At 39.7% G+C, this 52,065-nt stretch overlaps 3 protein-coding genes across 6 annotated transcripts in view; 1 reads left to right on the forward strand and 2 right to left on the reverse strand.

The window, feature by feature from the left end:
• Positions 1-16,842: 16,842 nt before the first annotated feature.
• Positions 16,843-27,942, reverse strand: LOC310913928 (cholecystokinin-like; the record flags this gene model as incomplete). The annotated part of the gene is made up of 3 exons (XM_083869776.1): positions 27,861-27,942; positions 20,959-21,213; positions 16,843-16,979 (listed from the first exon to the last, which is right to left on the reverse strand). Exons 2-3 carry the CDS (start codon positions 21,209-21,211, stop codon positions 16,843-16,845), a joined length of 390 nt encoding a protein of 129 aa, XP_083725902.1. The 5' UTR covers positions 21,212-21,213; positions 27,861-27,942.
• Positions 27,142-48,972, forward strand: STARD3NL (STARD3 N-terminal like). Of its 3 annotated transcripts, XM_083869748.1 has the most exons (8): positions 27,142-27,243; positions 38,381-38,677; positions 41,376-41,453; positions 43,261-43,338; positions 45,043-45,096; positions 45,188-45,305; positions 46,789-46,887; positions 48,903-48,972. In XM_083869748.1, exons 2-8 carry the CDS (start codon positions 38,453-38,455, stop codon positions 48,953-48,955), a joined length of 705 nt encoding a protein of 234 aa, XP_083725874.1. In that variant the 5' UTR covers positions 27,142-27,243; positions 38,381-38,452; the 3' UTR covers positions 48,956-48,972. The 3 variants fall into 3 exon arrangements, with proteins under 3 accessions (XP_083725874.1, XP_083725875.1, XP_083725876.1); XM_083869749.1 differs by lacking the exon at positions 45,043-45,096; XM_083869750.1 differs by lacking the exons at positions 43,261-43,338; positions 45,043-45,096.
• Positions 48,973-52,021: 3,049 nt separating this feature from the next.
• The window catches only part of MLH1 (mutL homolog 1), a 19,205-nt gene continuing 19,161 nt past the window's right edge, over positions 52,022-52,065 (reverse strand). For both annotated transcript variants that reach the window (XM_083882629.1, XM_083882630.1), the window contains one exon: positions 52,022-52,065. This exon is cut by the window's right edge and continues 1,804 nt beyond it. The gene's annotated coding sequence lies outside the window, so the exon portion shown is untranslated.

Here is a 52,065-nt window from a genome sequence, read left to right on the forward strand (position 1 = left end):
GGGAATAAAAGACAGTATCTAAGTATTGCTTATTTACTATGCATATATGGAGCTGTAGTCTGTTCATTTGTCTGAACCCCTTTTTGCATTAACCACCTTGAACTGCCTTTCTGCCCCTGCCTCAGTCTCTGTCCCAGAGCTGCATAATGTGTGGCCTATTAACTTTTCAGTCTTCATATGTAGCTTTCAAATTTATTTGGTGCAAGAGTAGGCTAAATATTTTTCCCTTCAGCTAATGCCTCACTTGTTAAATTATTGTTCAATGAAAAATCCACCCTTGAGGGTCCCTATTCCAGCCCTCCTGAAATCTAGCTGTCACCCTCAAACACAAGTAACTTTGCATCTTAAGCAGCTCAGCATAGTGTTTTTTAAATCCTGTATCTTTGAAGAAGGTCCTAAGAATATTTTCTGCCAACACAGTGATTAAAAAAACAGAGAATGTTTTCCAAAGCTTCCCAAGACCTGAAAGGAGCTGAGGATGGATGATCTTCCACACATCTTCACCAGCCAATGCACCTGCAGAACAGTGTAGTAATGCACCTAAGTGCACACCACTCTTACAGGCAATATCTGCTGCCACACGGGGCCAGACTCCCTCTTTTGGCAGAACTCCTGTCGGGTGTGGGAAAGGTTTAAGTTGTCAAAGTCATTGTGCAGTGGCAGGTGCTGGCTTGGAGCTGAATAACCACCCATTAATTGCCTGCATGTCTCTTCCCTTCAAGGACAATAGCAGAAAGAGAACAAGACAGTAATCCCCAGCAATGAAGTAAATGTGGACACACTTATAAAATGCATAATTGCAGCATGATCTTAATGTAAAAAGAGGAAAGAAGTCACTGAACCCAGGATGAAGAGATCTTTTCCATCAGCCCTTGTTCTGAATACCGTGCCCACCATAGCTTCCCTGGCCTACAGGTGTGCAGCAGCACGGAACCCTGTCCAGGGCAGAAGGGTTCCCTGTCCAGGGGAATTTGATAAGGTGTTCCTGAACAAAAGAGGCTGTTGTGAACAAAGCCACAACTGCAGCAACAATTCCAATTGTTAATAAGGTACAAGTGCAAAATCATAACCTGTCCCCCTCAAAAGAGATGCGGTTTTGTGGGCTCAACACCATGAGATGACAATTCAAGAGTTTCTCTTGTGAGCTGGAAAAGCAATCAGCTGTGCTTCCTGAACTAACTACCAGAAAAAACACACCTCAAAAATCAAATCCAGCTCCCACAGCCAATGACAAAGGTTACAGCCCACAGCTGCCTACACTGCTCTACACTCTTTATCTAACGGCTGGGATTTTCCACTATAATGAGGACAGTTTTAGGTTTCCATAACAGACAGAAAAAACCAAGCATTTCCTTCCCCATTTCTGTACAGAGCATAGTTCAATATAGTGTAGAAGAGCAGCCTCTCTTCCTTTTTAAGTTGCTCTACCAAGTACATGACTTTGCAACTGAAATAATTAGCTTTAACATAAAGCATCTCAAGCTGACAACACTTTATATTTACAGTATCTTCAAAGTGAAAGAAGTTTCTTCTAGGAATTTCATTCACCAGGCTAAGAACTCTTAGGTAAAAATTATTATCAAGATTTTTTTAAACTGTAGAAAAGCTTCATTGTCTAAAGCTAAAATTAGATTTTTGAAGCTGATGATTTTGTTAACGCTTTCATTTGTATTCTTTTATCTATGTAGTGGCTATATATATAGTGTGCTCTCATTCGTATTGCTATCAATATATGCCAGTAAAAGGTTATAGGAAATACATCACTATGAGAGTGTGTATGATTTTAAAATTGCAGAATCATTTATTACAAATAAAATGCAGTGGAGTGTAACCTTTAAATAAAAGGGAATAAAATGTGATTTCTACTATTACACACAAAGCATCTTTCTCTAACACATATGTGAAGAAAGATTATAATCTCAATGACTGTTTAGTTAATTTCGTTAACCAAATTAATCTACATGGGCAAAAAATTATTGTGAAATGCCACCTGTTTACATTAACATGAGAGTTCTTTAATGTCTGTAATGCATGTGAATTTGACCTATTTCATACAGCCCTGTTTTCTGAAAATTGCAGTCCACTGTGACACAAATGATGGAAATGCTTCCTGTAACAAAAAGATGGCTGCGTAACACTAGGAGTTTCCCTTGCAGTGTGTTATTTCCTGGAAACACTCCCAGACAAAAACCTGGAAATAATATTTCCTGTTCTTTCTTTAAAGCCTCTACAAGAAGTTTTTGCTCAAATACTGCTGTTGTGGGTCAGGCAATATTTTTTAAATTTTCATCGATTTCTTTTTCCCTCTCTTTATAACTCAGTGTTCTGGGATTGCTAGACTGAACTCAAGAACAAGAACAGTGCAGTGTTTCATCTGAGATCCTAACCAGAAAAACGCTGACAAGATATTTCACATATCTGAAGGCCTTTTGTCTGTGCGTGCTGTTCTTACGCATCAGCATCCCACCTCCAGCATCCAGCTTCTGCATAAGTGAATTTCTGACTTTCATCCTTTCCAGGATACCTTTTCCTTGTTTTATATATATAACTCAACACCAGCTTGTATGCTTTATATCCCACTCAAAGGGTCACACTTAAAACCTCTGATCAAGGATGGTAGGGGGTTGTTTTTTTTTTCTTTTCCTAATTTCTACTTCTCATTTTTCACTTAAACATCTTCATTTCAAGAGATTCTGACACATGAATGGCAAAAAGTAATGTCTCCCTTTTAAAATTTCATGAAACTACCAGATGTTTGTTTGGTCCTACAAGCAGGCATGCATATTCCTAAGGCTAACATTAGTAGATATATTTCTACCCATGAAGAAATTTGTTTGAGTGGAAACCATGGACAGTTAAACACAAATACAGATAAAAGAAAATAAAGCATATATAGTAGTTTATACACAAAAATATAGCTAAAAATGGGGCAATTATTGATGTATATAAGGATTGCAAATAGAGGTTTTTCAGGAAAGAGTTTTAGCTACAAGTAGAGGGTTTATCATCAGTTTCCAGAAAAAGAAACTGTAAAAAACTTCATTAAGTGTTGGAAACTGCTTTTTTTTTTCTCTCTCTCATTAAACTCACAATCTGTAACTGTGAGTGAAAGCACTTTTTCTGGGACAGAGGAATTTGCTGTAAAAACAAAAAAGAAGCACAATCTGAAAAAGTAATTTCTTCATATGTCAAAGCAGGTCATCTGTAGATGGAGCAGAGAGGAACTGATATAGGGAAACTAATCAAAAATAATAATATTCATTAGAAAGATAAGGCAGGAGAGATGGAAAAGAGAGAGAGTTTGCACAGAGATAAATGTGTGTGTGAATGGCCAAAAAAAAAGAAAGAAATCGGCTCATAAATGGCCCCAAAGCATTCTGTGTGCTCAAAGCACTTTCCAAAAGCCAACAAAAATTCAAAATGGTCTTTTGTTTAAAAGTGAAGTACAAGCATTCCTTTCTTCTTCCCAAGTGAATAAGCTCTTATCTTTAAGAAAGAGTTTGTCTTGTGTTGATGACAGGCAAGAGCTCAGAAAAGAACATTTCTGCCACTGAGCTGACTAGTGAAATGCTGTGGGTTACAGCCTAATAAAGTTCCCATTAACATCAGAGACAACAGGATTTTTGGACTGTTTCTTTTCCAGGAAAGGAGAAGTTCTCTTTAGAGCACAGGATCATAAAATAATGATTCATGTGCATGCTAGAAATTTGGAGACTTTTATCATTTGTTAAAACACATGTAGGAGGTAGTTAGATAATTTCATTGAACAAAAATAATGCCTTCAAAAGCAGCACATCAGCCTGCTCATATAGTTACTATGGTTGTTATGAAATATGTTGAACAGTCCTGTTCAGCTCCTGCAGTGAATATTAAACAGAAATTACTGCTTGCACTAACACAATCACCTTATCCTGAAAAAAAAAACTCAACTCTAAAAAATAATGTTTTATTTCAATACCTGACAAATGTTTGTAGCTTGGCTGCTGATTTCACTTTCTCATTTTCTTGCTGCAGGGTGAGCTTAAATTTCCTCCACTGGGGGTTCATTCACTTAAACTGAACCATGTCATGGAAGAAAGAATTAAACTACAGCTTTAACACGGCAGTGGAGTAGCTAAGTTATGTGACAATCCTAATTGTATACTTGCCCTGTAATTTCTTGTTCAAGTGATTTGTTTTCTCTTGTCCTACTTTTGAAATACTTAATCACATTTTATCCATATTATCTATTTGAGAAGCAACCTGATCACCTGCAGTGCAACCTACTTCACTCTTCTTGAAGGAGAAATAGACATTAAGAGCTTACAAACTGGAGAAGCTGAGGTATTAGCTCAGGTAGCCAAAGATATCTTTGGCTGTGGGTTTGCAGCTTGAGGTTTGAGAATCTCTCATGCACCAGAATACGAGCCTCCTTTGCATACTGACATGTATTTAAGCAGTTCCTTTGATTCCAAAGGGGATCTGAGGGTGTCGATCTTCAGGCACTACATGTAACAACTGGAATGTGTGTGTATATTCTGTGGCAGGAACAAATATACTCATTTCAACTGTTTACCACAGCATGAAAGGATAGGAAGAAATACTTAAGACACTTGTATCAGAAAGTGACTCACCTTACATCCAACTATTTCATGTAATGAATCATGCTAGAGATAACTGTTGCAGTGCCCACACTTCACCTTAGACCAGTAGGTGCTATAAGAACAATTAGCTGATGTTCTAAAGCCAGTGCCAACACCAGAGACCTGGGACCTGTTTCCAGGAAAAATACTAATCTTCCATACTCAAAGCTGAGCTGACACCACAAAAGCATTTACTGGAGGTCTTGCATTTACCAGAGTGACGAATTTCATTCCATCATAATCCTGCAACACAAAATTATAAAATATTAATTACCTTTCATTTCAAAACTGTTTGTCATACTGCACAAGAGAAAAAGGAGAACTGCAAGGTTCTTGCCTTCCACGTCTTTTTATTACTCACAGCTGCAAGCCATTAAGGGCAAGGCTCTTTCTCTGCTTTGGTAATTAGTGCACCTGTGCCTTATCAGGGGCCAGGTTAAGATAATTAGATCTCATCCAGTATCATCTGGTTTCTTCTTTTAAAGCGATTCCTACCCAGTTTCCATCAATAAGGCGCAAGTCTGTGGAAAAGTATGTTCTTATTTAGGGAAGGTTTTCTTAGGTATGTATCACCCTTTTGCCAAAGAAAAAGGGGAAGAATCAAAGTCATTTTATACTTGCATAGTACACATAAACTTGGCATGTGTGCTATACAATAGATTTGCCCAATGTGAGACCATCTGATTTATTGGGGTTGATGTCAGACAGTGAAGTAGGTTTAACATACTTTGTCATAAAAAAATCCAAGATTGTCTGACAAAGATGCTATTTTTGGCTCAAAACCAGTGTTTGCCTGCAGATCCTTGAGGTGCAGCAGAACAGCCTGGTACTACATCAATGTACGTTTATGTCTAAGCATATGTCAGCAGTGTCCTAGCTTTACTGAGCTATGTTAACAAAATGGCAGCCTATTGACAAAGGAAAATGATTACTCACCTTTATCTGATATTCATTAGATCATATTTTGGATACTCACAGTTTTTTCTCCCAGTGGAAGACATTGGTAAACTGGAGTGACTTGAGTGAAGGCCAAGAGGATGGTCAGAGCTGACACACCTGCCCTGTGAGCAGAAGCTGCGAGAGACAGGTTGTTCAACCTACAGACAAGATGGCTTTGGGAACACCTTGCAGCAGTCTGTGCATATCCACAGGGAAGTTAGCAAGAATTCAAATTCCTCGTATGGGTATGGTAGATGAATGAGAAACAACAGGCCCAGACTAAAAGAGGAGAAGTTCCAACAGGAACAAATTGTCCAAGGATCTCTGTGAGGACAGCAAAGCACTGGGACAGACTGCCCAGGAAGTCGTGGAGTTTTTGCCATGGAGGCTTTAAACGTCTGACTCAACAAAGCCCTGAGCAACCTGGTCTAAATGCTGAATTCACTATTAACTCTGAGCAGGCTGTTAGAGCAGATGCCTATCTGAGATCACTTCCAACCTGAGAGATCCCATGGAAGGCCATCTTACAAATTCTCTCATGATTCCTTTGCATTGAGTGACTGAATATATTCCCATTTTCTTAGGAAAGGTCTAAGTGCAGAATAAATCCATGAAAATATACAAATTATAATGTGGGGGGAAATGCAACAATTCTGACTGCACACCAACAGAAGTATCTATCCTGTTAACAAATTTTCATGTAAAAGTTAATTTAACTTCTTCTATGGCCTTTTTTGCTAGAGCAGTCAAATGTCTCTCATCAGTAGAGGAAATAATTCCTGACAATAACTCAAAGGTTACATTTGATGATTAATTATCCCTAAGTATGACCTAACCCAACCTATTACACCAACCAATTTCTGTACATCAGAATGGTGCTGCATCCAGCTGGCAGCCAGTCACCAGTGGTGTCCCTCAGGGGTCTGTGCTGGGCCCAGCTCTGTTCAATATCTTTACTGATGACATGGATGAGGGTATTGAGTCTTTCATTCGTAAATTTGCAGATGACACTAAGCTGGGAGCATGTGTCCATCTATTGGAAGGGAGAAGGGCTCCGCAGAGAGACTTGGACCACTTGGATGGATGGGCAGAGTCCAAGTGCTGAGTCCTGCACTTTGGCCACAATAACCCCCTGCAGCACTATAGGCTGGGGATGGTGTGACTGGACAGTGCCCAGGCAGAAAGGGAGGGACCTGGGGGTTCTGGTGACAGCAGCTGAACATGAGCCAGTTGTGTGCCCTGGTGGCCAAGAATGGTGAGGTCATCCTGGCCTGGATCAGGAATAGTGTGGCCAGCAGGAGCAGGGAGGTCATTCTTCCCCTGTCCTGGGCACTGGTGAGGCCACACCTTGAGTGCTGTGCTCAGCTCTGGGCCCCTCAGTTTAGGAAAGATGTTGAGATGCTTGAGTACATCCAGAGGAGGCAACAAGGCTGGTGAGGGGCTTGGAACACAAACCCTGTGAGGAACAGCTGAGGGAGCTGGGGTTGTTTAGCCTGGAGAAAAGGAGACTCAGGGGTGACCTTATCACTCTCTACAACTCCCTGAAAGGTGGCTGTAGCCAGGTAGTCTCTTTCTCCAGGCAGCAACTGTCTCAAGCTGTGTCAAGGGAAATAGAAGTTAGATATGAGGAAAAAGTTTTTTATGGAAAGAGTGATAAAGTACTGGAATGGCCTGTCCAGGAACATGGTGGAGTCACCATCCCTGGATGTGTTTAAAAAAAGACTGGATGTGGCACTCAGTGCCATAGTTTAGTTGAGGTGTTAGGGCATGGGCTGGACTTGATGATCTCGAAGGTCTCTTCCAACCTAGTGATTCTGTGAATCAGTAACCATTTTAACTTCAATGTCTAATTTTACAGGTTGAGGCACAGTCTGAGTATTGGTTATTATCAACCCCAAATATTTCCAAGGCATCTGTTTTTGTACTTTTTCTAGGGCAATAACTAAACCAAAAGTTTTCAAATTTGTTACAGCACATTGTTCAAGAGATGATAATTGTTGTTTATTTTTGAACACCAACAAGGTATCATCCATATAATGATAGCAATAGCAATTACTAAATTGCACTTGCACCTTTGATAAGGCCTGTGTCACAAACCATTGACAAATAGTTGGAGAATTTCTCATTTCTTTGAGGAAGAACCTTCCATTGATATCTTTTATTAGGTTCAGCATGATTTAAAGATGGTACAGTAACAAATTTTTCCTTATCATGTTCAGCCAATGGAATAGTAAAAAAGCCATCTTTTAAATCAATTATAATAATTTCCCATCCCTGTGGGATCATTGTGGGTGTTGGAAGGCCTGGTTGTAAATTTCCCATTGTGGCCATTATTGCATTTATGAGATGTAAATCATGCAAGAGTCTCCATTTTCCTGATTTCTTTTTTATCACAAAAACAGGGGTATTCCATGGGCTGAATGATTCTTTGATATGTCCAGCTTGCAGCTGTTATGCTACTAATTCTTGCAGGGCAGTAAGATTTTCAGTTGAGAGGGGCCACTGGTCAATCCAGGCAAGTCCATGTCAAGGTTACAACTGGACTTTTAAGGCCCTAGATCACAGTGGCCCCTGTTAAAAATCTGTAGTGATTTTGACATCCCATTGGGATAAACAATCTCATCCCCATAAATTATGTGGGGTATTGGTAACATCAGGCCTGATGTTATATTGTTAGCCTTCAGGATGTTTTACATTAACCACAATAGCAGAAGACCACCAACAGTTGAACAACCCAACCCAGTGATTCCAAAACCTGTTTGAGTGAGGGGCCATGACTGAGGCAAAAAAAGTTGTGAAGTTACAGTTACATTTGTTCCTGGCTCAATCAAACCTGTTATTGTTATGATCTCTGGATGATGTCCCTTGGCTGTGACAATGCATTGTTTTTCTGGGTGCTGATCTGTCACTTTTTGAGTCCAAAATACTTGAGATGCTCCTGCAGATCCAAAACCTCCTGCATCACGACTCTGGTTCACTGCATTCAGAACACAACTGATGAAGGGGACAAGTTGAGCAATACAAGTTCCTTTTTGAATAATTACAGGGAGTTCACTAACAGAAACCGTAGCATGAATTTGTCCCAAATAATCAGAATCAATAATGCCTAAATGTACATTAATACCTTGAATAGTACTACTAGATCTCCCCACTAAAAAGGCACTCAAACCCAGTCCTACAGGACCATAGGCATTGAGAGGCACTTTACATATTTGTCTTGTCAAAATAACTGTGTCAGCGATGGGTGTATCAATCCCTGTGGAGCCATTTGTGGCCCATGAGTACTGTTCACAAATGGATAGCTTTGCAGTGCTGGTAGGGCTTGTGGTTGTTGGGATATTTGCATCCCCATGCACTCCTTCACATTCTTCTTCCCATTTCCCTGCAACTGCTGTCCATTTGCATGATATTGTGATCTGCATTGTCTAGCATAATGTCCAATTTTACCACAGTGATTGCAATTCACTTTGTTCCCTGGATTTATCTTAAGTTTTACTTTTTGTCCATTATTCTGTGGGTATTGTGCCTTTAAATGCCCTTGTTCTCCACAAGTGAAACATTTGTGTGGAGGCCTTAGGACTGCTGCCAAAGCAGCCATTTTATGCTGGACTGTGCCAACTTTTGAGCAAGCAGTTACAATATCAGCTAAGGGGGGATCTCCTGGCAAAGACTCAATGATTTTTTGGCAGTCCACGTTTGCATTGTCCCTAACCAATTTTTTTTTTTTTTTTTTTGCATAGAATTTGTCTCAAATATTCCTCATGTACTTGTTTCTCAATAGCTGCAGCAACCTTTTCCACAAATTGCAAAAAAGGTTCATTTGTCCCTTGTTGTATAGTAACATATCTCTGTTTGGGAGCTGCCATTTCCATTGTTTTAATTAAAGCGCTCATGCCTAATTATTGAGCCTGTGCCAAAACCAGAGGGTCCCACCTTGCTTGTAAAAAAAAGTCCATTGCCCAATAAGGCATTAACCCCCACAAGAGTCCTGCCAAGGTAATTACATGCCATTCAAAGCTGTTTTTTGGCTAATTGTCTCCAGGTGTTTTGAAATACACCATATTGTGCTGGCTGAAACAAAATCCTAGCAAGATGCCCAATACCATAAGGAGCAAGCACAGTAGCATTAATGACATGAATTAATTTTATTACTTCTGGACAATTAATGCCATATTTAGCTACTTTTGCCTGGAGGTCTTGCACGACCTTCCATGCAAAAATGTGATGGCCATCCTTTTGTCCTGAATTAGGAACCGCTTTAAAAACAGGGAAAGCCATAGGCTCATCTTGGATTGGGTCTCCAAGAAACTCCTAATTAAGGGTCTTTTCCTTACAAAGTCCTGTACCAGGGTTTAAAATATGAAGGGAACTTGCAGCTTCAGTCTTTAAAGATGTTTATTCAATTCCTTATCTCAAGGTCTATGTGCCACCTAACACCAAGCTTAATGCACTGGAAAACACCACTGTCAAAAATCCCAGGCTTAGTGCTCAAGGTCTTTTAATAGTTTCTAATCCATTTAACTCTAAAAATGTACTGTGTTTACAGTTTTGTACCAATAATCACTATCAATTCTAGACACACAATTTCTACATCAAATACATTCTACCAATGTCTTTGTGCCCCATCACAGCAGAAGATGGAGTTGAAGGAGAAGAACTTAAGGCACTGCCCAAAATTCTCCATCTTGCTCCTATCTATTTTCATTCTAAAAACCCAAAACTACAAATTTTCACCATGTGACAAACTAAATTACTATCTAATTTAAATTTTTGTTGTTTTCATTTCATCCATAAGTGGTGGAAGTTTTTCCCATGGACTAAGGTCAAAGACAATGCTTTCCTGTGGTTCCAGCAAGGGTCTCAGACCCCCCAGGGCAATTTGAGGGGTTTTCCTTGTGCCCTGGACTCCAACAGGCTCATTACAAGCAACGTTCATATCAACACTCTGCGTACCAAACATTTTTGGTGGACCTATTTTTCCTAATAAATCCCAAGTCCCCACTTCAGCTGCTTTCTTTTTAGCATGCTCCCAAAATCGTCGAGGCTGTTGAGGAGTCACAGTCACTTGGTAAGGAGGTAAAATCCAAGGAGCAGCAGGCTTAGATCTATTACAGGGTTTGCTACAAACAGATTCATGCACCAGTTCAGATTTTTTGGTCACTGGCATTTCATCATCTTCACTATCACCGCTAGACAGTGGAGGATACGACGTTAAATATTTCATTTGTTTGTGCAGTTTGGGGGGAAGTGGAGGGGCAGACAGCTCAGCTTGTTCTTCAATTTGTTTCTCCTGTAAAGTCATTTCAGCTAACTGCTGTGCAGGAGTAATGTATTTGGACCTGGCACTTAATTCAGCTAACTGCTGAGCAGGGGAGGGATGCACAGGCTGAACAGACTCTTTCAGAGACAGATACCAAAAGGCATTATCCGTTTGTCGTTTGTTTCCTGCAACAGTAGGCCCTGGAGACAACTCAGCAGAAATAGATCCAACAGGCTCCACTTCAGGGAAAAACACATTTTCAGGCTGAACTTCATTTTTCTGTTGTTCCCCACGAAGTTCATTTTCTTGCTCTGATTCTTATTCCACCTCCTGCTCCCTCTTATCCTGCTCTGCTTTCCATTCTTTTATTGTCTCATAAAGCAATCTCCAAGTAGCAGCCAGATCTGCAGCTGCCTTGTCCCCTTTACGTACCCCATCCCACAGTCTCTCCCCAGCTTCCTTCCATGCTCTAACGCTAAGGCCAGTACTTGCATTAATCTCAAAATCTTGTGACTTTGCCCAGAACAACATACTACGAATAGCATAGTCAGAAGTTATAACACCTTTTCTTTTCAACAAAACTTTCCATGTAGATAAAACCATCTCTTCTTCATTCGATAAATTATTTCCCATTATGTCCCCGGCGGCTCACCTGTACCCCAGGTGTCAAAATCAATCAGGTCTGGACCATTCGCATCTTCCCCCAGTGCTCTCCCTGCTCAGGTGTGTTCCCTCCCCGGGCTGTACTCGCTCCTACAGCCCGCAGGTCACGCCCGGCGCCACTAGATGTCGCTGTTGGGGCGGTTACCGCTCACAAAGTGACACTATAGACTCTTCCGAAGGATTCTGTTTATTGTCACAGCGCGCTGTCTTTTATACATATAACAAAGTTTACACTCCGCTCATTGGCTGCAAAAAGTAAACACAAGCGTTCATTGGCGCAAAAAGTCTCCGCCGCTGTTTTCAACCAACATTCACAAAACTTTTCCAAGCACTCTTCTTCCAGCTGCAGGTTATCTCCTTCTCCTTTTCTCCTTGGTTTCCAGGCCAACGACCTTGGTGAAATTCCTTTCAGGGGTAAACACGGCTGTTATCAGTTTCTTCCTCAGGTAACTTACACTTCGGGCTTGCAGACCAGCTGAAACCCCTTCCACAATTCTCCACCCATTTTCTGTTTTCTTTTTTCAGAGAAACCTTTTTCATCCAAAGTCAGACCCTAGCATAGGTAAAAATAGGGGAAATGCTTTAATTTTGCAGTGTTTTGAAAATGAGGATAATAACTACCATGCAAACATATAACCCCCTGCTTTGTCAGAAAGGAAACATAAGACCTCACACAAGCTTTAGCTACTAGGCAATCCTAATTATATGGCAATTTTTTCTCTTTTTCTCCCGAACTTCTGGTGGGCACTTGTAGAAAGAGTTGAAATATCTTGGAGCTGAAACAGACTGGAGGGAGCTTGTTTCTAGAGCGGAGCTGAGACATAAATATTTTTTGGAAGAGGGGATGGAGAGGAGCAAAGCAGGGAGGATTTAGCATCCACTCGGTTTTCCTTACACTTCTTGTGGCATCTGAAATGAAACTCTCTGTTTGTTACCGTTGTCATGCTACACGTAATTGCTGTGAATTGCTGTTTGTACCAGACTGTCACTGAATTATTAGCATGGATAATTTCTTGTATAAATGAAACTGTCTTTAAGTCTTTGTGATGAGAGGTGAGTGGTTTGTTTTTTTCTGAATGAAGTAGTTATTGCAGTAGTGCCATAGACACTAAGGATATTTTTTGAGGAAAAAAAATTGGTCAATTACAGCATGTGTTTGAAGAATTCTATTTATTCTATGAACTTACAATGTTTTAGTAAAATGCCATCAGCTGTTTGCCATTGTATGTGTGCACTTATTGCAAGTAAACTTAAGTATCTTTTTATTTTAATGTATCTTAAACCAGTAGATAGAATAACAGTTATTTCTGAAAAAAGTCCAGCAATGCTGGTGAGATGTGTCCTGCCTTCCTTTGGTACAGACAGCACCTGCTGTCTGTGGCTTGTATTCACAGTGAAGAATTAGCCTCCTTCAGCTGCACTATCACATCTCACTAGGTGCTGTTCAGACCTGCTTTAATTAATCTAACAAGCCAACTGAACCACAGAATGGTAAGAAAAAGAAAAAGCCTGAAAGTTACTGATGCTAAGCAATGTCCCTGGCTACAATGTAGGCAGTGGGCTTTTATGTGAGAACTGCATACACTTGAGAAGCCAGTAATTAAAAGTTATGTGTAAAAGATTTTATTTAATATCTTTTATTTGTATTTAAAAATCGTATTTTTTTTAAAAAAAAAATCTGTTATTTGTATTCAAAAGATTGCAAAGTTTTTTGTCCTGCTGAAATAATTTTCAAGCTGTGCTGAATCAATTGCTCTTCAATTGACACAGGTATTTAGAAATGATTAAGGCTTTAACAAGCCCAGAGCCATTTTTTTCTTTCTTTAAGGGAATTTTAATGAACTTAGGGGACACAAAAACTGAACACAGAGAGAAGTCTTTTGCTGCTCTGCTGAGACATTGAAACGTTCATCTTGTTTGACTTGAAAATTCCTCTGCTTATGCCTTGGAGAGGGGAGTGCCTGGTCTGCTGTCAGGCTTGCTGAGATGTGCACAGCTGGGCTGCAGCTGGAACATCTGGCTGGGGGATGTTGCCAGCCCACACACAGCAAGGATGGAGCAGCTGGGGATGCATCAAAGCTGGGGAGAGGAGAGCAAGATCCACACACGTTGCTGTATGAAATACCAGGGGAGATGAAGCTTTTCAGGGTCAGGTGCACTGGTGCAGCTGAGGCTTCCCTCACATCTCCCAGGGAGAGCTGCCCCCTCCCCAGGCACAGCTGCTCCCTCTCTCTTGCCTGGGTTTCCCTTCATTCCCAGAAGGAGCACTTGCTGTTTGCACCCTTTTCACAGCTCTTGTATGCACAAGTCTGCTAAAGCAGAACCACAAGCTTTTCCCAAAAAATTTATGTGGAGTTTGCAGCAAGCTGTTCCATTCATGGAGATTTGCTCAGCACCTGTTTTGAAATAAAGCTAGTAAAGCTGGAACAGGACTAATTGAATCAAGCTCATGGGGAAAATAAACTGCAATTAAACATAAAGAGGTATCAATTTTCTATTTTGCCAGTGTAAATTTAGCACCTGTGCACATGCTTTTATAAAGATAAATTTGGATAAAGCTAAATTAAATGTCAAGAGAGTTGGCAGTGCCAGAAATCTCACATCCCAGGTGGCACCAGGGGGCTGTGTCAATGCACGGCTGTGTGTGCTGGAATCTATGGGACACTTCTCAGCCCAAAGCCTTTGCTGGATGCAAGGGGCTCCTACCAAGCTACAGAGCCTCCATTCCTGAGGCTGCTGTTTCCCTTGGGTTAAAACAGGGCAGCCTGGAGTGTGGTTTCACTAATGCCATGGAATAAGGCAGCTACCAGGGCTGTGTGACTTTCCCAGGATTACTGGCTCCTCTGTTCAGCTCAAATTAGCACTCCCAGGTCATCTGGGAGCTGAATGGTGTCTCAGCAACTTTTACAGCCCTTTCTCATCTGGGGAATTTCTTCTGTTCTCAGAGGAGCAGGTGATGGACATTTTTATGATAATGAGTTTAACGTTGCTGAGCTGCCAGTAGCCAACTGCTAACAGCCAGCTCCCCCTTGCCTCAAGGAACAGCACTGTGTCCCAGAGTCACAGTCCCTCTTCATAACTACTGCAATTGCCCCCATAATTCCTTAGTCTTAACACTCACTTGTGTCAGCCAGGTGCTGAAACCATTTCTGTGTCAGGCAGAGATGCCCCTGTCCTGGGGGAGTGACATGTAAAAGCTGCCAAACCCATCCCCTGGCTGCACTGAGGGCTGTGCACTTTCACAGACATCTTCAGAGACCTTCAGAAGAGAGGAATGGGACAGAATATTCTTTGTCTCTCCATCCATCTGCCTGTAGGAGATGACACAAATGAGAAAAAGAAAAGGTTTGGGTTTTTTTCCTAAGGACAACATTCTGCAGTAGTAAGGCTTGATTTGTAACATCACCCACTCCCAGCCCCCCTGCAATATTTTACAGTATTACATCTTCATCAATATAAGCCAGGAATGAAAACACTTAAAAATATTGCTTGAATGTTCCTGACATTAATTTAAAAGATAGCAAAGCAGAAACTGAGTTTTCTCCCAAGTTAAAGAAACATCACTTTGGTGGCAAATATATAAATATATGCATCTTTAGATTTATTCGTATTTTCCGCAGTTAAAAAAAATAGATCAATTGGTTTTAATCTCTTGTTTGTTTTGGGGAAAATGGGCACTTTGTACTATTTTGCTGTGAACAATAACCAAAACCAAAGAGAGAATTCAGGTGATTTAGGACTCATTATGCTTGGAAAGGAACCTAAAAAAGCCAGGCTAGGTCGCTTGGAAACTGGTTGACTGGGAGGAGCTTGAGAGGAAGAAATGCAGAAGAGCATTTCCATGTTTTCAGTGTGAGACCCACCAAAAAAAAAAAAAAAAAAAAAATTTGGTGTTACTAGAGAAGAAAATTCCCTATTACTGTTTGCTGAACTCTCCCTTTCACCGCAGATTCTGCAGTGCTGTTTGCTCTCCCAGCTGCTGCTGGGAGCAGCTCCTCAAAGTGTTTTTGTGTTCAGCCCTTGGCACAACCATTTTGGTTTGTTTCCCAATGTTGATTTTAGTAGAATTTTGGTTTAGCACAAGTATTTGTATGTATTGTTTTCTACACTTTTTGTTTGCCTATCAACTGCTGTAGAAATTGCTACCTCTTTCCCTTGGCAAGCATCTGCTTTCCTGCATGTGACAAATATTTTCCTTTTTGTCTTAGTGCACACATTTGGGAGAAACTCTTTGAATTATGCAATGCAAAAATCACCTCCTTTACAATTTAGGGCATTCCTTAGATGTGAGATCCAGCTGCTGAAGGAGATCCAGGAGCTGCAGGGAGGTTGGTTACCCGTGGTGGAGGAGGAGTACGCAGGTAAAACACTTTCTTTTGCAGCCCGCCCATGGCTGCAGGAACTGCAGGGTGCTGGTTTTGCACAAGCTGGGATCACTGCCCAGCTCTGAACTTGGGGCCCTCTGCCCTGCTCTGAACCAGGTAAGAGCTGGGCAGAACATCCCTCCTTCTCTCCACATCGGTGGGCAGTAGCCACCTCAGCCTTTGTGATACTTGGGAGTCTTCTCTTTCCTGTACGGATACTGTGACTAGACTGCTCCAATTCCTCTCCTTCTCAGGATCACCTCCTGCTCTGTTCAGGAATCTGTCTTCATGCCCTCCCAAATAAATGCTTGGCTCACCACACAGCAGGGAATCCTCTGTTTATTCTGTGATTTGCAGCCATCAGCAGAATTTTCACATTGAATTCACAACATAAAACAAATAAGCCAGGACGATGAAACATGTTGGTGTCATTCCTCTTTTTCACTGTTTTAGCACTGTTGGCTGTTCACTGCAAACATGTGGGCTCAGTATATAACTCAGTCCTTTGCGAGCAGGGTCACCATGAAAATAGCTGGTCTTTTCTGGCAGTATTGTGCTGCTGTGTTTATATTTGGACAAGTTCCCTGGAGTTCAAAGCTATTGGGACTGACACAAGATTTCTCTGAAAAGTGAATAATCTGACTATTCAACCCATGGAATATATTTACAGCGCCAAATGAAGTCATTATGCTGTTTCTCTTTATAGTAAGACACAGCAACATGCAGTGACATGCAGTGACAAGGAAGGGTAAGTGAAATAATTTTAATATAGTATCAATGTATGAGAAACCACAAAAGAAAGAAAATGTTTTCTGGAAAATTATGCATATGTATATATTGCATGGTATAGTCTTACAGATAGACTTATGTCAAACACATGATTTTAAATACTTGAAAACACTGATTTGAAGAGGACAACAAATTGATTTATCTCTTTGTACAGACATGGGAGTGTGATTTGTTTTCCCCCCTCATTGCTATAGTTTGGTGTTCTTCAGGAAGAATACTCATATTCTTCAGCACTGTGGTGTCCAAAATCCATCCAGCCCATGTAGTCTCTGTCATTTATCCTGTGAGTAGGATCAATGCTCTGTACCCTGTTTGCCATAACTGAGGATCTTCCAGTGAAACCTAAGGAAAAGCATTTGGGAGAGCAGAGAGTAAGAGGACACATTTTCCAGGTTCACCCGTGTTCTGATCTGGCTTGTGCTCATTAGCAAATGTCTGCAATAGTTGATATTGACCTAATACAGGCCATGTAACACCACTTTCATGTCATTGGGGAAAACAGCAATAGAAAATTATAGGTAATGTCCTGGAAGTGGCTTGGATTTTTTCAGTACAGAAATAAAATAAACAGATCATTTTCTACCTCTAGCTGCAGGAACATTCTGCTCCTGTCTGACAAGAAGGAATATAGATAGATTTTTCCTTCTTCCTTCCTAGTTTACTAAAGAGAGAGTCCAAACTATTTCTCTCTATTCCTATAAAGCCCCAAGTTTGCTTGCTCATATTGGGAGAGCTGCTCTACATGCCAAATAACTCTTCTAGAGATCAGGCTCAAGCCTGAGAACACTGCAGCCCCATGTTGCTTAAAAAGACATAAATGTAAGCACAGGAGCTCTTACAGTGCAAATTCGGTAATAAGCAGGGTAGAGTTATGAATCCTAGATTTTGTGGAAAAGTGTCCTGAAATGGAGAAAGTTGTGTCTGGAGTCCACAGTTAGAGATACCTGCTGCTGGAATTATGCAGGACTTTTTACTATGTCAGGGATTTTTTTCATTGCTTATCCAAAGCCTTCATAGTTCTTTTCACAACGGGGCTGGATTTCTGATCTTGCCTTATCCTTTCTGTATGCCTTGCTTAAGGCATCAAAGAGACAAAAACTATCTGCAAGGAGAATTTATGCTTTTAAAAAATGGCCTGCAATCCTCTGTTTTCACAGCATCACATGATGTAACTAAAAAAATACAGGGAAAGGTAAATTAATTTTTCTCTGTACTCCCTGAAAACAGACAAAATTGATATATAACAATAATTAGATGGAGTTAAGCTTTGAGTGAGAAAGGGACAGATTTAATATATTAGTATTCAATGCAGACTGAGGCTTGAGGAATACTTGAATTGATCAAAAAGGAAAAAGAGCCCAAATTAAATCTCATATATCAAAATCTACACAATTGCTTTGCTTTCAGTTTCTTGTGTTTTGAAGAAACCTCTGTTGACTCTGTGCTTTTATGTTTCAAGGTCTTCCTCGTGTAATGCTCTATAATGACATGATCCAGTAAAACAAAAAGCAACTGCATTGCTTTGTCAGTGGTTGCAGGGAGTTGAAGGTACACACACATTAAAAAGCTGTGTTTAAGACACTTACCTAGAACAAAATGACAAAAAAATCAATTTTCCCTAGAATAGAATATCTATCATTAAATGCTTAAACCCCATGAAGTTCACATTCATAATTCAAAAAGTGTGATTAAGGTAATGACAGTGACTCCTTAGCACAATGACCGGGCAGGGCTCAGGCAGTGCAGAACTATCACTCAGACGTTGGTGCTTAAGAGAATTCTGAGCCTGCCATGACCTGAGGGCTGTAAAGGCTCCCCTGGTGCCACTTCTCTCTGGCCAGTCAAGGGCTCCTCAGAGGACATTAAATGTGCCTGTCACTGGCTTGAGAGCTACAGCCCTATCCAAGCTGAAAGCCTGCAGATGATGGCAATTGAAACCCTGGGTTACAAATTTCCTTACAGCACCTTAATTACCTTTCCTCAACCAGCTAGAGATTGTCATGTGGGTATTGCAGAATCAGTGTATGACAAACATATTCAAAATTGTAGCAGTTCAGCTACATGCCATCAACCCCTAAGCCCTTGAGAGAACTTAGCTCTCTCACATTTTAACTAGAAATACTTTACAAAACCAGCCTTTCTATTAATCATGAGGGCAAATGCCACTACTGGTGACTGCTAACACTAACAAAAGCCCAGACTCTTTCTCCCTAGATGGAATTTTCTGGTGATTATTATGGTTTAGACAGATGACTAATAGAGAGATGTGAGTGTCCTGCAGAAATTTCTGAAGTACTGCCCAGTCTTCACATTAAATGACAATATAATGTTTTGACTGCAACACTGTATATTGCTGTATGTATGTTATAAATTAAGTAAATACTGTGAATTTTCTCTCCTGTAACCAGCAACTACATCTATAAACTACAGTCCAACTAGCCTAGTCACATCACAAGTCACATCACATCATCTGCTTCCAGACCCTTTTTAGAGTTAATTATATATGTCAATAACATATATGTAGGAAATTGTCCCCCATATTAATATTTACAGGAAAAGACATCTTAAACCCAAAGGGGTTTTTTGATTTGTCTGGTTAATCGATTTGGAAATGTCAGCCACATATTTAAGAGAATATAATGGATACATAAACTAGAATGAGGAGTTTGGTTTCCATGTGGGTAGGCAATAATGACTATGCTGCAGAAAGGTAATGAGGATTCTGCTTTGCAGACTCCTGCAGTAACATTCTTATTCAATAACAGCCTTAAGTGTAGCACTGAATTGTGGAATTTCATATCTAAATTATCTTTCTATTAAACTGTATGAACAGCTAGAAGAAGTTCCTTGATGGATGTCGTGCAAATTGCTAACATGAGATGAAATCTTTCAGGCACTATTGGAAGTGATTTCATTTTTCTGTTGTTTCTAATTTGGCTGTGTTCTGAGTACACAGAGGAGAGTGTATGGCTGCATATGTAACACACAAAACCAGATGTGGCATCTCTTAATTGCTGACCACCACCACAGACAAGCACAGGACTTTGCCTAGCATAGAGGTCAGCAGGGGAGGGGTTAAATGACCTGCATTACGTGGAGAAAGCTCTTACTTATATAAAGTCAACTTCATCCTAAGCACAGTCTGGGCATGGGTGTGAATTAATTTCTCAATATCTGTATGTCCAGGTAATCCTAATCCTAATTACTGACTTCTTTTGAAACTCTCTTTCCTGTTTAGATGTCTTTTCTGTGTAGAGCAGGGCAAAGGCTGGAGTGAAGCTTTCATGAGTAAACAAAATTTCTCTAGTGGCTCCCGCTGAGGCTGGCAGCCCAAAGGCCACAGGCTGCCCATGGTGTTACTCTGTTGAGACACAGAGCAGTACAGAGATGAGACAGCTCAAAAGGGAAAATGTTTTCTTGGGGAAGTCTCAGTGGTCAATGATTCTGAGCCATCATTTTTACTGGTAGCACCAATGGTATGCTTTTCTGCCTATGTAAAATATACTCAGGTGTCAACAGGGACAGCTTTCCTCTTTCTCTTATGTAACACAATTGTTTCCTCAAGTGACTAATAAATCTCATTGTAAGAATGCCATTGTTCTACTGAGTTTTCATGTCCTTGTTACAGTGCTGTGGAGGTTTTAGATAAGTGCAAGATTGTGTTCCCAAGCTCCTTGAGACCAAAAAGACCAGAAATCAGTGTGTGTTGAAGAAAATATGCTTTTACTTCTCATTGCTTTTAATTATTGCACTAATAAATATGAATTCTATGTCTTGAAAGCTCTCATGCTATTGTAATTTCCTCTGGGGAAAAAAAAAAAATCCAATACTGAGAATATTTCCCTCGTACAGGGATCTCTGACTGAGGTGAGGCTAGCCATTTGGTTTGCATTTATCCTCAGAAATTTTTCCTGCTCTTTTAACTTTAAAAGAGGGAGGGAGGAAGGATTTTATCTAAATGAAAAACTTTAAAAAAAATGTAGTTGCTTTATCTGAGATAAAACATACCGAAAATACCACCAAAATACTATGGCAGTGAAAATAATTAAAAATAAAAGCTGCACTATAACCTAAGAGGTAGGAGACATTTTCTCTGGTTATCTTTGTATGACTGTCAGTCAGAGGCTGCCACAAAGAAATCATTTTTTTGGGGAGGGGTTTGGGAGAGAGCATTTGGAATGCTGTGTACTTCAGGGGTAACCAGGCAAAATCTAAATCCTTTCTTCTCTAAGAATTCAAGTTAGATGATGATAGGGTCATCTCAACTCCTAGGAACCCCTGCAGGAATCCCAGTGGCACAGGAGCAGGCTGTAACCAGTACCTTTTCTGGCTTGCTGGAGGTACTTGGCCAGCAGGGCTCCGATGTTGGCTCTGTGGTCGCCGCTGGCATCCAGCCGTGGCAGGGATTTCAGGGGCCCGGCAGATGGAGCGCGGGAGTGCCGCTGGTGCTCTGTCAGGCTCTGCTCCAGCTCGGCAGGCACAGGATTCCCATCGAGAGAGCCCCGGCTCTGCTGGCCCAAGGAGCTCACCGAGAGCACGGCAAGGAACAGGCAGATGCACAGCCCGCTGTACATTGCTGGGGAGAAAAGGGACAGTGGGCTTTTACAAGACCAGATTTACTACATTTTGTGCAGTCCCTAACCCCATCTTCCATTGGGAATGCTGGCTTCTGAGCAAACCAGGCTTGTGTTGGGTTGTTTTGTTTTTAATGTAGGTAACTGCAGGATCTGTCTTACGTTGGAAAACACTTATGTGAATAGCTAAATATCCTTGCTAAAGAGGACGATACAGGTAATTAATTTTGTTTCTCCCAGCCTAGTATCTCCCTGATCTACTCAATTCTCATTTGCTTTTCTTTTTTTTTTTTTTTTTTTTTTTTTTTTTAAGCTGTATTTCATAAAAACTTAAGGGACTTGAATCCATCTCTCTGAAAAAACTCATTATCCAAACACTTCACTATTTTGCTATTGCGTTAAAACCCTGCTGTTATTACAGATACTCAGTTTTGACAATTCTATGAAGAGCCTTTATTCTACCAACCTTAATTGATTTGAACTTTAATGTTCAAGAGGTTTCATCTCATCATACACAAAAAGAAAAAAACCAAAAACTTGCCCCAGTGAAAGAAAACCCAAAATCTAATACTCCTGCCCCAAAGCATTTGATCTAATAGCTGGAGTGGTAAAAGCTGTATAGTTAAAAGCTGTAAGAAATAAAGTGCAACTTAATAATCTTCTTCATATTAAACAGGAAATTTAGATACCTAGTGCTTCCTTAAATGTGTACTAAACAAAACAATGTTGTTTATTAAATCGTTTTATCACATAAGCTGAAATGGTATTATTTCCTGGAAACACAGAAACTGGTCTGTGTGAGACACTCTGCCTTTAGACCTCCTCATTGCCAGGGTAAGGGATCACACTGAAACAACCACCTGCATTTCAGTGCTAGCACAGTTTAGGAAGCTCTGTAACAGAACCCATCCACCAGAAAAGCCAAGTGACAAGAAAGCCTGCTTGTTCCTTCCCAAAGTCTCTTCCACAGCTATTGCAGACTGACACATCCTCTTTCCAAAGAACAGTATTAATAAGCTCTCAGGCACATTTGCCTCCATTTGGCATCCCTCTTGCCCTATTCCTGCCATAGTAGGAGGCTGAAGAGTCTTTAGAAAGTAATTGACATCATGTGGCTTTGTAAGATTTTACTTATTATCTGTCAATTACCAATAGCATTTTTGAACAGGATTTTGAACATTTTTGAACATTTCCTTCAGCCTCAAAGAAGTACTCATCTTCAAAATGAACCCTGATGGTCTTTCTCCAGAAAGAAAGAATATAAACCTGAGAATAAGCATATTCTGAACAACACTGAAATATTAACCTGTACTGGTTGCTAGGTACTTATTCTGCCAAAGAACTATTATTGACACACATTTTTACAGAGGCAGCAGAGCTAAAGACTGAAAAATACTAACTTAAATATAAGCAGAGGAAAACTAAATGAGGAAGGCTTTAAGATGTAAATTATGAGTACTGTTACTGTGCTTTTCTTCTCATTTTTCTTGCTCCAGAAGATTACAGGCAGTCTTTCCTTAATGCCCTGTAATAGGCACAGGTGAACACAGTCCAAGGTAACAATTTAAGTGGAATGTTGTCCGAAACCTGGGCACAACCTGCTCCACTCCTTTAGAAGGTGGAGCAGACACTCCATTACCTGCACATGAAACTCAATTGCTCGCATTCAAACTTCAGCATCAGGACAAAGAGACATGGCTCTGCTAGGAAAGCAGTTGTGTTGGTTTTGGCTGGGATAGAGTTAATTTTTTTCTTAGTAGCTGTGGTTTGGATTCAGTATGAGAATAATGTTGACAACAGACTGATGTTTTGGTTGTTGCCAAGCAGTTCTTGCCCTGAGTCGAGGACTTTTCAATATCTCAGGTGCACATGAAAATAAGGGAGGAGCAAGGCCAAGACAAATAACCTGAACTGGCCAAAGAGATATTCCATACTATAGGACATCGTGGTCAATATTTAAAAGGGGAATTGGCTGGGAGCTGCCAATTGCTGCTTGATGATGGGCTGGGCATTGGTCAGCAGGTGGTAGGCAATTGAATTGAGCAATAGATTTTTATCTAGTCTTTTCCTTTTCCTTTTCCTTTTCCTTTTCCTTTTCCTTTTCCTTTTCCTTTTCCTTTCCCTTTCCCCTATTATTAAACTCTCCTTGTCTCAGCCCATGGGTTTTACATTTTTCCAGTTCTCCTCCCCATCTCACTGGCTTGGAGGGGCTGGTGAAGAAGTAGCTGTGTGGTACACAGTTGCCAGCTGGGGCTAAACTATGACTGGAGTATTGAAGAAACTGCAGAGTCCTTCCTGACATGACCTAACCTTGTCTGTCCTTCCCTGTGTTCAGATCAACTGACAATTATGGAAATACCTCTGCACAGTCTTGAAAAGATAGTCTATTAGTCCATGCTCAGTTTGGGTTTTTTTTTGTTTTTTTTTTTTCAAATCTGCACTGCTAAATGTCCTCTCTATGGACAGCATTACAAACACAAGATCACCTGTGCAATTTTCTTCAGAAGGGCTTTCAAAGCCGACTTCTACATAATTTAATCTGTCTGAAGTCATGTCCTAAGTGGTTACTGAATGTAAATCCCCAAATCTCTCAATTCCCTATCCAAAAGAAGAAGATTATCAGCTCCCAAAATTAGGCTGTTGTTTAGGTTGCTAATATGATCTGACATTAGGGCATCCAGCAATAATACCCTGTGACACACAGTGATACATTTTGACTATCAAAGTTCCCATTAGATTAGAAAACATAGCCTTAGCATATTGTGCTAAGCACTTTAATTACTGACTGGGTTTAGTACAGCTTAATAAAGCCACCTCAGCAAACTCTACTTGAATTTCCTTGATTAATGCAAGATGTGATGCCATTGCAGTAGGAACTGAAACAGTTCTGCACCCATCAGGATCCCCTCCATACACCCTGCAGAATAGGAAAAGCAGAACAAATACTTCTTTTTCTCCCCAGTGAGATTCTGTTAGACAGTATTTTGACAAAGCTAGCAGAGGAGATGAGATGGGCCACCCAGAAGGAGGCAGAGACTCAAACATTAGTCTGACAGGTCTAAAAATATCAGTTCTTTATCTGAAGACATATTTCTTATCTCTACTAGATTCGATCCAGGATTCCTTTTCTCTTCCCTTCCATAGTTTCATCATGCCTTTCCCTTAAACCTGATGGTTCATTTCCCTAACATTCCACCTCTCACTATTCCATCACTCAGAGCTTAAACTCTCCCAGGTCTCACTAGTATTCTAGAAGGGCTTTCAAGAGGAAAAGAAGATTGAGGAGAGAGTCAAGTTGCACTAGCAGACATAAATTATTTTTAAAAGGTGTTTTTTCTATCGATTTCAGTGATACTTTACTTCTGATGCTGAAAATTTTATACTATTTGAAAGTAGCAAAGTACTTGCTTGACATAAATAGCTAGAATTGTTATGCTGTGAGTAGAACTTTAGCTGAACCCTATGGCTATGTTGTATATGTCACAGATGTAGCATAGTGAAAGCTGGAGCTAACAATCTGAACATTAATAATGGTTAGAACAGACAAAGCTGGCAGCTTAATTATTATTTAAAAATCAGTAGCCAGAGTGGACAGCCCCCAAATTGTGGCATATGAACTGTAACAACACTATTACAACATGGACTAGGGAACTGGGTGGAACTCCTACCGAAACCAATCTAAGAGGATGTAAAAATGACCATATAGCAATCACTCAGTAGAAAAAACAATGAAGGGTGACAATACCACAGCCCCTAACATGGCTCCTGCTCCAGACTGCCACATGACAGATGTGTAAGCTCACATTTAAGTTTACATATTTGCCCAGGAATTTCTTTTTCCATGGTCCCTCTTTGCAGGCACTTGGCTGGAGCTACCAGGTATTATAATTGCCAATAAACTTATCTAATGGAGATGAGACCCCAATGTCAAAAATTTCTATAACACCTAGGTTTTAAGGAAATTAGGTTTTGGAATTTTTTGCTCTTCTTCTAATCCTGTGTCTATTGTTGAATAACTACAAAATGGAAGAGCTACAATCTAATTGCCTTTTATTGCAGTCAGATCTCCCTTTTCCCACTAACCAGCAAGCTGGATGGTTCTGTGAGCATATACACCTCCCAGACTTGGTAGCCACATTTTATTGAGATCTAAGCCTCAGCTAGTTATAACTATCAAATATATCATATTTTTTAAATTGGATTATAACAAATCATTCCATCAGGAGTATGCAGGAATACCTGAGGGTTCTGCTTTCCTCTTGATGTTAATGGTTACACACAACCTGCACAGGCTTTAGTTATCTGAAATCTAGCCTCTATTTGTTTGCTATATTTTCAAGACATAACACTTTTCATATAATTTCAGAACTACAGATGAGGCCTGAATAACAGTGGCTGTTCATGTATTATCATAAATTATGCCCCTAATCTGTTCAGCTAAATTTCAACCACATTTTATTCCAAGCTATATCGATTTCAAAACATGCTGTGATGGCAGATTACTGCCTGTGGTTTGCAATGTGTTAAACATCTCATATCAAACCTATTTGGTGACAGGTAATTCAAATACAGATTGCCAACTGAGATCCAAGTCTTTCTCTTTGCATCTGCATGAAAACTAACAGTAATTCATAAAAACAGCTACTTCACTGAAAGCCTGAGGTGATTTCTAGTAGAATAACTACAAAATGCACAACGAAACAAACATAGATAATCAAAATAAACAGAAATGAGTAAAAAGCATAAAAGCGCCTAATGTGATTGTATTTATGAAGTTAGATTAAGAAAAAATGATTAGTCAAAAGAAAAAAAAAAAAAAGGATTTGCATCTTGCAAGGTATTCCTCACACTTACAGAAATTCCTCTTCCTTCCCATTAATGAGAGGTAATACTGAAGAGGACATTTTATTGTGAGGTCTGGCTTTGTGGAGCAACGATTGAGCAATTCACCTCAGCTATCATTTACCGTTGTGTCTTTTTTCATAATAAATTCTTAAGAGTACTTGTTTCCAGCAGTGTTCTTGAACACCCCAGCATCACCTTTGCTGCAGCTACTCTGCACAGATATCCCTGAAGACACCGAGCTCTAGTGGAATGAGCAAGGCAAGATGGAGTGAGTGGCCTTTATTTTGATATTTCCTGGCCCTGTCTTTTCACCTTTCTTCCTCTGTTTCCCTGCTACACTCGTTTTCTTGTTAAAAGAGGTGGATCTGGTCTGCAGCACTGAACAGCTGACAAACCTTAAGACCTATATAAGTGTTTGACAAGCTCTGGGCTTCACTAAGGTTGGAGACCATGCTTCCCAAAGGAATGGATGGCGTCCTGCAGTGGCTGGTTGATTGGTTCTCTGTTCTGTTTTTACAACGACAGCAATCAGGCCTAGACCCCTTCTCTGTGGTGGCAAGACCTACGGGAATGACCTGAAATTGCGTTACAGGAGGTTTAGGTTGGATATAAGAAAAAGATTATTTATCCAGACTCTGGGGTTTGGGCACTGGCTCTCCAGGGCAGTGGCCACAGCACCAGCCTGACACAGAGTTCAAGAAGCCTCTGGCAACGCTCTTGGGCACACGGTGTGGCCCTGTGCAGGGCCAGGAGCTGGACTCGATCCTTAAGGGTCCCTTCCAACTCATAATTCTCTGTGGTTTTCTGGTGCTAATCCCTGCAAAGATAAGGACTGTGCTATGACAGGACTCAAGCGGAATCCGGGCGGACGACAGCTGACCAGCCCCTCCGCTCGTTCCGGCGGCTTGTTGGGGGCGTTGACACTCAAAGACAAGAGCCTTATCCACGGGCCGCCCCCGCTGCCCCCACACCAGGGGCGGGCAGGGCGGCTCCGGCGGCTCCCGGCGCATCCCCAGCCCGTGAGGGAGCGGGAGGCCCGGCCGGGCCCGCCCCACGCCCCGCCCCGCCCGTGCCCGTGCCCGCGGCCTGCGGCGCTGCCGGGGCCGAGCGGTGTCTGCGGGGCCCGAGCGGTGTCTGTCTGCGGGTGAGCTCGCTGTCCCGGGGTGAGGTGAACTCGCTGTCCCGGGGTGAGCTGAGCTCGCTGCCGGGCCCGGAGCGGGGGCAGAGGGAACGCGGCGGGGAACGGGCCCAGAGCGATGCGGGGCGAGTTGCTGGCGGAGGAGCGGCGGCGCCGCCGGTGCGGCCCGGCCCTCCCTCTCTTCCTTTCCCTTCTCTTCCCTTCCCTTCCTTTTCCCCACTTCCTCCTGTGCCAGTGCCGCCGCTTTTCCCGGGCAGGGCGCGGGTTTATCCCCTGGGTAGGCGGCCCGCTGCCCTGCTGGGGCCGGGGGGGGACAGGGAGAGGAAGAGGAAGGGGAGGAAGGGGAGGAAGGCGATCATGTGCCGGGAGGCGGGCGGGCCGTGTCTGGGAAAGGGATCTCCCTCTCCGGGAAAGGGACCTCTCTCTCCGGGAAAGGGGGTGCCTGCGGCGCTCGGGGGATGCTCAGCGGGCAGGGCCGCCTCTCCTTCTGCTGGCGGGCCCGGAGGAGGTTTGCTTTTCCTCCCTCCTTGCGATCCTAGCCCGGAAAATCCACCCTCCTCGAGGTACGGCGACCTGTTTGTCCTGCTGTTAACAGCCCCCGGCTTCCATCGCCGGGGAAAATGTTGTGCTGAGGGTTAATTTTAGCGCCAGGCTGAATTTAGGCACCTTGGGAGAGGCACTGCCTGCCTTCAGCACCCGAATTTAAAGTGGGTCATTCATTGCTGGAGTGCAGCGGGTTTAATCTGTGTTGAGGTGAGGCTGGTGCATCTGCAGGGAGAGCAGGTTAAACCCTCAGCCTTTGGTGACCAGCAGCAGTTCAGGTTACTCATTGATGGAGCTGACACTCAGCACTTCGCTGTAGTCAGGTGTAAATAGACACACAGTGCCGACTTTAACCTGGAAAGTATTCACCGCAAATACTAGACTTGTTTAAAGAGGTCGTTTGTTTGTTTGTTTGTTTGTTTGTTTGTTTGTTTTAAAATAGTGTTAATGTGCTTAAAGGCATAAGACATGAGCATAAGATCATCACTGTGTTTTTGCACAACGCTGTCAATACTTTTTACTGTGTGCATTCGTCCTCTTGGTTTATATAATATCTGTGTATTGTATGTGTTGTGTTGAATATTAATTGCTATGAGAGTTGTTATTTTGTGCTGGAAATCATAGTGTTTTGGGATGTTGTTAGTGAATCCAACATCCTGAGAAGGCTCATTTCTATTTATAAGTCCGTAGGGGTGCTACTATTTTTAGTAGATGTTTTTCGTCAGCTTTGCAGTTTTAAGTAGGCCAGATGCAGAGTGATTTGGGGTTTGTTTGTTTGTTTGTTTGCTGATGGTGTTCATGGCCATAAACTTCGCATAAAATGCACCAATGATCTTCTTGTTGTGGCACAAATCCGTAATTTTAGGAGTTTTTATTCATGTGTTAAGCTTTGTCAGGATGAATGTTGCTTTCTATAGACTTGGTATGTTGAAAAAGAAATATATGACTTTTTAACAACGCTGGGATTTGTGAAGTACTAAGCTCAGTTCAGATGGATTAGGCATTCTTTTCGGTGCATTTTGGCTTGAGTGTGGTTGTCTTGATGCAAAGTGGTCTAATTTTCATAAATTCTCCACTGTTTAGCCATGACTTTTTTTCAAAGTGAGTTTAGGACAATTGTTCTAGGCCTTCATTCATGAGAAAGAATGTATAGACTTTAGACTTTAACATTTTAAACTTTATCAGAGCATCATAGCTAAACATACAGTTATTAACACATCTTTGTTAAAATGTTTTACAGGGCCAAACCTAGTTTCTAGCAAGCACAACTAATGGATTTCACTCAGTGAATTAAGTCAGCATGCACAATATTACCAGTGATTTTGCAGAAGGTATTGATGACATGGTAATGGCAAATCACACTTGTGATAGCAGGGACTGTGATTTCGCATGATTAGGCAACAGTATCCAGCAACTCAGATGAGTCATTTTGAAGGATCACAGATTGTTGCATGTTAAACATTCTCTAATTTAACTGTATCTGGCAAATATCTGCTCTTGATTTGGAATCGTTAGCAACTGTGTTAAAAGACAGTTTGTACATTACCTCTAAGCCTTGCTGTCTTAAATTCAGCTAGAAGTAGAATTAAGAACAAAAAGTTGAAAAAAGTAATCTCAGAACCAAAAAGAACCAACTGATTATCTTCTAATGATGCTGTGCTTTTCATATTAAGTTCAGCTTCTCACTTATAGCTGAAGCCCTAAAATAGCATCACTTCAGACATCAGGAGTTAATTTCTACCTTGCACTGACAGAAAAATAAATTATGTGGAGGTGTGTTAAAATAAGTATTTTCTCCTGAAGGTTCAGATGTGGGTCTTTGCTAGAACTTGTTGCTGCTTGGACCAGATAATTGTTTCCTTACAGTGTCCTCTAAGAAGAAAAGTAGAGCTGGAATGTAAAACCTGAAACTTCCTTTTGTTTTGAAGCGCTTTCAAAAGCTGTAAAAGAGGAGTTAAGGGTGAAAAAAAAATCTTACAAAAGTTTATCCCATTCTGAAATGGATGTCAGTTTATTGAAACGCTGTTTTCTTTAAGAACTCTGAAGAATTTTCAGGGGTTGTTTGCCTGGAATAAACTTCTGCACCATTTTGTGGAATAGTTTTTGAGGGAGTGACAGAATCCTGAGTGTTCTCACTAATACATAAAATGCCTGAGCTATTTCAGGAAGAGTCCCACAATTCTGTGCTAGCAAAAGAATAGCTTTTCTTGTCCAAGTAGTATCTGGCTGGCAGCCTTGGGACATTTTTTTTGTTGTTGATTTGGGAAAAAAACAAACAAACATGTAGGAGTAGTCAGTGTTATGAGCCAGTATCATGCTTGGTGTTTGAGGCAATCAATGAGGTGTTTGGCATCTTTAAAAAATTGTGGTTTGTACCTGAAGAAATGCAGATGTGATAAAATAGGTATACTTTTGATATCTAAATGGTTTCTTTGGCCCAGAGTTAACTCTGAGAAACTGAATGGATATTGAGCCCTTATTGCTTATTTGGTGTTCAATGGAGAAAGTTTGCCATGAAATCTTGATTTCTGTGAGCTGATGTTAGGTGGCCTAGAAAATCAGGTTCAGAGAGCATGTAACAGATGGGAAGAAGAGTTAATACCAGATTTGTTGGAGGTTTTTTAACCGTCTTTCCCTTATTTTTGTATCACTTCCCCTTTATGCCCACCTCTCCCTCCCTGCTTTTGAAAGAAATCATTAGCATTTTTTTCTTTATATTTTTTATTGTATGCAGGTATTGCTTGTGACTGGAATGTGTATGTGTACATAAAACATACAAAAATACTGTATACATGTGTTAACTGTGGGGAGCTGACTGTACTAAACCTTAAAATCCTGATGTAGTTTCAGGTCTTCAGCAAGATTAGTTCACAACTTTAAACCAAAAGAAAGGGCCATGGGGTTTTTTTTTAAGAAAACTATAGTTTTGGTTTGATAATTAATTAAATAAGAGTTGTGACTAGATGGTCTTCAAGGTCCGTTCCAATCCATAGCATTTTCTGATTCTATGAAGTGCTTACTATCAGTTAGAATGTATAGGTTGTAAATGGGATGATATGTTGTCAGTTCTATATCTGGGATACTTTCTCTGTGTTCTGAGGGCCTGACAGTGATAACACAAACAGAATTCAGTTTTGTAGTTTGCAATGCTTAAGTGTGTTGAGTGCAGCTGAGATCTGAGGCAGACCTTGGGAACATGTTATGGTGCGTCCTTTTTGTTAGTTCTTAGTATTTTCTTAAAATAGAATATAGTTGCATATTAGCTCAGTTGTTCAGATCATGGTTCTAAATAATGTCAGGGCTCAGGTTTGATCCCTGTATGCGCCATTCATTCTGGTTTGAGCACATTTTAAAAGCAGAAGTCTGGGATATGCTGGTAAGAAGGAGTCCAGAGAGGAGGAGACAATGAAGATGAAAGGAAGGCCAATGCTGATGCCAAATTTATAAGCTGCCGTTTTTCTCAGCTCTTGTAGAATAAGAAATGGAGTGTTTTGAAAAGGACAATAGTGTTTTGGAGGACATGGCTCAGTAACAGGGTTTCTTCTGCTGCAGGGAAAACTAGTCCAAGGTTGGAGCACTTTGATTTGACTTTGTGAATCTCTGAGTCTCACTCTTGGGATGGAGAAAGGTGACACTGCTGTTTCCTCAGATGCTCTACTAGCCAAAAAAATGTATTTTTTTTTTCTTTCTCCTTTTCAGTTTTGTTCAGTGGTCTGAGAAAAAATATTATTCAGTACAAATGTGTGCAATTGCCCTGTTCCTTTTGTTAGGTCACCATTGGAGCATAGGAAATTGGTGGTTTGTTGTTTTGGTTTTGTTTTTACACGGCCAAGTTACTTATGGTAAAAACTGCAACTTCAGGAGGAGCAGAGCTTCTCTAGTTCTGAACACTCAGATAGAGCCAAACTCTTATTTGTAAGGAGCTCTCTCCTGTATGCTGGTAAATCTTGCCCTTCCCCTCCAGTGGGAAACCTTCCCAGTCTTTAAATGGGTTACATATTTGTAACTTGTAATTCCTGCTGTGTTGCCTAATTGAAAAGCTAGAATATTGCCAAAGCACTCTACAGTATCTTCTGCTTATGTTTGGGGAATTTTATGGGTGTGCATCAGTTTGAATTTTTCAGTCTTACTTTGATTAAAGTGTCTGGCCCGGGTTTGGGGTTTTTTTGTTGGTGGTGTTTTGTTTTGTTTTAATATCCCTTCATGTTCGCTAAGGAATGTTTGTTTTGAACAGAACAGTGCTTCAGATGGTGTTTTTAAAGGCATTGAAACATTAAAATGTTTCTGAGGCAGTGATGTGTTGCAGCTAGAGACAGAATGAGTGCAGGGATTGGAAGGGATTTAAGTGCCCGTCAGGAACAGGAGCAGTGACTATCAGGAGGTCACTAGTAATGTATCCGCTACAAGCAGATTTCAGGAAAATTAGTTCTTTTAGTTATATAAACAGAGGAGGGACAGAGTGTGTGCAAAGTGAGTTTTGTTCATTTGTAGTGGAAAACTGTAAAAAATGTGTCCAGGTAAGCTTTGGAGGCAGTCTCCAGCTCTTTGGGATTTTCTCCTCTCCCCTGATTTCTAATTAGCATTATTTCTTCTTCTTTAGAATTGAGTTTATCTCTTTTGGCTCTTAATCAGGGTGTGTGCTGGTACTGTCAGAAAGTACACTGAGAGAATTCTGCTAACGCTTCTGCAGGTTAATACAGCTTCATACCAGAAACTCTCAGTTTCTTGGACTTCCAGTATGAAGTGTCGACACATAATTGTATATTCTGTCCAAGGTGTTGGCAAGGGTAATTTGTGTCTCTGCCTAGGTAAAGAATGAAGTTGGGCTTCATGATTGTGACAGGGCAAACAATGGTTCAAGACCATTTTTCTTAAGGTATATTAAAATTGTCTGAAACTGTCTTTAAGTATAACTTAAATATTTGAATGTTAATGTTACGATACCAATTACTGTATTAAGCTCTGTTCTTGTGAGAAATTTTGGGTTTATCTGTGCCATGTAGTGTGCTCTTATATATAGCAGGTAGTGTAAGCAGCAATGTCAGCCCTTTTATGAGAAAATAGCTCCTTTGGTAAGTAATTTGTCTCCTATGAGGAAAGTTTTTAGAAAGGAAATGTTGGGGTTTTTTGGTATTTTTATGTGTGTGTTTTTGTTTGGTTGGGTTTTGGTTTTTGTTTTGTTATGAGTGAAAATTGCTGTTCTTTCAGTGTCAGCTTTTTTTACTAGCCTGTAGTTTTCACAATGCTTGAGCATCTTGGCCACTGTATTGGCCATATCATCCTATTTTACTCATTGGAAAAAAAAAGAAATATTTTCAGATTACTTTTTAACATTCACAGAAAAGCTTTTTATGGTGGGAGGTTTTGGGTCATATTTAGTGTTGTCAGGACACATAATAAGTATTCTAGATATTCAGTATGTTGTGACACAATGTTACATTGTGTACCTAGTTACTTTATGCAAATTTGACTTCTCTGATATTTTAACCTAAATTAGCATTGGCTTTTCCCAATAGCCTCCATGTGACACTCTTAAGTTTTGATTTTGCTGAGCTGCTGATAGCCTTTGAGTGAGCCTTTTTTTTTACTTCTTTTTTTGTTAATCCTTTCTGTTATCTTTTCTCAGTTAAATTCTACTGTGTAGGGTTTTTTTTTCTTGGAAAGAAAAACATATCAAATATGTTGCTGTTGCTCATGTATGATACAGTAATATAGTAAACAAAAATAATTTAAAACAAGGACAATAAACTGGAAGAATAGGGATAGAATCACGATAGAAAAGAGAAGTAACATTCTGATGTTCTGATGTGTAAGTTGACACATGCAGTGTGTGCCATCTGCTTCTGTCAGTATGAATGAAAATAATGATGTTAATTGTAAATGTAGCTTGAAATCATGGGCAGGCTCTCACCATGTATTGTTAAAGTCTTTATTAGGCTTTGGGGGCAGGGAGAGACTATAGTCCTAAGCTTGATAATCTTAATTCCTTTGGTTTCCACTTATGATACTAGTTAATACTATTAATAAGTGTAAAATCTGTATTTCACTAGCAACCTTGAGAATTTAATTCTCTGTTTGGAAGCTTGAATTATGGTCATAATGATTAAGTGTTAAAAAAAAAAAAAAAAGCAAAACACACCTTTAATTTAAATAGATACAAACATTGGGGGCTCTTTTTTCCAGGGAAAATATGCTGCTGGCAGGGGCTCAAAGTCAGCAGTGGCAAACCTTCAAATACAGCACAACCAGCTGGTCAAAAGGAGTGATCATCTCACTCTATTTAGAACTGCTGCAACTTCATTTGAGTACTTTGTGCACTTCAGGGCCCCAAAATTTAAAATAGATGTGAAGAACCTTAAATGAATGTGAGCAAGAGGAGGGCACTGAAGCTGGTTGAAGAGCTAGAAGTAGCAATGCCCTGTGAGAAGCAACTGAAGACACAGGGTTCATCTGGTTTGGAGAGAAGGAGGCTGAGAGGTGACCACACTGTTCTTTGCAGCTTCCTGAGGTAGTGAAGTGGAGAGGGAAGTTGCTGATCTCTTCTCAGCAGTACCCAGTACCAGGGCAGGTTCAGACTTGACATGAGGAGACATTTCTTTACCAAGAGTGTTGTCAAACCATGGAAGAGTTTTCTTTGAAAAGGGATTGATGCCCCAAGCCTGTCAGTGTTTAAGAGGCATTTGGGCATTGCCCCTAATACCAAACTTAAACTTTTGGTCAGCCCTGAAGTGGTCAGGCAGTTGGATAAGGTGACTGTTTTCTGTCCCTTTCAACTGAATATTCTATTCTGCACTTGTTTTGAGTCAAATAACAATAAGGCTGTTATTTGCCTGAAATGCTGGGGATTTTTTTAGCTTTGAAAACACTTTCAAAAACACGTAACACAAGAGATATGTTTGAAACAGGATTTTATTTTTCTGACTCTTTCAGAACAGATGTTCACAGCATTATCACAATGTGCAAGTGTAGCCAGGAGCAGGTTAATGCAGTCCTCAGTTTAGCTTGAAAAACCATCACTTGAAGTATGGCAAAGGAAAGTCAGAGAGCTACAGAACTTTGCAAATCCTCTACATCTTGTGGAGAGCCGTTTGCTGGCGGGACTGCATGGGGAGAACAGATTTCTGTCTTACTCATGTGTCTCTTGGGGCAAGGAGTTAATGGCACAGTTTGTATCCAACACAGTTGCTATGAAATCCACCTCTACAGGCAAGTTTGCCCATAGAGTTTCTTGGAATATTCTGAATTATGGGCTTTCTGTCGTTCTGATGAGAGTCCTGCACCCAGGCTCTGCAGAAAATCAACATGCTGGTCTGTAAACATCACTTCTTCATAGGATGTGTTTGTTTTGAGCACACATCCTTCCTGAACCCTGCTGTATAGAATAGCCCAAACAATGGGACTGCCTGGAGCCAAAAAAAGTGATGCCAGGTGAACACAGTCTCCTTCGAATCAGAGGCAGTCTGACTGTGGGTCAACCCAGAGATGATACAGCAGTCTTGAAAATATGTTACTGATATTGTAAAAACACCCTGAAAATTATCTAAAAAGTATTAACCTTTACCAGAAAGAGGAAAGTTGATAACTGGCTGATGCACAAGAAGGCTCTTTCTTGGAAAAAAGCCTCAAAATTGTAAGAATGTGACTTTCTCTCTATTTGATAATGAATTTTTTTTCTGGCTGAATTTACATTTTGACTTTCAAAAACTCAGATGCCAAACATTCTCATACCTAGTCCATAATGAATTTTTTTCTCTGATTCTAAATTATTTTGGTTTTTAGAAAGAACAATAACCATGTCACGAACAATAACAATGTCATGTATCACTTGGGATGCAAATACATGAGTAATGTGGCAGCATGAATTCAGGCCAAGCAGTCCCTGCTTCCTGAATAGCAAGAATAAGGATCACTAACAGTCACATGTGAAAAGAATTGTGTGGTATTGTCAAAAGTGTGACACATCTCAATGACAAACACAACTTTTTTGCCTTCCAAAATTTGTTCTACCACTGAGTTTCTTGCCCAGGAATACAAGGAAAAGCCCTCCTGTGTCTGCCTGGTGCTTGTATTGCCCACATGGAGTGCTGGAAAGTGGCAGCTCCTCATGGGGCCCTTCCAAGCACAGGCTGTTTTGCACAAGCAAGAGCCCCTGGAGAAATGGAGCCAAGGGGAGAGCAGAGCTCATTCCCATTGCAAACTTGTAATGAGCAAGACAGCCAGGGCATGATCAGGCTTTGGAAGTGCAAAGAAGGAGAAATGTTATTGCTGGTAATGCTGAGATGGGTATGAAAATGTCTGGCCAAGTTGCCATCCAACACTAAAAGGGAAGTGCTGCTTTTTAATAGTCCCCACGTGCCTGTAAGATAGCTGCCAAAAAGGATTTAAGATTTTTTTGCCCACCCACTTGAAACCATCTGAGAATGTTGGTGTGATGAAATGACTGATTATGTCATTCAGGTACAAAGGAACTTTTTATTTTAATTAATGAAAGAAACTTTGGGAAACAATACTCTAGCACACACTTGGTGATTAATTCAGTTTGCAGAGCTGTTGCAATGAGTGCAGAAAGCTGCTAAGCTATGTCTGTTCAGTTAGAGTGACAACATTTTGATGCTAGCTTAGTGTGACAAGAGAGACCCTGCCATGTGTCCAAACATGGATCTGATGGTTAGCAGGCAGAGCCAGACTAGGGACAAATTCTCTTTCTGTGAGTATCCTCTGTCTAGGGGACTTTGAGGCAAGAAACAGTCTGTCAGTAGCAAGGATTTCAGAGTACATGGAATTTATAAGCTTAATCTGACATTTTGAGTCATGCTTGAGAACAAACTGGCAGCCAGTGCATTTTAATACCGTGATTTTCTCTTTGCAGAGGGCTCCATAAGGCAAATAGGTGCTGAACTAGCACATTCTGAAATGATTCACTCTGGCTGTAGTAATTGCCTTCCCATACTGTGCTGTATCTAGCAACAATCCAGACTGGAAGTAGCAACTTCCTATATAATTGGCACTGAGGCCACATCAAAATAAAAAAAAATATTTTAGCCAATGTAGATGAAAGTTTCTTTGGAGGTTCAGGTGTTACTTGTCTTTTTATTTTGCTTTTATTTTTAACTATGGCCATTGATGTCCTGATCTGAGGTTTATGTCTCATCCCAAACATACTCCTATGGGCTGCTGTTACTCAGCAGGGCACTTCAGTGTGAGGGTTTTCAGTACAAAGCAGTGCTGTTTACAGCACTGGAGTGCAGCAATTCTGCTCACGCCCTCGGGTTCAGGTGGCCCAAAGTTCACTGCAGTGCTCAAGACACCTGACCAAACATACACCACCCATGTCTGCCTTTCTACAGCCCTTTGCCAGCTGTGTTTCAGGCAGCAGCTGCTGTGGAAACAAAGAAGGAAGATTTAAGGATGAATTATGCTTGTCCACCCTTGCCTGGTGCTTTGAATTTCTTAAAGGCTGTTCCGTGTGACTTGACGTAGACATTGATCGTGCCTGGCTGGCCTGTGTTTTCCTCAGCTGTGATGTGTGTGCTTTGGCAGCTCCCCACACCATCTTTACTTTTCCCCTATGTCCTTGTATCCTCCCTTGTGTTTGCTTAGTGGTGTGTTACAGATCCCCTGTTGGGTTTAGACTGACTCTGTTCTTGCAGCCTTGGAGTTGAAACACTGTTGAAAGGCAGGAGAGGGAAGAATTTGTCTATCTCTTGCCATTTATTGAAAGACAATCCACCCAGGAGGAGGCGAAGTTTTATTCTTGAATTTCAAAAAGCTGTTCCCTCAGCATTACAAAAACTTGTCTGATGTGGTTTGTACTGCAGGATGTATAGCTTAATCATATGGGTATTTTGCACAAAATTAAATTTTCTGTGTGTTTCCATTAAACTTTCATGACCTTTTGAGCCCACCCTTTCTAGAACCTTTAATTGGACAAATGTTCTCATAGAGGATTTGAGTGAATCATGCATCAAACTGCTCAAGTTTTATAGGAAATTCAGCCTGAAAATTCTTTTAAAAGCCTTGTAGTCAGAAGAGACTTGGGATAATTGCATTACCTTTAACCAATAGTTACACACACTTTTTTTAATGGAAAAACTGCCTGGCAATGTAAGTTGCTATAGCAGATGAATTCACAGAGCAAATAGCAGTGTATATGCTTTATAGAAGGATTACTACTCTCCCCAGGGATTTTAATGGACTTTTAATCTTTTGTTTGTGTCAGCTCTGGATGTGGTATTATCTAACACTGCTATTTTTCAGGAATTTTATGTGGAACTTCCTTTGTCTTCCTATTTATTGAGAGCATTTAAATCAGTATTGAAAACCTGAAAGGAGCATCATGCTTTTTATTCATTCTATTCTATGCTCTCACTCTAACAGCATGGAGAAATCACCCTTCTAAATCTAGACAGTGCTCCATTATTTCAAATGGCCTAATTGAACATTTTAATTCTCTTGCTTCACAAATCCTCTGAGAGATGAAGAAGAACTCTATACTGTCTTAGAAACAATTTCTAGGGCCTACTTGCCTAATTCTCTTAATTGTCAGTTTAGCAAAAAGAGGACTGAAATTGTAAGATGAAAATACCTCTTGGAATTATGGGGGTTTGGTGACTAATGTGGTTTGGTTTTGTTTGTTTGTTCAGAAATTCTTCCTGTATGGATCAGCCTTCCAGTGATGGTGAGACGGGAAGAAGACCACTCTAAGCAAACACAGGATGAATCGTGTCCCAGCTGATGCAGAAAATGCTCACAGTAGCAGTGTGGAATCTTGTCCTTCCTTGCGGGATGTCCACTCCATCAACCCCACGCAGCTGATGGCAAGGATTGAGTCATATGAAGGCAGGGAGAAGAAAGGCATATCAGATGTCAGAAGGACTTTCTGTTTGTTTGTTACATTTGATCTCTTATTCATAACCTTACTGTGGATAATAGAATTAAATGTGAGTTGTCTTTTCAATACCTACCCTTAGATGTTAATATTAAGTATTTATTCACTTCAGAGATGGTTAATAAGTTGCCCCTTTTTATTCAAAATTATGGTTTTGTATCTATTTAAGAAATTTATTACTTTAATCTTCCATGAACTCAATGGCATCTACTTTTACTCATTAGGATATGTGTTTATCTTCTTATTATGAAACCTTTAGATGTTCCTGTCGTCTGTGAACCATGCTGAAAAAAACATTGGAAATCCAGTGTAGTCTTCAGGCATCAAATAAACAAAAATGTTACTGTGCATCTTTGAATTTAGCAAGAAGTGTGAGTTTTAACAGAATTCAAAACTTTGTCTTCTGAGTAACTTTAAGTCAGTGATATTTCACTGAGGTGTTAGTCCCTGAAAAGACTTCTAATGGCCAAAACTTTTCCTTTGCTGTGATATATTTTCTTTGATTTAAACTTGGTGTGTTATACATAATGAATGGCAGAGTGCATTTAAACAACATAAATTCCCACAGTTGCCACCTTTTAACTCTGGCATTTGTAATCTGGAAAATGAGGCTGTTCTAAAATTTCTGGAAAGCAACAGGATAGTTCATTTGTTTCATTAGTTCATTTGTTTCATGAGTAGCATCCTAGTTCTTGAGCTGGGTTTTAAACTATAATCTAGTTTTCATTTAAGAAAGGACACACTGGGGAGGAATCCCTTTTCTGGAAAGAAATATCTTGAGTAAATACTTTTATCAGCATTTCTTTTTTAGATAAATAACCTTTGTTACTAATTTACATTATGAAGCTTCAGGAGCTGACTGTTCAATAGCTCCATGATAGAATGAAAAATACTCATTCTGATTTAGTTTGAGAAAGTAGATTTTGCTTGCCTGAATGATGGAATTTTAGGACTAGACTTTCTGTTTTCTCTCTAGGTGGAAAAATGTTTGTAGCATGGTGTTCTTATGCAGTTCTTTTTTTAGGCCAGTGTCTCAACAGCTTGTACAGCTAAGAGGAACAGGGTGGGTTTATATCTCTTGTTGAGGTTTCAGAGTACAGATTTTCACATGAGTGCTCTCAGAATACTGAAGACTCTGAGTAGAAAATGCTACCAGCTCATGTTATCATGGTGTTTCATTTTGAATGCTACAGGATCAAGGGACCTCAAGATCACAGCAGTTTTCTTTGTAAAAAAAGCTCTATTTTCAGGACAACATATTACGAACTGGTGTCCTATACTGCCATGTCAGCAAAACTGACAACCAGGTTTTTGTCATTAGATATTAGAAGCTAAAATTTGGTATCTGGGGTCTGACATGTGCTTATGTTTTTTGTTCTGTTTTTCTTTGGATTGCTTTGTTTGCTGGGAAGTCAAACAGGATTGTCTTAGGACTGTATATTATTGGTGCATAAGTAATGGGTCAGAATTGCTATGAGAGTTCCTGTAAACATTGTTTTCACTTTGTTGCCATTATCCAGTTTCCTTAGGTGTAGTGTAGTTTATTAAATGCTTCAGGGAGTTGCTCCATGGCATTTTGAGCAAAAATCAAGGCTTCCATATGGTTCCCTGTTTATCCTTATGTTAACATGGTGCTCACACAGCCCCACAGTGAGGAACAGCTTGGAGTGGGGGAAGTTGATCTTCCTTATTTATGCTGGAAACAGATAATCACACTTGATGCAGTAGAGCAACCAAAGGAAAACGGTATTTAGAAAGTGGTTTAGGTAGCCACAGAGGGGAGGGAGAGGAGAAGAAATAGAAGAAATTCAGAGTTGGAGTGACTAGTCTCAGGAAAACACTGTCCAGCAGTATAGTTGGAAAAGTGTAGATGTGTGTGGACTGCATTGCTTTGAAATAGTGAGCATATGTTGTTGGTGTGCTTTGGTAGCTCCTTTCCTTAAAAAGATGACAGTAGTCAAATTCAATATTAAAACCTTCTGTTGGTGTTGTTTTACATAACTATTTTATGCAGTACCTAATTATGGAATTTCATATGAAAAATAATAGGAGATGGACACTGAGGTTTTTCATTTTCAACAAAGATACTCCTCTCATTCTCTGAGCCAATACATCCTAAATTATTTTCTTACAAGGCCAGTTTGAACAGTAGAAACCTTCCACTGGAAAGAAACGTGGTGGCTAAGGAAGATGTAATTTTGAATCTCATCAGCAAATGGAAGAATTAAACTTGAATGTTAGTTATTTGTGTGAGATTAGTCTAATAGTTGCAGCTTCTGCTTTTTTTACTGTGGATCTTTTGGCTCAGCTTTTGAAACAAATCGAATGAAGGCTGATAGGGAAGAGATCTGAAGTATGAATTCAGTTTCTGTTCTGTTTCCTATTTGCTAACATGTGACCAACTAGAACTGGGTTATGGTTGACTTTTTGATCAGCTGTTTTGATCCTCCTTATAAAAAGTAAAATGCTTTGTGAGTTCATGTAACAGACCTTAACATTTAATCATTTATTCCTTCCTCAATAACTTATTTGTTTTTATTTTGGGAAAGCCTAAAATGTAGCTTGCCTAGCCTAGATGATAATCCTAAATGTTTTCACTTTGGAAAGTTGACATTATCATTCTTGGCAAACAGCTCTTCTCTATTTAGTTTAATGATCTATTTGTATATCAGCAGGGAATTACTAGTTTTACTCTTCACATTTGTGTGTGCATTTTGTTTTCTGAAGCTATGTGTGTTGTTCCTTTGTAGGTAAAAGGAGGCATTGAGACTACCTTAGAGAAAGAAGTCCTACATTATGACTACTCTTCTTCATATTTTGATATATTTGTAAGTGTTCTTAAAAAAAGAAAAAGGAGCAGCAAAAGTATAGTTTTACCATTCCTCCTTCCACAGATGTTTCCTATTTGAGTCTTGTGAAAGGGTTGATCTTTTCTTGCTAATTTAAACCGGAAGGGCCAAGTTTCACCCGTCCAGGTGTTGCCCAGTCCTGCTCTGGCAGGCAGGCTCATGCAGCCTGTGGATAGAAATGCTTAGGGCCAGTTGATTTGCATCTTTAGCTTTGAGGTGCGTGGAAGAGCATCTGGAAAACCCAGTCAAGAATGTGACTTTGATGTGACACAAGGTAATTCATTAACAGGCCAAGACCCATAGCCCTGCAGCTCTAAAGTAATTTTGCTTAAACTGACATTTTTGTTCTTCCTTGGGCATAAGGTGGCTGCAATAAGGAGAGACTTGTTCCCAGGGTGGCCTGCACAGGGCAGGTTTTTCAGAGTTCTGTGTTTTAACTCAAACAGTAAAAAGAGCTGAGGTGAAGTATGATTCTCTTTTACTATGTATAAGTACCTTAGGCATATAAGAGAAACTCTATTGCATTAGGAAATTTCTTTAAGCAAAGCTGTGGCTCTGTAGTTGCAATGCACTTTGCACTGCATGGTCCAAGTAAAAGCTGTTTCTTCACAGATCTTCTAAAGGGCAAGATTGTTAATTCTACCAGATCTTGTTTGCTTTGCAGAGATTACTTGGTTTGGTATCAGTTATTTTATACTGATGACCATATCCAGAATCTTTCTTTGAAACTGGTGTAAAAACCCATCCTTACTTCTGCATTGGACATTTGCTGTGTCAAATGAACTTACGTACTAGATTCAAAAATTTTATAAGCTAGCAAACTATGCTCCTTCTCCCTTTCTCATTGTTTTGCTGGCAGGTTCTCCATGATATACCATAATGCAGAAGGCAAAAATGTTATCTGTAAATGCTGATGCTCTGGAAATTACTTTATCCTGTAGGTGAACCAAGGATTAAGGGCAAAATAATAGACTTTTATTCCCTGGGAAGGGACTAGAACTTTAAATTTTGCAAAATTATTTGTGGGTTTTTACAGGATTTCCTCTGTTTCTACAACACATTTGTGTAAGATTAAATGGGTTTATCATACCTCCAGCCATGGTTTTGATTTCTTTCCATTTTTAAGCATTTGTTTCACACTTTTTCGATTCTAAACAATTTTTAAAACAAGTTGGAGACAATCTACTGTCAAAAAATAAAAAGGGAAATTGAAGCTCAGGGTACCTGATTCAGAGATCTTGTCTGTCTACTAGTGATTTAATTTTCTGGCCTACAAATACCGTAACTTACCTTTCTCTACTGCCAAGTAGAATGACTTGCTATGGTAGGCAGCTACGTAAAGAATAATTGATTGTTGCAATGTCAATATTTCACAAAGTACTAGAAGTGTAGTAGCGCACTGCTAAGATCGGTGAGATGCGCAGTGATGTGCACAGTATTTGCTGGATTAACTGCATTCAGATTTAACTGTTTAGATTCCAGTCAGGTGAAATGATCATGAACACACTTTGTATAGCTTTCTTATGTTTCTAACTTATTTGTGGAATGGCACATGCTTGCATATTTGAGCCTGTGTAGGCGTGTGGATTTTGCTATTTGCTTTACAAATGGGAAATTACCTTCTATTTCTGTTTTACAAGGACACATTCAAATTTGTTTCAAGGTAACAGAACTTACACTGTCATGTTTTAAGTTTCTTTGTAAGTAGTATTTTCAGTGAGCTGAGACTATTGTGGTTCTTCTGTGTTCTGAATTAACCAACCAATATTTTTTCCTCTCTCTATAGCTACTGGCAGTCTTTCGGTTTAAGGTGTTAATACTTGCATATGCAATGTGCAGACTGCGCCATTGGTGGGCAATAGCTGTGAGTAGTAGCCAAGCATAATGGAGTTTTTCTTAGAATGGATCAAGCAGACAAAATTTTAGATGCCTTTTTTGTCAAGAATCGTCTTGATGGTGTATATATAAAAATTTGTTGTACAGTAACAAATTAAAAACTTGTTTTCTGGAAGATTTTCAGCCTAAAGGCAAGAATTTAATAGCACAGTGGGTGTGGTTCTTATTAAGTATCATGTTAATACAAATTGAAGATTTATTTTTCCAGTATGGATGGCTAGTCATAACTGCTTGTTACCTCTGAGATTTGTTAATTAATGTTGGAAATACATTGGCATTTATAATAGTGAACCTTCTTCAAAAACAAGAATTGGCATTATCATGCCAGAGATCCAGGTATCCATGAAGTCCCACATTCTTACTTTAAAAAGTTTTAGGTGCCACCAATTGAACGCTAGTACCTGTATTTGCTTCATGCTCCAATCCAAAAGGTTGAATATGCATCCCTTCTTTAAAAGGAAGTTCTCAAGAACTGTAGGCAACCACAGTGGGTTGGAGCCAACATCTTTAATGCAGCTGTATGGTGTGGATGACAAAGAATGCAAAATTTGGTGAAAAATTCATGCTTCCACCTCCATGCTTTCAATACTATAGGTTATAATACAAGCTGTATTGCTGGCTTAGTGCTTTGTAAATCAGACTTTTCCTTTTTTTCCTTACACTGTGGTAGGTGCATGTAGAACATGTTCATGTGTAACTTTCTTCAAGTGAGTAGCATGCAGAGAGACTACATGCCATGATTTTATAGATTGTGTTACTAGCATGGCACAAGCACATACATAATGGTAGCCACTGCTCTGAGTGTGCTTATATTTAAATGCATGCTTCTTAAAAGCCCTTGCTCTTAATTGTGTAGCTTTAGAGTATTTCTTAATCCTCCAACTTGATGCCTTTGTTTATGAGGTGGCAAGAGTGAACTCATTATGGTAGCAAGTAATTAGATACATAAAGCTTCACTGAAGGTTTTGCCAAAGGCTTGAATCTTAACATCCTACCTGTGATAGACAGAAGTTGGTTCTGCTGTTATTTAAAGAATTGCTGAACCCAAATGAACTAGGAGATACAGAGGCCTTGCTTATGTGAGCAGTACTTGTTCACTGCTTTTTCAGATTTTTGGGGTTTTTAGATATTTTATCCAGCATGCTGATTCATTAAAATACATCAGGGAGTATCAAGTCTTCAAAAAATCAAATTTTCAAAATACCACTTCATGAATTAAAATATTTATTGCAATTTACTCTCACAAAGACATTCTGTTGTTTGAAATGGATATTTTGATTTGGATGGTAGTGAAAAGCATTTGGAACAATTGCTGTTTGCTTTTCTCCCAAATACATAAACAGTTGGGGGATTTTTAAGGGGCTTGATGAATAAAGTACAATAAAGTATCTTCATTGTACAGTAAGATCAGAATTTACATAACTTGGGGAGTTTAGATTCTACACAAATGCTATCTGCTATGTGGAAATCAATGTTTGGAGGTGTTTGTATTAAAAATTATCTTTTCTAAGGTTAGTTTAATAACACTTTAATTTTATCATGCATGTTACATTTTATTAATCTATGTGATCTTGCTGTTGTCAGTAAATATTTAAAGTTGCAACTAATAGATAATGGCAGAAATAAAAAAAACTAAATCCATTTATTAGTTTATCTGTTCTGTCTCTTTCAGTTTACAACAGCAGTGACCAGTGCCTTTTTATTAGCAAAAGTAATTATTTCACAGGTATATATTCTAATCAAATGTTTGTTTTACTTTGTTTTCTTAAAAGCAAGATTCTTCAGAGTAATTTTTGTAATGTTTTCTTTCTTTCTAGCTGTTCTCACAGGGTGCTTTTGGCTACGTGCTGCCCATCATATCCTTCATACTTGCCTGGATTGAAACTTGGTTCCTAGACTTCAAAGTCTTACCACAAGAAGCTGAAGAAGAAAATAGTAAGCTTGTGATATTTGCCATCCATCACTGCAGTTGGTACAATTGATCCCATTTTAACTGGCAGAAGAATGCTTCTTTCAGCTTCTCAAAATTTGTAGAGCTGTGGAAAAAATTAAAGGGCATTTTTTTTCCTCTTTGGGAAGGGAACATATGTCTTCAAAGAAATGAGATTTTAATTAATTTAGGGAGCCAAAGTTAAAAGTTGGAAGGGCCAGATCAGCAATTTGTCAAGTGCTTGGGAATGTGTTTAATTTTGTATGCATGAAATATGAAAATTTAACTGACTTGGGCTTGTAAAACTTTATTTTGTGAATAATGCATAAAGTGTCTGGCTTCTCTTTTACAAAAAAGTAGACACAATAACGAATTCAATGTCACTAACTCTTCTTTTGAGGTGGAAAGGGGAAAGCAAAAGAGGTGTTGTGAAGAGTCTTATTTCATGCACAGGGAGAATGAGAGCAGAACAATATGAATTTCAACCTTTGAGATGAGGCATCAGGTCATCTGACACTCAATATATTCAACTAAATGGAGGAAATCCACTGTTTCAGTTGAAAGAGAATACTACTTGAGTGGTGAGGGAAAGAAAACTTACAGATGCTTGTGAGTTTCAACAGCAGGAGAGTAATTATACAGCCAGCCTGTTATTTATGCATCATTACCTGAAGTACAGTCTGAAACTCTGTTGGAAGGGCATGTTTATCTGTTAGGTAAATCAAAAACTTTACATGGGCATGGATGCCTCCATTTTTATGTGCTCTGAATGTGGTCTTTCTACTTTGATCCCTTCCCTCTTCTTTTTCACTGGTCTGAGAAAGAAGTTGGTTAAATGAGAACAGTGGGATTTGCCTGGAGAAAAGGGAACTTTGAGTAACTTTTTTATGTTATGAGGGGATGAGGAAATACAGCTGCATCACAGTGTTACCTAAGTAGGTGAGAAATCTAACCAGTTCAGAGACCTTTGCATTTTTACATATTGAATATTCATAGACAAAATATTCCATATATACATATGCAAATAGTTCATGAAGGTTGCAGAAACTGCGTATGTTGAGACAGATAGATGAAAGCAAGCCCTTAGTGAAGGGTCTTAGTGGCAAAGAGAGAAAATAATTTATTTGACTATGCATGGCACCTCACTGATCATTAAAAATACATTTCATAAGTTTTAGTTAGCCAGTGAATATTGATGAATTTATATATGGCAACCTAATCATGTGATCACACATAGTAGAAGGAAAGATTGCTTAATTCATCTGTGCAATATCTCTGTTTTGCTAGTGTGTGTCACCTTAGCTGCCAGCATTTAAATAGAAGACATAAATGTTACATTGATTGTTGATGCTTTTTAAAAAGATATTTATTTAAAGAAGTAACTGGTTAGGAATGCTAATAAAATAAATAAATCAGTCTTCAAGATCTTTAAGATTTTATGTGTTAGCATTGAGGAATTTTTTTCTGTTTTTTTTTCTTTTCTTTTAGGATTTTTGATAGCACAGGATGCTTCAGAACGAGCAGCTCTTCTTCACCCAGGAGTCCTCTCTGATGGACAGTTCTATTCTCCTCCTGAGTCTGTAGCAGGTAGTTACTTTTGCTTAGTGAAAGATTTTTCATATTCACTTTACAGTCCTGCATATTTTGCACCCTTCAAGAGGGGAAAGGGAAAAAAATATATTTTTGGTTTTTAAATGAAAACTGTATTTATCATCCTAAAATGTAAGATTCTTTTTTGTTCAGTAATTCAGTTTAGTTACTACCTACCAGATGAGTTACAATACACGTGATTTGTGTATTTTAAGTCATGTTCTGACTAAAAGCAAGGTAGGTCTGGAACAAAATGGCACCACAACTGGAAGGAGGCAGTTATGGTTTGCCTCTGCCATCAGTGATCCTTACAGATCCCTTCAGGTTGAGATGTTCTGTGACTCTGTGATCTCTTATCTCCCAGCAGTAGCATTTATGCAGCAATGCACTGTTTAATCCAGCCTAAACTTGGAGCTTTTTATTGTCTTAGGATACACAATGAACCTAAAACTGCTACAATGCAAACTGAAATTTCAATCAGAGCTTCTTCTCTTTTCTCATAACAAAAAGAAAAAGCCTTCTCTCTATAAAGAGGCTCTCACCAGTCTGGGTAGATAAATCAGTGGGTATTGTTAAGCACATCTTAACTCTGCGTATCATGTGCTTTGTTCTCGTTGAGATATGAGTTGATTAAATCAAAAATAAATGTAAATTCTGTAAGATTCAAGAATGTGTCTCAAGCATTTCAAGGAAATAAGTCATTTCTTAATGGATTGAATCAATCTGAGTTACCTGAGAAGGCAATGGGAATCCCCAAATCTGTAATCAGTCTTTTTCCCCTGGTATGTAAACCTCCTCTGCAAAGCTGTGCTGTACACTAAAATATAATGAAAATAATATCTACTAATTGCTACAGGTAAGTTTGCCTATCTTGCATTATAGAGTTATACACGTTGGTGATATTTTTCATTTTAATGTCTCTGGTTTCTCTATGCTGAGCATTTTGGCTTAGTGAATGACTTCGAGCTCCATCTAGGGGTCACAGAGCATTAGTGTCGAGTATAACCAATGATTCAAAGTGAAAATGGATTTTAGCTAAAACTATGGGTCTGCTTTGAGGAATAATGGAAGTATTGTACTGGACTCAGCTGTTCAGCCTGGGTTTTGTGGGGGGTTTTTTTAGCAACAGAGTACAGAGTGTGAAAGGAAATGTAAGTGGAGCTAACATGTTTTTGTAGACATCGTGGCTGGGTCAGTGTTGCTTGTGCAGTGAGGTGTTGTGTCTCAGCATGCATGTGTTGACTGTAGGTGTGCCATTACTTTCAGGTGGTCCAGTGGGATTCAGTAGCAGATCAAGTGCTTTCTCCAGGTCTGCCCTGACTGCCAAGCACCCTTTATGGATATGAGATGCAAAAGAACAGTCAGATTAATATATTTGAACCCACACACACTGGTAGTCAGTCACAAAGTGAAACTGCTGGATAATGTAGAGTAAAAATAGCTCATAAGTAAAATTTTTCTTCAAAAATCTACATTTTTTTCTGAGAAGACAAACTATGGATTGTTCTAAGCAATTTTTGGTCCCTTTACTGTACATACTGATTTGACAAGTATTTAGAGATTAACTATCCCCTGTGATCATGCAGCAGGGAATAAACCTCCCTGCTGATATAGCAATATTTCTTTAAACAAATCTTTGCTTTTAGAAAGGGGTGTTTAAAATTAGCTCTGTTGGAATTTTCTGCATATTTGTCTTTTTGTCTTCCCTGAATCTACAGGTGTCCAGGGACATACCCTGGAGCCACCTCTTTATATGGGGTGACCCTTCATCTTCAACATTGGTTACTTGGTAACCAAGTCTCTTCTGGAGGTAGCCAGTGGAAAATCAGCCTGGAAGGAGTAGATTTATTCAGTTTCTGTACAACCTGAGCTTCCAAATGCAGCAGATATGCTATTCCAAGAAATGAGAGACATTCAGCCTAATTTGTCCAAAAAAAAAAAAAAAAGCTCAACACTTTTGTGTCTTTTAACTTTTCTCAACTGATCTACACCATTCTTGTCTTCCTTTTCAGGTTCTGATGAAGACTCTGAAGAAAAACAAGACAGTGAAAAACCAATTGTATAGCAAATAAGAAAAAGCAGGTAAGTTCCTTTGCATAGAACCTGAATATTGTTTTTTGTTCCTAGTTCCTTTCCAAACATATTAAATCGTGTGTTGACTCTTAAGAGTTCATAATTTTTGAACTCAGTCTTTCTCATAGCACCCTTCAAGAAGCTTGTGAGAGCCTGGAGTTGGGCTCCTCTGCATTTATTTTTTGGCTCTCCTGGAAAGGACAGTGGTGGACCAGATGTGTAAAAGTTCCGTTTTTTGGCAGCGAAGAGATGTACTTCTTTGGAGATGAGAGTACAAGAATGCTAGGAAGAGATTTGCTTTGGTTTAAATCCAGGATGGGTATGCCTGAAGATCTCATGGACAAACCTGCTTTGGTATTTCCCCTCCTCCATCTGTTTAATACTACAAATGGGTTACACTGGAGCAGCCTCATCTTAAGATTTTTGTAGTGTATTTTGTTTAAATATGAGATTGCTTCCTTATTTTGGAAATGACTTAATTTACTTCTGGAATTATCATGCCCCATGCTTTTACTTCACCACTCACAGCAAAGCTCAAGCTAGGGGAAGTATTAAATGTTCTTGAGAAGCTGAAACTTCTAATTTGAAGCCTTCTAGTGCTCACTTCAGCCTCCCTGTTCACAATATATGTTTTCTTTACTCCCATCTTCATTCATCCTGACTTGTGTAATCTGTTGCAGAAAGAAAATCTCTGCAGGAAGTTGTTGGGGTTGGAAACTGGCGACAGAGTCTGTGGCTGACTTGCTGGTGGAGCTGCTGACAGGAGAATTTATTCATTAGAAAGTAAAGGGAATGGTTCCCATGTACTGTAATACCTCATGAAGATGTACCTTGTTGACATATGTATATTAGGTTGCCTCCCAGGTGGTATGAAAGTATTTGTCCACAATGTATTTTATTATTCAGTGATTCCTGAAGTTGATCTTCTAATGACTAGGTAATTACTGGAAAGTGTTGTCTTGTGTACCTAATCAAGAGACTGGTAATATAATGAAGTAAAACTTCTCTGTGTTGGAAGTATATTTAATAATTGTTGAGTCTCACTAGATAAAATTATTTTATGTTATTGCAATTTGTCATTAGTTTATGTTTACTTTTTTTTAACTCCATGCATTTTCTTTTTTTTTTTTAATGGATATGTTCACTTTCTAAAATAAAAATGTTAAAACATGAGTAATGCATTATGATATTTCATTGCTTTGTCATGAGAAAAATCTGCACTTACCACTTTTGTTTATGTGAGGCAGTAAGGACTCCAGTTTGCATAGATTTTGTGCAAAATGTGTTACAGTAGTGTTTGCCTGTAGGGAGGCCTTGTTAGTGATAGTGGCACATCACTTTTTGGTTGCATTGGGTTCAATATGCTCTTCCTAAAGTTCTCTTCATAATTACTGAATGAAAATATAAGCCAGGTCCAAGTTTACCCCTTACATTGCTTCAGAATAGCCAAGATCTGTTTCAGAGGATGCAGATAAGAATAAACTATTAGGAAAAAGAGAAATTCAAACCCTGTCATTTAACAGTGTTGGAATGTTCCTAACCAAGGGTATGGAGTATCTCTTATGAGGAGAGACTGCAGGGGCTGTGCCTGTTTAGGGAAGAGAAGGCTGAGAGGGTCTCTTATTAATGCAGATAAATATCTCAGGCTTGTGCCAAGAGGATGGTGACAGACTCTTTTTGGTGGTGCCCAGTGACAGGACAAGGAGCACTGATTGTAAACTAAAACACAAGAAGTTCCACCTCAACAGCAGGATGAAGAACTTTCCATTGAGGGTGGCAGAGCATTGCCAGGCTGCCCAGGGAGTTCATGGAGTTTCCCTATCTGGAGACATTCTAACCCCACCTGGATGTGTTCCTGTGTCACCTGCTCTGGGTGAGCCTGCCTTGGCAGGGGGGTTGGACCAGATGATCTCCAGATGTCCAATCCAACCCTAACAATTCTGTGATTAAATTCAGTGAGAAAAACACATCTGGGATAAGAGGTCAAAGGTTTCATTAAACTTATGAATGTCATCTAGGTGCCTAACTCATGATTTTACTTGAACATCTTCAATCTCCATAATGAAATTCCTCTGCATATCTTAAGAAATTCAGCCTATTCTCAGTGCCTGCTTCCTCCTGCAGTTCAGTACTTGGAAAAAAAGGAAATAATACAAAAACTGCAAAGCAGAACAAGCCATGTGCACTGGTGACAGAAAATCCTTGGGCTGGGGGTATTTTCTTAGATCAGACATGAATACTTGTATTTGCCATACGTCAGGTAAAGATTCTGCAAACAAGTGTCTTCCTGTGGTGTGTGGCTTGATGCTCTGCATAGTGAGTTAACTGAGATGTCATGTTTTCACAGATGGGTAGTTTGTCAAGGAAGTTACTCCCTTTGGTGCATCCCCAAAGTTCCGGTTGCTGCCATGGAGCAGCTGCATCTCCTGTAAATCTAAAATGCATGTTATACTATAGAAAGGGGTTAAAACACTCAATCTGGAATGATTTTGCTCACTCCTCTCAAACCTACCTGTAAAACCTGCAACGTTGTCACAAAAACCAGTGTTCAATCCTGCCCTCCCCAGGGATGTTTCTGCTCTCCTTGGGTAACCCCAGATACATCTCCAGAACTTTCCACCAGCCTTTCCGTATAAAAGCTGTTTGCTTTTGATTCTAATTCAGGTGCAATGATTGCTCATGTGAAGGCCTGTGGTACTGGACTGAATTGCTTGGCATGACTGTGACAGCAATGTGACTTTGTGCTCTTTGTAATGTGTTGGGTTTTTTGTTGGGCGTGAAAACGAGATTTAAGTAGTTTGTTTCAAGAAGCAGATTTGAATCAAGGATTTAAAAGGAAAACTCAAGCAAGCTGTTAACCTAAGTAATACCATTACCTGCTTGTCATGTATCTGTGACAGGAATGTTTTGATTGATGCTTTATTGCACTCCTAAGAATATACTTTGCAAGAAAGACTTGCTGCATTTTTTATGCAAAGTCAGTTAAGCTGTATCAGATTATTTAAAGCTCTGAAATATAGACAGATTAGAAGAAAAAAACAACCTATTTGAGCTTTATTATGAGTATTTTTCATTTTGTGACAGAAACTTGGCACTATGAAA

Source organism: Zosterops lateralis (assembly GCF_965231275.1).
Source record: "Zosterops lateralis genome assembly, chromosome: 1".
Lineage (NCBI taxonomy): Eukaryota > Metazoa > Chordata > Aves > Passeriformes > Zosteropidae > Zosterops > Zosterops lateralis.

What these genes read in the sequence shown, in the direction of transcription:
- STARD3NL (XM_083869748.1), top strand. Translation starts at nt 38,453, where the DNA reads ATGAATCGTGTCCCAGCTGATGCAGAAAATGCTCACAGTAGCAGTGTG. An exon ending in CAAAAGTAATTATTTCACAG is followed by an intron (nt 45,097 to 45,187) that starts GTATATATTCTA and finishes CTTTCTTTCTAG; the next exon opens with CTGTTCTCACAGGGTGCTTT. An exon ending in TCCTCCTGAGTCTGTAGCAG is followed by an intron (nt 46,888 to 48,902) that starts GTAGTTACTTTT and finishes CTTCCTTTTCAG; the next exon opens with GTTCTGATGAAGACTCTGAA.